Source organism: Hordeum vulgare, chromosome 5H, assembly GCF_904849725.1.
Source record: "Hordeum vulgare subsp. vulgare chromosome 5H, MorexV3_pseudomolecules_assembly, whole genome shotgun sequence".
Lineage (NCBI taxonomy): Eukaryota > Viridiplantae > Streptophyta > Magnoliopsida > Poales > Poaceae > Hordeum > Hordeum vulgare.
Window position 1 is genome coordinate 581,267,475 of NC_058522.1, and position 70,324 is coordinate 581,337,798.

At 46.7% G+C, this 70,324-nt stretch overlaps 7 protein-coding genes and 1 long non-coding RNA gene across 9 annotated transcripts; 6 read left to right on the plus strand and 2 right to left on the minus strand.

Annotated features, from left to right (window-relative positions):
- The first annotated feature begins 3,061 nt into the window (after positions 1-3,061).
- LOC123399587 (pentatricopeptide repeat-containing protein At2g35030, mitochondrial-like) lies at positions 3,062-5,544 on the plus strand. Its single transcript, XM_045093988.1, has one exon. It carries the CDS (start codon positions 3,098-3,100, stop codon positions 4,739-4,741), a length of 1,644 nt encoding a protein of 547 aa, XP_044949923.1. The 5' UTR covers positions 3,062-3,097; the 3' UTR covers positions 4,742-5,544.
- A 1,143-nt stretch (positions 5,545-6,687) lies between these two features.
- On the plus strand, positions 6,688-9,019 carry LOC123399588 (pentatricopeptide repeat-containing protein At2g35030, mitochondrial-like). The gene is made up of 2 exons (XM_045093989.1): positions 6,688-8,597; positions 8,687-9,019. Exons 1-2 carry the CDS (start codon positions 6,715-6,717, stop codon positions 8,721-8,723), a joined length of 1,920 nt encoding a protein of 639 aa, XP_044949924.1. The 5' UTR covers positions 6,688-6,714; the 3' UTR covers positions 8,724-9,019.
- A 79-nt stretch (positions 9,020-9,098) lies between these two features.
- Positions 9,099-9,631, plus strand: LOC123399589. The gene is made up of 2 exons (XR_006610401.1): positions 9,099-9,247; positions 9,317-9,631. It is a non-coding gene; the product is annotated as an uncharacterized LOC123399589 (long non-coding RNA).
- A 4,998-nt stretch (positions 9,632-14,629) lies between these two features.
- LOC123395157 (pantoate--beta-alanine ligase) lies at positions 14,630-17,243 on the plus strand. Its single transcript, XM_045090094.1, has 4 exons — positions 14,630-15,342; positions 15,690-15,803; positions 16,059-16,193; positions 16,987-17,243. Exons 1-4 carry the CDS (start codon positions 14,776-14,778, stop codon positions 17,107-17,109), a joined length of 939 nt encoding a protein of 312 aa, XP_044946029.1. The 5' UTR covers positions 14,630-14,775; the 3' UTR covers positions 17,110-17,243.
- Positions 17,244-17,334: 91 nt separating this feature from the next.
- On the plus strand, positions 17,335-20,543 carry LOC123395156 (aspartyl protease family protein At5g10770-like). The gene has a single exon (XM_045090093.1). It carries the CDS (start codon positions 17,597-17,599, stop codon positions 18,947-18,949), a length of 1,353 nt encoding a protein of 450 aa, XP_044946028.1. The 5' UTR covers positions 17,335-17,596; the 3' UTR covers positions 18,950-20,543.
- Positions 20,544-22,608: 2,065 nt separating this feature from the next.
- Positions 22,609-24,159, plus strand: LOC123395158 (aspartyl protease 25-like). The gene has a single exon (XM_045090095.1). The coding sequence runs from the start codon at positions 22,625-22,627 to the stop codon at positions 23,861-23,863; it is 1,239 nt and encodes a 412-aa protein (XP_044946030.1). The 5' UTR covers positions 22,609-22,624; the 3' UTR covers positions 23,864-24,159.
- Positions 24,160-35,811: 11,652 nt separating this feature from the next.
- On the minus strand, positions 35,812-37,653 carry LOC123395159 (tropinone reductase homolog At2g29290-like). 2 transcript variants are annotated; one of them, XM_045090097.1, is made up of 5 exons: positions 37,454-37,653; positions 37,102-37,309; positions 36,761-36,986; positions 36,495-36,587; positions 35,812-36,092 (listed from the first exon to the last, which is right to left on the minus strand). In XM_045090097.1, exons 1-5 carry the CDS (start codon positions 37,537-37,539, stop codon positions 36,088-36,090), a joined length of 618 nt encoding a protein of 205 aa, XP_044946032.1. In that variant the 5' UTR covers positions 37,540-37,653; the 3' UTR covers positions 35,812-36,087. The 2 variants fall into 2 exon arrangements, with proteins under 2 accessions (XP_044946032.1, XP_044946031.1); XM_045090096.1 differs by having other exon boundaries at positions 36,481-36,587.
- Positions 37,654-57,759: 20,106 nt separating this feature from the next.
- LOC123395160 (noroxomaritidine/norcraugsodine reductase-like) lies at positions 57,760-60,167 on the minus strand. The gene is made up of 5 exons (XM_045090098.1): positions 60,010-60,167; positions 59,718-59,925; positions 59,333-59,558; positions 58,967-59,073; positions 57,760-58,117 (listed from the first exon to the last, which is right to left on the minus strand). The coding sequence occupies exons 1-5, from the start codon at positions 60,096-60,098 to the stop codon at positions 57,953-57,955; spliced, it is 795 nt and encodes a 264-aa protein (XP_044946033.1). The 5' UTR covers positions 60,099-60,167; the 3' UTR covers positions 57,760-57,952.
- Positions 60,168-70,324: the final 10,157 nt, after the last annotated feature.

Consider the following 70,324-nt stretch of genomic DNA (forward strand, 5'->3'; position numbering starts at 1 on the left):
CGCCTCCTTCGGCCTGTGGCCTGGCGCGTCCCCCCGCCGGTCTGGGCCGGCCTCTCACTTGCGGCCTGTTGGCCTGCCCTGGCCTAGGGTTGCCTCTGAGGCGATCCCAGCCGCCCATAGCAATCCAACGGTGGCCCTTGCATCTCGCTAGATCAAAAAGGGGATCCAGCCACCAGGAAACCCTAACCCATTCATTTTTCTCTCCCAACGCAGCCGCTTTCTCCTTGTCTCGGGCAGCTCCCGCCGCCGCTCGTCTCTTTCTCCCGCATGCGCCAGCCACAGCGGTCGACCGCCGCGCCACTGGCTCGATCTGCTCCCGCGGCTCCTCGCGCGACAGAGCCGGACAGCAGCCGCCGGCGGTGGGGTTCATTCATCCACGCCGCGCGCGCTCGTCCCTCTGGCTTGTCGCGTAGGGTGTTGCCTGCGGGTGGCCGAGCCCCTCCTAGCTCGGTGGCTTACATGCCCCGCCGGAGGTGCTGGGATGGCCGCCGGCAGCGGTGACCGAAGGTCCCGCGCCGCGCGCGCCGGCTTTCCTCTCCCCGGAGCCGTGGCCCGCCTCTCGCCGGCTGCGCACACGCTTCGCGGTGGGTGCGCCGCCGTCGAGCGGTCGGCTGCGGTTCCACCTATCCATTTGCCTTCCACCACCACGGTAGTGAGAGGAACCAGCGGCTTGACGCGACCGGCGCCGTCTCTGTCCCCTTGCCGGTGCGCGCGAGCACCTCCAAGGTGAACGTGCCACCGTCAAGGGCGTGGTGGTGGTGCCCATTGCCCCTGTGGGCTGATTCTTTCCTTTGCATGTTCCTCCCCCTTTTTTTCCTTTTTTTTCTTTTTCGGATTCAATCCGACCTTTTCTTTGCCTCCGAAGAGGTGGTACCTTCGTCCGACGCCTCGGCTTGTCGATGCGCGTCGAGATCGAGAGGGTTGGCGCGGCCTTGCGGCGGCGCTCTTTGCCGACGAGGCCCGAGGCCATCTTCGGTTTCTTTTGGGGAGGGGAATACTTTTCTTGTGCTTCTTTCAACCGAAAACACATCTAATACCAACCTTGCTCATGATACCATTGATAGATCCCGTGGATCGACAAGGCTAGATGTGTTCTGTAGAGTAGTGGTATGTTACCTTATGATGAACTCGATGAGCTCCCTCCGGTCGTCCATCGTGAGGTGGTGACAACGATGGGGAAGGAGAGAGATCCGGTAGTGACGGTGATGGACTTTCCATCGCTTCAGTGCTACCATCTGGATTGGATTAGGGTTAGAGAGTGGGGAACCAGTGGCGACGGCGAACCTTGTTTTTTGTGCCATGGTCCCCACCACCTCTTTATAGCATTGCGTGACAGGGGCCCACCAGCCTTACTTGGGCTGGACGCCTCCGATCAGGACGTGAGTCAAGGTCCAATGGGCCGTTGGGCCCATTGAGGAAAGAGATCAACCTAACAGCTCCACCACATCCTCGCCAAGGCCATGACACTAGCGAAGCTGCACCAGATTGGAGGAAGAACTACTGCTACCCCTGCTTCCATGTATGTTAATGAAGTGGAAATCTTTGTTGCCCCGATCCAAGGATGACATTCAGTTCCTGGCTTTCACCCTGCTCTCTTTTGGCGATGACACTAGTTTACCAACTGTTGAAAAAGTAGTGTGGTGCCAATCCGTTGTGTGATTGGACCTTGATGGCATCCTTGAGAAGCCTTTCCTATATGAAATATCTTGGGCTGCCTCTTTCAATGCCTAATCTTAAAGTTGTCCATTTTCGGCACCTCAAAGGCAAAGCTGCTATTAAACTCACTCTATGGCCCGGGAAGGGTGTCGCTCCCGTTGGTGGTACCATTTTGATCAAAACAGTCCTCACAACAATCTTCATTTATCACATGATGCCGCTTGAGCGTCCAACCGAGGTCAGGGAATATATTGACAAGTTTCGTTGGTCGTACCATTTTGGTCAAAATGATCTTCACGACAATTCCCATTTATCACATGATGCCGCTTGAGCGTCCAGCCGAGGTGAGGGAATATATTGACAAGTTCCGTTGTGCGTACCTTTGGGCCGGTTGTAACAAGGTGTAGGAAGCAAATGCAAAATGAATTAGGAACAAGTGCGTAATCCTAAAACTTCTCGGTGGCCTTGGGATCCTCATGTCTTGAGAACATTTCTTTAGCCCTTACGTTGCAATGGCTTTGGTTTGCTTTGAATAAGTCGAAAAAGCCAAGGATTGGGCTTGGAAAGATCTTTTTGCTGCTACAACGACCATCTCCATTGGCAATAGCGCTACCGTCCTTTTTTGTAAGTCTTATTTGTTCCTTCTTTATTTTGGACATGTTACAAGCTAAACTCCTCTTTTATCCATTCAAGGGTTCACCGCTAATTTTAAAGCGTTAAAAACCTGAAAGAATTTCACGAGGATGAATAAGAAATCTCTATTTTATTTCTTTCCTTGCTCTCTTCTCTTCCCCTTTGGAAGTCGACTTGGTCTTCGTGGCTCCTTGCCCCTCCTTCTAAGACCTTGGTGACCAGGGGGCAGGGTATAGGGAGAGAAGGTTTTGAATATGTAGTAGCATAGGATTGAGGCTATGGTCTGGACTTGCCCTTGCAGTGTCTGGTGTTATGTCGTGATTGTGTTGTACACATCTGCTCACACACATCATCTGGTAGTCACTGGCTTGATCTCCAGCTACCTTTCATGCACCGATGCTACAACCGACGACATGTGATGCTGTAATCGGTGACGCGAGGTGCTGAAACCAGGGTCCACCGATGTTGTAACCGAACCACGCCGACACCACAGACAATCGAGATGCTGCGAGTGTCGCGAGCCACGGTACATGTTGCACCGACACGGCCGGACGAGGGCACACAAGCATAACACGGGAAGGGGCTTCACGACGAGACGCACACAAGAGGAGGAGAACGAGCGGACGAGAGAGTGATGCTGATCCAACGGCTGTGTGCCAGACCATCCAACGGCCCACAAGGGGACAGATCCGACCCTCCTGCCGGTCGACCGAAGCTGAGCAGAGCGTTGGCCGTTTTCTAAACGTGCATTAAATTCTGGTGTCATCCGCAAAACAAAACCGTCGCCATTGGAGCTTCGCCTCGCAGCATGATCCTTGGCCGCGTCCTCCAGCTGCTTCGCCGGCGGCCGCTCCTCCAGACCACATTCCTCCGCCACCACGGCGCCCTGGCAAACCATCCCAACCAGAGCGCATCCCATCCCGCCCACCACGCCCCCCGCTCTACCCGCGCGGTGTTCGACGGAACGCCGCACGAGGACGCCGTCGCCTACGCCAACCTGATCGACCTCCACCTGAGGTGCGGCGACCTCCCGCGCGCGGAGGCGCTCTTCCACGCAGCGCCCACGGCCGCGCGCGGCCTCCGTCTGGACACGGCGATGCTCGACGGGTACTTCAAGGCCGGCCGCGTCGACCACGCCCGCAGGCTGTTCGACGGAATGCCGGTCAAGAGCGTCGGCGCGTGGACCCGCGTGGTGTCCGGGTACTGCCGCGCCAGGCGCGTCGACGAGGCGCGCCGGCTGTTCGATGCGATGCCGGTCCGCGACGTTGTCTCGTGGACGGCGATGCTGCAGGGGTACGCGCGCATCGGGATGATGAGGGAGGCGCGCGGGCTGTTCGACGCGATGCCGGCCCGCGACTTCGTCTCGTGGACGGTGATGTTGCAGGGGTACGCGCGAAGAGGGATGCTGAGGGAGGCGAGGGAGGTGTTTGACCAGATGCCGGAGAGGAACGTGGTCACCTGGACGGTCATGGTCAAGGCCTATGCCGACCAAGGCCACTTTCAGGAGGCCATGGAACTGTTCAACAAGATGCCTCAGAGGAACCTGCATTCCTGGAACATAATGATCTCTGGTTTCCTCCGTGCTGGGAACGTGGACGAGGCGGTCCGGCTGTTCGAGAGGATGCCAGATAGGAATGCTGTTTCTTGGACCACGATGGTCACAGGCTTAGCGCAGAACGGCCGCGTTTCGATGGCGAGAGAATTCTTTGATGGAATGCCGGAAAACAGGGACACCGCGGCATGGAATGCGATGATTACTGCTTATGCCAACGATGGCCAGATGAACGAGGCTCAGAGATTGTTCGATTCTATCCCCGCAAAGGACCTGGTGAGCTGGAATGCCATAATCCATGGCTATGCCAAAAACAAGCACAAGGGCGAAGTCATGGGTTTATTTCTTCTCATGCTCCGGTCAGCAGTATCCCCTGACAGAACTACATTGATCAGTGTCTTGGTTACATCCGAGAGCACAGTTGAAGTTGGGCAAATCCATGGCTTGGCTACCACGCGAGGTCTCCTGTCAGACACCTCCTTAGGAAACGCTCTGCTCACCATGTATTCAAGGAGCGGTGACCTGCACTCTGCCTGGCAAGTTTTCAAGATGATACAAGAGAAGGATCCCATCACATGGACATCGATGATGCGGGCCTTCGCCAACCATGGACGTGCCTCCTACGCGCTGCAGGCCTTTGCTCAGATGTTGCAACATGGATACAAGCCCAGCTCGACCACCTTCATCGCCGCGCTATCAGCCTGCAGCCACGCCGGACTCGTCGACAAAGGTCGTGCCTCCAGGGCGCATTGCCCACCAAGCGTCCAACGTGGGATGCTTTATGAACAATGGTGGGGGAAGCTCTTCCAAAGTCTGACGGCCCCTCTGGTTCAGGTCCGGGAGGCTACTACATCGTTCTGGTCAACGTGTTTGGGTCGTGTGGGATGTGGGAGGAGATAGCAGGTGCGTACGAGGCTATGAAGGGGAGCCAGGTGTGTAGGACACCCGGGGTTAGCCAGATAATGGCGGATGCAAAGGACCCATATGTTCTTCTCAAGGATCAGATGCATCCGCAGTGGAAAGAGATGTACGAGATGCTGGGCGACACGCTTGTCCCCGAGATGATGAAGTAGGATTGTAACAGTGTGAGCTGGTCGATGCAGTTGCAAACTTGCATCAGCTGATTGATCTCTTTGATTTTTTTAGGGTAATTGATCTCTTTGATGAACAAACTTATTTCATCCCATACACAGTGCTTTGACACACATTACAGATATATGAGATACTGGACAACGTGCTTATCCCTCAGGTGAAGGTGAATTTGGTAAAATACCATATTCTACTTTCCTTGCAGAAAAGAGGAATGCCAACCTGTGTTCATGAGTTTCTTTAGCTACTGAATTCCTGAACCTCAACAAATCTGGGACTGCCTTCCAGAAACTGTTGATGGCTATCTCTACTGGTACTGTATCTTTGCTGTCTTGCATATTGAATGATGGGGTGCATGCCATGAAACTTGCTGATGGTAAGAAGTTTTTTGACACTCGGGGTGCTGCCCATCGCCATGGCGACCCGCAGCTATAGTCTGAATTTTTAAGCTCCATCTGAATGTTGCAACCTTTTCTGCTGGTGAAGCTTCAGCCTGGCAATCGAAGCTTGATTCTGTAGTCTCATTTCTCATGCAGGCAGGCAGTCTGTAATCTTTGGATCTATGATCCTGAGGAACATTTGAAATGTTATCATCAAGCAAGTGACTGCATGGATTTTGTATTCTCTTTATCTTGACTCGAGCTGATGAGCTGAGCTATTTTCCTCTACTGAAAGCGATGTTTACGAGGGCATGGTTGCTTGCATACATTTGCTGAGCTGATTTGTTTTTATATCCTTTATTGGATAAATATTATTTAGAAGCTCTGTCCAACATCATCTTTGCTGAGCTGGACTAGTGAGCTCTTTTTTTTTCCTCTGATGAAGTGGAAATATCAGTTGCTCCCATGCTTCAATTCCAAAAAAAATAAAAATAAATCAATTTTAGGTGTTTCAAAAAATTATAGGAAAAATTGTGAATGTTCACAAGGAATGTGGCTACAACTCTTAAAAATTTCAGGTCCAAACGTTAAATACACATTGAGGAACAAAAAAGTCAAATCTAGCATGAATAGTGTCAAAAAAGACAAAAGCAACATTTAACACTATTCACATATGGATTTGTCTTTTCTGTTTCTCAATTTACATTTGGAGTTTTGACCTTCAATTTTGAGGGGTTGTAGTGACATTACTTGTGAAATCTGCATTTTTTCCAGAATTTTTGGAACATTTAAAATCGTTGTTTTGAAAATTGGAGAATGGGGGGCACCCCAAGTATGAGAGCACCTGAATCTTCCCCCTCTGATGAAGTCACAGCCACTCAATGTACATAATCTAGGCAAAGCTTTGTTCTATTGAATATGCAATTCTGAAGCTGCACTCAATCTGCAAAGGACCTGCTAGCAGTTATCACTGCTGTACCACATGGCAAATGGTAGCGGATGAAAAACCAAGTCATAGAACTATAAAATAACCATAATAATCTAAGCAAAATTGTTACGCCCAGATATTCCTAGCTAGTGTCGAAAACACTCTTATATCATCGGACCAAGATGGTAGGTTGTAGAGCCGTTGTATTTTATTATATAAAGTAGGCAAATGTTTTTTTATTGATTAACTGAGTAATTCTCTTTTGCTTAATTAATCGACGAAGCAAATGTTTTGTCTCTGTTTTAAAAAAAAGCTATGTGAAGTAAAAATTTATTTATTTGTGAATTTTCCTCTCCTGATATTTGGTTTGTATTAGTACACACATGTGAATTCTGAGTTGATAAAGGGCAAAAGTGCAGAGATTCAGGAAAAAACTTCAGAAAATCGAGCCGTTGCCTAGAGTGGCGGAGGCGAGCATGCCCCCCGCCTTTCTCCGCCGGCTCCGGCGCCGGCGGCTGCTCCTCCGCCACTCGCCCCACATCGTCTTTCTCCGTCTCCATGGCGCCTCGGAAAACCGCGCCGACCACTCTCCACGAACCCCCGCCGATGACCAGGCACGCGCGGTGCTCGACGAACGGCCGCACCTGGACGCCGTCGCCTACGCCGCCACGGTCGACCTCCGCCCGAGGCCCCACGACCTCCCGCGCGCGGTGCCTGCGTCCGCCCGCGGCCCCCATCTGGACACCTTCATGCTCGACGGGCACGTCAAGGCCGGCCGCGTCGACCGCGCCCGCAGTCTGTTCGACGGAATGACGGTCAAAAGCGTGGCCGCCTGGACCTGCGTGCTGTCCGGATACTGCCGCGCCGGGCGCGTCGAAGAGGGGCGCGCCCTGTTCGATGCGATGCCGGCCCGCAACGTCGTCTCGTGGACGACGATGTTGCAGGGGTACGCGCGCAGCGGAATGCTGAGGGAGGCGAGGGAGCTGTTCGACCGGATGCCGGAGAGGAACGTGGTCACCTGGACGGTCATGGTGAAGGCCTATGCCGACCACGGTCACTTCCAGGAAGCCATGGAGCTGTTCGACAGGATGCCCCAGAGGAACCCGTATTCTTGGACCGCCATGATCTCTGGTTTCCTCCGTGCCGGGAAAGTGGACGAGGCGGTCCGGCTGTTCGAGAGGATGCCGGATAGGAACGTGGTTTCTTGGACCACGATGGTCACTGGCTTAGCGCAGAGCGGCCGCGTTTCGATGGCGAGAGAGTTCTTCGACAGAATGCCGAAAGACAAGGACATCGTGGCATGGAATGCCATGGTGACTGCTTGTGCCAACGACGGCCAGATGAACGAGGCTCAGAGATTGTTTGATTCTATGCCTGCAAAGAACCTGGTGAGCTGGAATGCCCTAATCCATGGCTATGCCAAGGGCGACCGTAAGGACGAAGTAATCGGTTTATTCCTTCTCATGCTCCGGTCAGCAGTATCTCCTGACATCACCACATTGATCAGTGTCTTGGTTACATCCAACAGCATAGTTGAAGTTGGGCAAATCCATGGCTTCGCTACCACACGAGGTCTCCTGTCAGACACCTCCTTAGGAAACGCTCTGCTCACAATGTACTCAAGGAGTGGCGACCTGTGCTCTGCCTGGCAAGCTTTCAAGATGTTACAAGAGAAGGATTCTATCACATGGACATCGATGATGCAAGCCTTCGCCAACCATGGACGTGCCTCCTACGCGCTGCAGGCATTTGCTCAGATGCTGCGACATGGATATAAGCCCAGCTCGACCACCTTCACCGCTGTGCTGTCAGCCTGCAGCCATGCCGGTTTTGTCAAGAAAGGCCGGTCAATCTTCGTATCAATTCGCCAAGCCTATGGGCTTGACCCGACAATCGAGCACCACACCTGCCTCGTTGACATCCTCGGCCGTGCAGGGCATGTGAGGGAAGCAATGGAGGTCGTCGCTGCCATGCCACCGAAAATGCGCGACGACGCTGTCCTGAGGACGCTGCTGGGGGCCTGCATGATGCATAATGAGGTTGATGCAGCAAGGGAAGTGGGGGAGGCTCTTGCCAAGTCTGACAGCTCCTTTGGTTCAGAGTCAGAGGGCTACTACAAGGTTCTGGCCAATGTGTTTGCATCAGGCGGGATGTGGGAGGAGATGGCAGGTGTGTGGAAGGCTATGAAGGGGAGCAATGTGAGGAAGACACCCGGGGTTAGCCAGATCGCCGTGGACGTGACGACCCACACGTTCTTCTCCAGGGATCAGATGCATCCGCAATGTGCAGAGATATATGAGATGCTGGACGACACGCTTGTCCCCCAGATGATGAAGACGGATCTACCAACTGAAACAGTGTGAGCTGATCGATGCAGTTGCAAACTTGTACAAGCTGATCGATTTCTTTGATTTTTTCCCCAGGGTAATCGATCTCTTTGATCAACAGGCTCATTTCATCCCACACACAATGCTTTGACACATAATACAGATATATGAGATGCTAGAGCCCTGCGATCTACTGTCCTGACAGAAAAGAGGAACGCCAACTTAGAGCCCTGCATTCACGAGTTTCTTTAGCTACCGAACTCTTGAACCTCAAGATATCTGGAACTGTCTCTCAGAATTTATTGATGGACATATGTGTTGGTGCTGATATATACACCCATCAGTGTCCTCTTGTTGTCCATTTGGGAGACATGTGCGGGTGCTGCAGACCTCACTGGAATTTGCTGGCAATCAATGAATTCAGAGATAAAGCATGAGAGGGTCTAAAACACGATATTCAAACCTGTTTTTCAGATACTGTTCTATACTTCTATATAAATTTACTAATATCTGTGATTTGGTGTTCAGAATGAAAAAAGGAAGAACAAGAAGAGACCTGTGGAAGATGGTCGAGTGGCAAAAGACGAACCTCCACGTGTACAAGCTGCTGCTGCTGTTCAGTATACACCAACAAAAGCTTGTACCGCAACGTTGAAAGCTAGCCCAGGGCCTGTGACTGAATGTAAAAAAACTGCTACTACGCTCTTTTACCTTTTTTTACTCTAGTAAATCTTCGTGTTTATATATGCAGGCAACTAGCTGCAGTATCTCGGAGCCTGACTACTGCTATGGCTCCACCCAGAAATGCAAAGAAAGTGGCCAAAAAGAAGAAAAGAAAGAAGTGAAAGGCCAAGAGGATGTTGCTCTTGGGTTGAACTGTTGCTGTGCTGTTGCTAATGTGATCTGCGAAACACAGAACCAGGTGAGTTTATGGAACTACTAGTCACTCACTTTATGCTTTAGTTAAATGTGGATCATTATGTGCTCTTTGCTGTCATAGACAACTAGTCATCATGTGTGTGTTCTAGTGATGCTTTTGCTGCTATTTCCTGTCGAATTCGTGCTATTTGTTGTCGATTTGGTGCCCCAAAATGAGCCAATTTCTTGCTGCCAAAACAGCATTGCATTGCTCATGAGAATCGAATCACCGCCGCAATGTGCTGACCGACGGAAAGGAAGCAATTTGACGGTTCGCCAAAACAAGACCCGTCGCTTTACTAAGCCGCAGAAGGAGGTGCTGGTGAAGGCGGTGGCACAAGCGATCCCAACCTTCGCGATGTCATGCTTTTACCTTACAAAAGGGCTTTGTGAGGATATAAGCTCGATGATTGGGAGGTACCGGTGGAGTTAGCAAGACAAGGAGAACAGGATTCACTGGATTGGGTGGAGGCGTTTGATCAAACCAAAAGGGTAGGTGGGCTCGGGTTCAGGGATATCCACAGCTTCAATGTGGCCATGTTGTCTAAGCAGGTGTGGAGACTTATCCAAAACCCGGACGCATTGTGTGCGAGGGTGTTGAGGGCTCGATACTACCCTGACGGGAATATCATGGAGGCAAAAGCAGGTCCTGGTATCTCCTACACTTGGAGGAGCTTACTGCATGGTGCTGATCTGGTGGGGCAGGGATACATATGGAGGATTGGCAATGGATCAAAGGTGAAGATCTGGCGGGACCCTTGGATCCCGAGGGCCTGGTCGCGGAGAGTCATTACACCAAGAAATGGGAACCTGCTCGAGAGGGTGAATGATCTTATTAGCCCTATTGATGGGGGTGGGACACACAGCTGGTGCGTGATACCTTTCTGCCTGCTGATGCTAAAGTTATTCTGAATATTCCACTTAGGGATGGTATGGATGATTTCATCGCGTGGCACTACGACTCGAAAGGGCTACATTCAGTGAAGATGGCATACAAGCTGCATGTGCAGATTTCAGGGCTGAATGGTGACGAGAGGGGTGGCACCAGTTCTGGAGGCCAATGAGACTTAAGGGCAGACGCTGATGGGTTCTGGACGAGAATATGGAAATTGGCATGTCCTGGAAAGATCAAAATGTTTGTCTGGCGATTAGCACATGACTCTCTTGCAGTTCGAGCCAATCTAATAAGGAAATGAATGGTGTTGGAGGATGAGCGGTGCCCAATGTGTGGGTACGTTCGCGAAGATAGTGCACACCTGTTCATAAAGTGCAAGAAGGTGAAAGAGGTGTGGCGGGACCTGGAACTGGAGGGCACCAGGATGAGGATGGAGAACACAATCACGGTGGGAGAGGCTTTAAACATCATCTGGGAACTACCAGAGAGGAAAAGGATGGAGGTGTTCCTTTTTATCTGGCATTGGGGAACAACCGGAATAAAAAGAGGAATGAAGACGACGTGAAATCTGGGCAGGTGATCGCTCATGATGCCCGGGTGAGCACCGTCGAGTACATGGAGCTGTGGCCAAAGAAGGAGAAGAGTAGGAACACGGAAGAGAAGAAGTGGCAAAGCCCACGGCAGGAGAACCTGATATTCAACATTGATGCGTCTTTTGTCCCTGAGACAAATACTGCGGCGTGGGGAGTCATCGCCCGGGATCATGCAGGGACTGTGGTAGCCTGTAAAGCAGGACGTACCTTCAATGCCTCTCAGGGGCGGAGACCGCGGGGGGGGGGGGGGAGGGGGGAGGGGGGGGTGGGTGGGTGAGCCCCCCCCCCCAATGGTGGACAAAACCTCAACCATGTACTATATATTTGACCGATATAAGCAAGTATATATGTATTTGCCCCCCTCCCCCCATAAGTGGTCATATCCAAATCCTGGCTCCGCCACTGATGCCTCTGATGCATATGCGGCGGATGTCGGGGGGATAACCCAGGGGTAGGCTCATCGAGCCTGCTCCTTCATCTCTTGCCCAAAAGGAATGACCAAGTATAATTCTCCAAGGCCCAAGTCCTTTGGCCGGCTAGGCTGCGCCTACCGGCTGGAGGACGAGACGGCTAACTCTTTGGTCGGCCAGGCAACCCCTGCCGGCTAGAGGCGAGACGACTACCTCTTCTTGACCGCCTTGGCCAAGCCAGCCGGCTAGGAACGAGGCGGCCGTGCCCAAGGAATCTCAAGTCACATCAGATCGTAGGTCATGACGAGACCCTATGATTAAAGGTGGCTACGCGTCAGCAAAGGTACTGGATCGGAGTGCCTGGCAGGTATGAGCGTCGGCGGCCATGCCGCTGTCCTACCCCGGCTCTGATCCATCACCCAGCATACTGTCGGACCGTCAAACTCCCACTCCATTACTGCACTCGGCGTGGGGAACAGTGGAGGCGGCCGTACTATCTGCCCATGACGAATCTCGCTGGACGGCGCCGGACGTACCGCGCGTGCTCGGCGTCAACCTTACGCGAGAGCTTCATTGGCTAGCCGGCGGGTCCCACAGCCAGACGGGACCTTGTAGCCGGCGGGCCCCTCAAGCGACAAGACAAGACCCTCGTGGGCCCCTTGGCCGGCCGACGAGGCTGCCAGCCGGGTCCCACTCTTGTACCCTTTATCCATATTGTAGGTCGGTGGGTTTGTCTATAAAACCCCCTGGTCACCCTCCATGCAGAGGGTCGGTCGAACAACATATCATACTCACCAACCACATAGAGAGAGGCAGAGACGAGCCGACTGCTCCCCTCTTTCTCCTCCTCAACACAGCTCCAGGAGCAACCTTGTAATCTATCCATATGCATCATACACTCCGACAGGACTAGGGGTATTATCTCTACGGAGAGCCCTGAACTTGGGTACATCATGCGTCCCATGCTTGTACTAACCTCGTCCCTAGCGCCCTCCGTTGCCACTTCGGTTCTCACCGACTTTAGCCTACTTATGGCATATGTTGTGAGTATTCACCAACATTTGGCGCCCACCGTGGGGCCGATCGCGGCATCGGCTGGCTTTACGCGCTGGGCGGGGCCCCGCACCTACACCACCGGATGCATCGCGTCCGGATCGATCTGCATGCCCGTGGAGCCCGCTTTCGATGAGGCAACACCGATGACGATCGACGTCCCCGTCCGCCATGCGGATTCGGACGAAGATTCCGATGACGAGGCGCCTCCTAGCGTCGTCGTCGCGGCTATGGAGAACCTCAGCGTTCTCTTTAGCGACCTGCGTCTCAACGATGGTCCTCGCTACTTCGGCGAGGACTTCGATGTTGAGGCGCTGTGCGTCAGCTTCAGTAGGCTCTCTATCGCTGAGATGCCTGCACAGGACGTGTACCCCAGCAACGTACTCGTCTTCGATGGCCTTCCGCCGTCGGTGGGGTTCTTCACCCCGTACCATGTCGCCGCCGTCTCTAATGTCGTGGAGGTGATGGTCATCGGCGCTGGCACCAGCACGGCTCATGGCAAGGCGTCAGCAGACGCTGGTGAGCCTGCTGCTGTCATCGCTGACACTCTTCAGGACACACTCGCCGGTCTGAAGACGCCCATCGCCGCTTTCACAAACCCTAACGACGCCCGAGCCTCGCTGGAGGAGGCTCGCAAGCAGATCTTGGAGGAGGGCATTGCCGTCGCCTCGGCAAAGCGCCGGATGGAGGCCACGTAGCGCGAGTATAACTCCGCATACGTCCTCACTCCGATTTCCGAGGCCCCTAGCCGGCTTGGATCGGTCCCACTTCGAGCTGCTTGTTAATGCGATGAATAATCCCTACATGGATTTCTCCAAGCATGCGGTGGTGCTGGACGATCTGAAGATGTAGATGTGGACATGGTTCTTTTTCTGTGAAGTGAAAGCGTGTTGTCGGAAAGCGAACATAACTGCTCATAGTTTAGCTAAACCAGGTGTTGCTTGTGATGCTGACTATGCTCTGTACTCGGAGTATGATGTTCCGGTACAGCTTGCCGAGTTTGCAAGGGGCGATTTGCCCATATCTTTCCCTAATAATAAAGGGAATAGTGCTTCTTTCGTCCGTCATGAAAATTACCCTAAAGTTGACCTAAATTACCCACCATGCCAACGGTAAGTGGATGAATAACAATTCGTTTTTTTCTCTTCACAAGTCACCGCCGGTTTTATTTTATATAGCGCTAGCCCTTATTCTATCACAAACAGTCAACTAGGCTGGTGGTTTCACTACTGCTTTACCTGACGGCCTGGGTTCAAATCCCACGAGGCATCTTTTTTTTCCTTTGTGCCACATCTTTCTCAAGGTGAATAACAAACACTACTATCTGAAGGATCAACATGGAATTGTTACCTCATGCTCATTATCTATTTCCGTCCTGCTTAGTAATAATAGAAGCTATCCAAATATATGCAGCTCTTTTTTCGTAAAAAAATCTTTTAAAAATGCCGAACCCAATCGTTGCATAAAAAAATCTTTTAAAAATGCCGAACCCAATTGTTGCATAAAAGTTCGTATCGTGAGATCAGCTCCCCTATTTCATCTCAATTGTCTTTAGCATACCTGCTTGTTCCGACCAGTTACATGCGGCACTACCGCTCGCCACACACTCTCCAACATCAATAACTTGGTGGTTCGTATGCACCACATTGTTGCCGAGAATGCACCGACGGATGGATATAGAGGTCGCTCTACCTTATATGCTACTTGTTGTGTGGTAAGAAGTTTTAAGTAGTGCCACTTACTCCCCCTCCAAGCACGAGCAGTAGCGTATGCCGTCCAACTTTAAAGCCACCGAGTGAGTGCACATTATGCGCTTTTTTTTTCTGGAGTGGCTCGAGTGTTACACGGTGCTGCAGTACTACGTTGAGATGGAGTGACTCATAGATTCACAACCAATATAGGCAGATGAGGGAGTGACGCCTCATACCAAGGGGGCGGAGCAACACGGCTTGGCAAAGACCACTTCGTGGAGCAGCCACCCGATGCATCCCGGCATCCCCTCACTCCTAAACGTCATATGCCTCCACAAGATGGAGCTAACGGATTAGATAATATTTGAAGCTTGTCACGATATTGAAGGTATTTCTCGCCTTTTGCCCGTAACAACACGCACGGGTCTTGTGCTAGTCGTATTAATGCAATTGCATAACTAAAAAAACAAGACCTGTCGCTGTCCTGTTTTTGAATAAAAAACACTTCTTTAGCTCTCGTCGCCGGATTCGACTCCCCCGCAAGGCCGCCGCAATCTTATCATCTTCCCCGTCGCATCCAAATCTTTGACTTCTTTCTCCGCTTCCGCTTGGACTCATCTGACAAATTTGACCGCGCTGCTCCCGATCCCATGGCGGCGGCGGCGGCGGGCGAGCCGGAGGTGATCCGGGACAAGGCGGCGATGCGGGCGTGGTCTCGGCGCCAGCGCGCCGAGGGCAAGACGGTGGTCCTCGTGCCCACCATGGGCTTCCTCCACGAGGGCCACCTCTCGCTTGTCTCCGCCGCGGCGGCCGTGCCAGGCCCCGTCGCCGTCGTCGTCTCCATCTACGTCAACCCCAGCCAGTTCGCCCCCACCGAGGACCTCGCCACCTACCCCTCTGACCTCGCCGGGGATCTCCGCAAGCTCGCCTCCACCGGCGCCGTCCACGCCGTCTTCAACCCCCCGGACCTCTACCACCGCGGCTCCGCTGTCTCTGGCCGCTCCGCCGAGGCCTCCTCTTGCCTGGAGGCTGGCGGGGACGGCCACGAAACGTGGATCCGGGTGGAGCGGCTGGAGAAGGGCCTGTGTGGGGCCAGCCGGCCAGTCTTCTTCCGTGGGGTGGCCACCGTCGTCGCCAAGCTGTTCAACGTCGTCGAGCCCGACGTCGCCATGTTCGGCAAGAAGGATTACCAGCAATGGCGTCTCATCTGCCGAATGGTAAGTAGTAACAGATGTGCAAGATGAATGTCAGTGTGCAGTCTGAATATGCTTCTTCAGTGCAGCTTTTACATATCTGGCACATAGTTTTTGCCCCATTTGATTTCCTTTATCATCTTTGATAACCTGGCACATTCTTTTGGGTGGTGCATAATGTACACAATGTTGAATTAGGGACCAGTTTTTGCTTCACTTCAGTAATCATTTTTAATTGATGGTCTGATGGAATGGATAGCAGTCTATGTCTGTTTTCATGCTTCAGGCCCTCAATTGCTTTTCTCAAATGCTACTTCTAGTGGTATTTTCAGTCGATTCAGTTACTGAGATAAGCTCATTGCTGTTTTCAGGTTCGTGACCTTGATTTTGCCATAGAGATAGTAGGATCAGAAATAATGCGAGAAGCCGATGGTCTTGCCATGAGCTCTCGCAACGTGCACCTATCGCCTGAAGAAAGGGAGAAGGTTTGTCTTCTGCACAAACTGACACTGTTTTCACACACTTGTATTCTGACTTTTGAAGAGTGCATTTACAAAAGACAGCAAAATTTTAAATTTCTCACAATGCCTTATCATTTATGGCTGTTTTCGTATTATTATTGTTTTGGGTAATCCACAAGGACAAGACTAAGCAGTTGATACATGTCACGAGACAAACAATTATGATACTCCTATATATGATGATATGTAATCTGTCTTTCATAATTGTTTTTTTTGTAGGCGTTATCCATTAGTAGGTCACTGGTAAATGCTAGAACTGCTGTGTTGAATAATAGCAACAGTGCTAGCAAACATATAAAGGATCAGATAGTGCAGACTCTGACTGAAGCTGGTGGTCGGGTTGATTATGTTGAGGTAATATTGAAACCTTTTTAATTCAAGTGTCCTTAGTGTTTTCTGTAAAGCAATTTATCTAGTAATTGAATTCTCAAATAGCTCACTGTGATTTACTTACGTTCCTGTTGCAATACTGATGCTGGTTGTGTCCTAGAGAATCATTGAAATCTCCATGATGTTAGCTACAGTTTGCATTTTGAGATATCCTAATATCAGCATAATAATTTTCACATTTCTTCTGGAACATTGTACCACTTGTTAGATAAACCATCCGAGTTTAGGTTATTTAAAAAAATGCCATACTGACAATGGCGGAGCTACAGCAAGGCCGGATTGGCCATGGTCCACCCAACATTTTCAATTTTGCACGCAATTATTTTTTCTGTTGGTCCATATAGAACACCAACCGATAGGCTATTTCTTCCATTTTGGCCCGCCCAGCCCGCCCAGAGTTGGGCTTCAAGCTCCGCCACTGCATACTGAGCATCTCAAGTACGTCTAGATACATCCTTTGAGCGACAAGTAATATGAATCGGACGGAGTAACTTTTTATGGTCCCTTTTTGTTATTACACTGCTGCTGGTTGTTTCCTGGAGAACCTTTGAAATCAACATGGTATACTTGTATAATTTGTGGCACCACACAGCCCAATTCAGCATAATTAGCTATTTTATTTCTTAGAACAGCATACTGCTGATATTGATAAAAAGAATAAAACCACATGGGGCATCTCAGCTTCTCAAGCAACATGTTTTTACCGGTCATAATAAACTTTTTATTCGTATTGAATGAATCTGCGATGACAACGCAGATTGTGGAGCAGGAAAGTTTGGTACCTGTGGAGACGATTGACCGCCCTGTTGTCATTTGTGTCGCCACATGGATTGGAAAGGTTAGATTGATTGACAATATCGAAATTTATATACAATCCTGAGGATTTTGCTGTTGCCTTGTATACGTATCTCAGGAGTTATCACCAATCTGTATTTTTGTCAAAAATAAGAGTGATGTTGTACAATGTAAGTTTGTAACAACCACATACAGAGAAGTTGCAAAATCTTTGATAAATGTCTTCATTTATTGTTCAATGATAGATATGTTGCTATGCCAAAAACATATTAAATGTTTGGACCAGCAGGATTGATTCTAGTAGCTTTATAAATGAAAGAAATCCATTGTCAGGATACCCAAATCCTTTAGAACAGTATTTGAGTGTTGAAGAGGCAGTGATACTCATGTGTACCGGCATTTATTGTTTGGATGATAAATGTGTTGTTTAAATTGAAGTCACTAATTCGTGCCTTCCTGCTATTCCAAAGAACTATTAAATGTTTGGGCCAATGGAAGGGATTCTAGCTTATAAATGAAAAGAACCCATTGGAAGGATACCCAAATCCTTTAGAACAGTATCATGCCAATCAATGGCAGTCATATTCAAGATACCTGGTATATATATAAGGGTGCAATCTGCTGTATATCCATACAAGAACAAGAAGCATAGAGCAGCTAGTATATGTTTGAATTCCTGGCCCACCATGTTCAAGTTACTTGCAGTTCTCCCGGTGCTATTCTTGAGTTTTGCAATGGCATGGGCGCAGCCAAGCAATGTGACTGGCCTGAGCTTCCAGCTTGTCGCCCTTAGTCGGGTACCTGATGGGCACGCCGACAATGTCTCTTCCTACACTGCCAAGGACCTGCGCCCGTTGGCCTTGACACCGTCTGACTATGTGCATGGCGTGTTCGTGTCGATCGGTACTGGACAAGGTGGCAGGCGGAAGATCCTTGCGCTCGACACCGCTGCCAGCACGTCATGGGTGATGTGTGAGCCGTGTCGTCCACCGCTGCATCAACTCGGCAGACTCTTCTCGCCGGCCGAGTCTCCCACGTTCCGTGGTGTCCGCAGGGATGACCCTGTCTGCGTCCCACCTTACCACCGCCTCCACTCCACCAACGGGTGCTCCTTCGCCTTCCCTTCTGCCATTGGGTACCTTGCACGCGACACTTTCCACCTGCGTCATAGCGAGCGAAGTGTTGTGAAGTCTATTTCCGGTGTGGCGTTTGGTTGCGCGCACACCACCACTGGGTTCTACAACGAGGACATCCTCGGCGGGGTGCTCTCCCTCAGCCCCTCGCCACTCTCATTCCTGACACAATTTGGTTCGCGTGCCGGCGGGAGGTTCTCTTATTGCCTCCCCGATCCCACCACCTCGCACAACCCCAGTGGCTTCATCCAGTTTGGCATAGAAGTCCCAAGCCTGCCGCGGCACGCCCACACGACCACCCTCACCGTGAGTGCCTCGGGCTACCACCTCAGCCTCATTGGCATCAGCCTAGGGAACAAGCGTCTCGACATCGACAGACATATCCTCACCAGCCATGGCTGCAGCATCAACCCCGCCGAGACGATCACCAAGATCGCGGAGCCAGCATACATCATCGTGGCGAGAGAGCTGATGGCACAGATGAATGAGCTAGGATCAAAGCAGGTGAAGGGGCCGCCCAGCAGCCCGCTTGTCTTCAACAAGATTTCTAGGAGGGTGCGGGCGCGGCTCCCCAACATGGTGTTCCACTTTGCAGATGGTGGTGACATGTGGTTCACGGCGGGGAAGCTGTTTCAGGTGATTGGCACGACAGCACGGTTCTTGGTCGAGGGCCATGGGTCCCACCGAACGGTGATCGGCGCAGCGCAGCAGGTGAACGCACGGTTCATCTTCAATGTCGCTGCGGGGAGGCTGACCTTCGCGGAGGAGCTGTGCAGCAGGGAGGCAGCGTAGGTCTGTTCATGTTGTATTCTGGAAAATAATTGCCAATTCACATTCATAAAGTTTGAGTCAATGAAAACGGCACCTATCGAAAAATAAACAGAACTTCCAAAATTGGATGGGAAGGGATGCATCTTCCAAAATGCTCCCCACACCCTGTCTGCAGTAATTTTCAACCATCTCGTGGAAATACGTATAAACAGCTGCCACACCAACTCTCCGTCATGGAATTAGACCAAGGGTCCCAGTTTAGTTGACCCCCTTTTCCAAGGTAGTTGAGGTGACAGGGCCAGCTTCTTGCATCCTGGCATACAAACAAAAATGTGTGCACTTGACTTGAGACCTGGCTAAGTTGCATTCAATGATGAATGGTACCTGTTGCCTTTCAGCGTATAGATCTGAACCTGCATATTCTTTCCTCTTGCACTCCTCAAACTACAAGGCATTAACCTCCATGAAAATCTTTTTTCATCTCTTCCACTGGAGATCTGTATGTCGTACAACACTCCCTCTGTGAAAAGCATATATTTTTATGATGCATGCATGCTTGTTTATGATAAGCTATATGCCGAATTTCTCCTGTTGCTTCCACACAAATGAAATATGATCCTGTTGCTTGCATACAAATGAAATATGGCCCTGTTGCTTGCATATATATGATCTCTTTTGACAACATGATCTGCTACATGTGAACTTTGTAACTCCACCACCACCACGTAGTGCAGATTTTGAAACAGCACACCATTGACCTGATACCACTGCTGACTATATGACAACTCGTATGTGAGATATGCAAAGTATAGAATTTAAAGCCCCAAGTTGTCAGTTTTTTACGTAGTGTTATTTCATTTTTACATGCAAATGAATTGATCATTGCTTGTTTCACTGGCACATATCTGAGTTGACCTATGGATATCGCAACTAGCACAGCCAATATATTTATTGATGATGCCTTTTGTTGTTGAATTTCTCATGTTCCTGGTCTGCTTACGTGTGTTAGAATCCTTTCCTTCACTGTCTCACACTTGGATAGCCGTTCCTGTCATAATTGATAGGGCTTGTGTGCTAAGCAATACATGGCAGTTAGGTGCTTCACCTCTTAGTTATAGTGGATGCTCTGTTTTCTGTGAGGCTGAGATGTGCACATGAAACTACACATAGACCACCCTATACTCTCTACTGCTGGACAATCGTTCCTTATACGGCCATTTCGCCTGTTGATGATATTCTCCTTCCAAATGCTGTTTTTTCTTTTGCGAGGGCCTTCGGAATGCTCTGTTGTCTACTAGCAGAGATGAAGACTTTATAAGACCGACATGAGGGCTATCATATTGCTATTCAGTATGGATTTACAACCTGTAGGTACTGGCTTTGAATGCGTGTAATTACAGTTTTACATGACTGGGGGAATGTTATTGCAGTTCTGTAATGTGGTTAGAAAGATCATGCATCAGTATTAAGCAAGTGTGAAGGAGAACGTGTGAAGGAATGTTTACACAAATCACAAGTTCAAGTATCATAAATCTATTAAGCAACATGTTTATCTCCAGAACATGTGAAGGAGATCACAATTTTACAACTGAAATGCATGATGTGTGACTAGCAAGTTATTATGTGAAGGAGATTACATGCTATACCTTAGCCGGGCGGCTGGGATATCCACAACCACGCAGGACATGCTCAGTGATGAGATGAAGTCCACCGACAACCATAGCACAAGGCCAAATGTTTCAGGAGAAATACAACTTACATATTTTGCAAACCAAAATTAATTTCTTAAAAATTATGTTGTTTTGGCATTATGTCATCTAATAACCTGAACTTGTCAGCCCATCTTGAATTTTAATTTCTCATGAAATGCCCACGAACAATCCCAATAATATAGGTACTAGGCCTACTTATTTACAGCCTGTGTTAACAATTCCCCACAAAAAAACATCTACTCCCTCTGTCCCAAAACCCAAAATAAGTGACGCAAATTTTATACTAAGTTAGTATAAATTTTATACTAAAGCAGCGACACTTATATTTGGGACGGAGGAAGTATTAAATAGGCCTACAACATGTTGGGTGTTCATGTCTATAGCATGCTTTCTTTTTTTGAACTATCTCTAGAGCATGTGAAGGAAATGTCTGTGTAAGATCATGGGCAATCTCCTTGGCCCAATTTGTTGACCCGTTTTTCTCTGTTCATGTGAGGTATGTCTCGCCTACTGCAGGACGGCGCGAGCACGTGCTGGCCCTTAACATGTGTTCCCATAGCTTCTGGGAGCAGTTTCGGGAACTGGTTCGGACCGGTTTCATAGCTTCCATGTAGTTGTTTTTTTTGTATTGGTTTCATTGTTTTATTATATTTTTTTGCTTGTCTATTCTGATTTTTTGATTTTAATTTTTCAAATACATGCATACACTTTTAAAATACATGGTGAACACCTTTTACACACATTGATTTTTTTTCATAAATGCCGAGAAAGTTTCTTAAAATGTTCAAATATTTGTTAAGTCTTACTCCCTTCAATCCAAAAAACAAGTTTGAACTAAAGCTGAACTAAAGCCATTACACTTTTTTTTGGTCCGCAGGGAGTAGATCATATATTTTAAATGTTATAGACATTTTTTAAATGGTAAGACATATTGTCTTTAAAGTTCATGATTTTTTAAATATTGTATAAACATTTTTTTAAATGTACCAAACATTGTTTTCGACGTGTAAACATCGTTTTTCGTGATGAACATATTTGAAGGTTGCATGATTCTTTTAAAAAATGTAATGCACATTTTTTTAAATGTTGCACCCATTTTTTTCGAAGTGTACAATTTTTTTCAGAAACCGCAAGAACAAAATGTTAACTCCCCGAGTCTATTCCTATAGTATGTGCCACATCCACGGGAAATTGCGGGCTTAGGGGTATTACAGGGGTGAGGGGCAGTTTCTAATTGGAGGTTAGAGTGGACATGGGCCCACTGTCAAATTCAGCAGGGGGCAGTTTTGTTATGGGGAAATGGAGGCCCGTAAAGTTACGCAACTCTCATATGTAAGTTCAGTATTTTTGAAATAAAAAACATAAAACATAGTATCAGTTTCCCACTAAAAATCACTAAATATAATCTCAGTTTGACGCTGAAAAACATAATCTCAGTTCAGACCCTTATCTCAAATCAATCACTAAAAAAATCAGAATAAAAGTCGCTCTGTACAATTTAAGACTGCAACAACTATATACTGAGAACTGATATCCTTGACAAATGCCTTTTTTGTTGTTGGAGATCATAGATGTATTTTTTTGGATTAAAGTCACTAGTTCTTTCTTGGATACCACTCCATTAATGGGAAGATCACATTATATTACCACACAAAAAAATATCACATTATATTTATAGACCAACAAAAGGCATTCTTGCCCATAAATGAAAGGAATCCATGTTCAGGAATGACAATATCACATTTAATTTATAGACCAACAAAAGGCATTCTAATCCATGAATGATATGAATCCATATTCAGGAATGCGAAGATCACACCAAATTTATAGACCAACAAAAGGCATTCTAGCCCATAAATGAAACAAAACCATGTTCGAGATACCCGAATTCTTTAGAAAAAACTTCTTCCCATTTAATGGAGTGTGCCCAATATAAAAGGGTGCTAGATCCATCGAGAAATAAGAAGCACAAAAGAAAGCAATCATGTTCAAATTACTTTCAACACTTCTTCTCCCAGTTTTCTTCGTGAGCTTTGCCATCGCATGGGCGAATCCTAGCAACACGTCAGGCCTAAGCTTCCAAATAGTCGCCCTTAATCGGGCGGTCCACCCTAACGGGCACACCAACAATGGCTCGACATACACCATCGAGGACCTGCGTCTGCCGATTTCAACATCGGCCCAGTATGCTTACGGCGTGTTCGTGTCGCTCGGCACCGGGGAAGGCACTAGGCTCAAGGTCCTCGCCCTCGACACCGAAGCCAGCACCTCGTGGGTGATGTGCAAGCCGTGCCACCCGTCGCCGCCGCAGGTCGGCAACCTCTTCTCACCGGGCGCATCACCGACATTCCACGGGGTCCATAGCAACGATCCCGTTTGCACCGTGCCCTACCGAAAGACGGCCAATGGCTGCTCCTTCCACTTCTCGTCCATCACCGGGTACCTCTCACGCGACACCTTCCACCTCCGCACGGGCCGAGCGGGCGCGGTCAGGGAGTCTATTCCTCGTGTTGTGTTCGGTTGTGCACACTCATCCACTGGGTTCCACAATGACAACACCCTTGGCGGTGTGCTCTCCTTGAGCCACCTGCCGCTCTCACTCCTTACACAACTTGGTGCGCACGCCAGCGGGAGGTTCTCCTACTGCCTCCCCAAGTCCACCGGGCACAATCCCCATGGCTCCCTCTTTCTCGGCGCCGATGTCCCAAGCCCTCCACCGCATTCCCATACGACCAACCTTGTCATACACCCCGGCGTCTCAGGCTACCATCTCAACCTTATCGGCATCACCCGGGGGTACAAGCGTCTCAAGATCGACAAGCGCGTCTTGGTCAGCCACAGCTGCAGCATCAACCCAGCAGAGACCATCACGCATATCGCGGAGCCAATATACCTTGTCGTGGAAAAAGCATTGGTGGCGCGTATGAAGGAGCTAGGATCGGACCGGGTGAAGGGGCCACCGGGCGGGCCGCTATGGTTTGATCGGATGTACCAATCGGTAAAAGAGCAGCTCCCCAACATGGCGTTTCACTTTGAGGGCGGCGCCGAGCTGTGGTTCACGTCCGATCGGCTGTTTGAGGTGCACGGCATGAATGCGCGGTTCATGGTCGCCGGCCGAGGGTACCGCCGGACGGTGATTGGCGCCGCGCAGCAGGTGAATACACGGTTCACGTTCGATGTCGCCCGGGGGAAGCTGTCCTTCGTGTCGGAGGTGTGCGACTGAGATGGGGCTTGCAGCCTTGCTTTGTTCTTGTTGTATTTCAGAAAAATAATTGCCAATTTTGCATTCATGCGTTTCATATCACCGCTTGGCTGACCAGTGTATGTAGCGTATATATGTAGGCAAATTGTTGATCAACATTTGATCGTCAAGGTGCACTACGGCCTTGTAATGGTCGATGCACTGATCATTAATTATTAGTTGTGATCAACTCATATGAAGATGAATGTTAGTACGTAGTATTTCCCTTGATGATGATCGACAAGTTCAGCTGCAACAAAGTTTGTGAGAGAGTTGGCCTAGTGGAGTTTGTGCACTATGCTTGTTATGCGCTGCGCACGCCGCACGCCGCCGGCTTCCATCCGGCCGCTGCTCTCGCTGTCCACAGCACACAAATAAATATCCCAGCTTCCATCAGTGACCGCTCTATCATAGGAAGTGTGTTTTTGAGGTCGAGCTCATTTGAGATTGGTGAACAGTAAAATCCAAAAAAATATTCAAAAGCAATAAAAAAATATCTGATTATTGTTTAGGAAAACATTGACAAAAGTATAACGTGCTCCCAAAATTACATACTGAAATCACAGTACTGAAAATCATGGAAAAAAAAACAAAATTGATGCTCCAAATGTGTTATTTTTGAAAGCATTTTGGAGTGCTGATTTAGCTTTTTTGGCACGATCTCCATGAATGTCTTTTCAAGATGAAATTTTGTGAGCACGAAAAACTTTTGTCAATGTTTACACCAAAAAAATCAAAATATTTTAAGTGTTTTTTCTTCTAATTGTACTGTTGATCTTGAGCTCGGGATGAGAAGATGACTTTCCCTCTATCATATTCACATTCTCATTTTTCACTACTCTCGTCCGTCTACGCTTCCTCTGGTCCGACCAATTGTAACGACAATGACACCAGGCTTTCAAAGTTCAGCTCGCCGACCCTGTTGACGTAATGACGTCCTTGCTGTCAACTCGATCACTGGCTTGTCTTTTTAGGCCTTTTCTAGTGCATCGGTGCTAAGGGTGTCACATAGGAAATTTTTTTGATGTGGCAAAGCAATTAAAGAGGAAAGATATGGTGTTCACATAAAGAAATGATGCTAAGCGCGTGGATCTATGTAAAATCACTATCAACCAATACATGAAGAAGCTTAATTATTAGACAATTCCATGAGGAAAGCTTAGCAACAAAAGCTAAACACCTATGCATTAGGAAGAGTAATTGTTAATTTTTTTAAATATACTTAGCACCTCATCTAAGCACCGTTGCATTGAATCTGCAGCCACCGCAGGCAACACATCACCCCTCTATCTCTCTAGGGCACACCCTCATTGAATATGTGGCACCTCATGTTGGCAACCTCTTCTTTTTTCTCCATCCTCAACCTCACATGTACCAATTTCACGGCCTTCATTTTGGATGAACCTCGTAGGCTACCTTGTTTTTTTTAATTTAAAAAAAACATCCAATCTATTTATCTTCAATCATAATACTATAACGAATATTAAAAATAATAATAAATGCATTCAAATCCGTAGACCATTAAGTGACGACTACACGCATTAAACCGAGACAAAGGCATGTTGTCATCATCGCCCCTTTCTCTCCGGAGCCGGGCAAAACTTGTTGTAGTAGGCATTCAGAAAGTCGTCGTGTTAAGGCCTCATAAAAACGACACAATAGAACAACAACTGCCGCTGATGAAGAGTAGCATATATCGAACAAATGTAGAGGAACTACTAACAAATCCGAGCAAATTCATCAAGGACAGATCCGCCCGAGACACACCTCCACACGCGCAAAGACGATGATAGACACGCCAGCGGGGTAGGGGTTAGGAGGAAAGAACCTTATTCCATCTTCAGAGGGTTGTCGTTATCTCGTCTACCTGAGCAACACACAAAGCCTAATAAAACTTAAAGAAACATAAAAATAAAGCCATCCCGCCGACAAGGGCCGGGATCCATCACGCCGCCATGGCCCTAAGGCCATCGGAGACAAGATAGACCGGCGCCGGCGCCGGTAGGACGCAGAGGAACCCTAGTCTTTTCTTAGTAGTTGAGGCGGCTGCGTGAGTTGATAGTTCTCCTTTAGAAATGTATACTCCTCTAGCACAAGGCTAGGGTTTTCTTTCCTCTTTGGCGGCGCCGTCGCCTCTGAGTATACCATCCCGATCGATCTCCCTCCCCGTGAGCGATCTCTCGATCGGCTAGTCCTCGCCCCGCCCTTCTCCTCGGGAGCGATGGATCCCCCCGCGGACGCCCTGTCGGGCACCAGCGCTGGCGGCGGCTCCCTCGGAACGCCGGATCTTGGAGACTTCATGGAACAACTCAACCTGGATGATGAAGAGTTTGATGATCTGGTGATAGACGAAGCTGATCCAGAGATCAATGAAAGTGTGAGATGGCTTGCTTTGGCGAGGGTCCATACTGATAAAACCTTCAGCCAAACGGCTTTTTACAAGGATATGCGGGCTGCTTGGAATCCCGCACAGCCGGTAAGGTTTCGCCCGGTTGGGCCGAAGCTCTTTGTGGTACAAGCATCTTGTTTGGGAGACTAGGAACGCATGATGTATCAAGGGCCTTGGATCTTCAGGAATTTACTTGTGTTGATGGTTCCATATGATGGTTTCACAAAGGCAGAGGAAGTGCCCATGGTGTTTATGCCAATTTGGCTACAGATTCACAAGATCCCAGAGGGTTTTTGCAGGAAGAATATTGTGGAAAATCTGCTGAAAAACTCGGGTGAGATTTTGGAGATGAGACTCAACGAAAATACTCGTGGTGACTACATTAGGGTTAGGGTTCGGCATGATGTTCGCCGGCCTCTCACCAAGTATGTCAGTATTGTAAAGGGGAAAGAACGTCAAGTCTATTTGGTGCGCTATGAGAAATTGGCGCGCTTCTGCAGTGTATGTGGGATCATTGGTCATGATTGCAAAGAGTGCGGATCTGGTGTGCATGAGGAGAAGGACAAGAAGTATGGCCCTTGGCTCTATGCTGATGGACTGAATAAACCGCCGCCTAATGATAGCTATGGCAGGGGGAGGACTCAGAAGCAACATACGCCTCAATCTCAACAGCAGAAATCGCCGGGGAAGACAGTTGTCGACCCGGACATCCTAGATACGGCTACAAGCCCTGCCAAGGAAGGACAAATTTCCAAGCAAGGTGATCCAACAGTGCGCAAGAGACTCTCCATGGATAATGTTGCACCGGAGGCCAATGCATTGGTAGGGCCGGGGGGTTTGCTCGCACTCACCCAGGGGCATGGTGAGGACGGGGCACATGCCTCGCCTACCAGCAGTGCAAGCAGTAAAAGGGCTCGTGTTGATTCAAGTGGTGTGTCAGGTGATCGATCGGCGGCCTCCCTCGAGGAGGACCGCCGGATGCAATGAATATCCTAGCTTGGAACTGCCGGGGGGGGGGGGGGGGAACCGCCGGACAGTTCATGAGGTGTTGGCCCTCTCTAAAGCCAATTCCCCGGGGCTTGTTTTTCTTTCGGAAACAAGACATGCCTCTTCGAAGATGGAGAAACTCAAGTGGCGGTTGCAGATGAAGGGTTTTGCTGGCGTGTTGAGTGACGGCCTCAGTGGAGGCCTCACACTCTTTTGGGATGAGAAACTGCAAGTGACCGTGCTGGATTCTTGTGCACGGTACATTGACGTGCGGATTGTTGATGTGGCAAGTGATAAAAGCTGGAGAACGACGTTTGTCTATGGTGAACCTAGGGTTGAAAACCGTCATCTCATGTGGAGTTCGCTGTCCCAACTTCGTGCGGTTTCGTCGGAGCCGTGGTTAGTGTGTGGGGACTTTAATGAGGCAATGTGGCAGCATGAGCACATGTCAAGAGTCCAGCGCTCCGAAAATCAGATGGGGTTATTCCGGGATTGTTTGTTGGCATGTGAGTTATGGGATCTTGGTTTCTCGGGGTTTCCCTTTACATATGATAATGGGCAGATTGGAGAAAGGAACGTGCGTGTGCGCCTTGACCGAGCATGTGCGGATGAGGGGTGGAGGGAGCTCTTCCCTGCCGCGCAAGTGGTTCACTTGGCATCCTCATGTTCGGATCATAGTCCGATCGTGATTCGACTGGCTCTTGTGGATCCGAGGAGAACTAGAGCTTCTCCTCGGTATGAGATTATGTGGGAACGTCATCCGGCGTTGTCAGAGGTGGTGGCGAGTAGATGGCGGAAAAGCAAGCCGGCTGGTACCCTAGCGGCCGTGAGGGATGCCCTACATGAAATGATGAATGGCTTACGGGCGTGGAGTAAGGAAAATTTCGGCCATGTTGTTACTGAACTGGAGAAGCTACGGGCCGAACTGGCTGATTTACAGCTTAACGATGCGGACCGGTCGTTGATCCGCCATAAGATGTCTCAACTTGATGAGCTGCTTTACAGAGAAGAGATGATGTGGCTACAAAGATCACGCATTACGTGGCTGAAGGAAGGGGAGCGGAATACGGCATACTTGCATAGTCGTGCCGTATGGCGGGCGAGGAGGAACTACATTCAGAGACTCCGGCGGACTGATGGCTCATGGTGCTCCTCTCCGTCGGACATGGAACTCATGGCTACTTCCTACTTCAAGGAAGTCTATACCAAGGATCCGACTCTTACTCCGGAGGTCGTTCTCGACGCTATAGATTCTAAGGTATCTGAACAGATGAACGCCATGTTATGCGCGCCGTTTACAGAGGAGGAAGTGTCGAATGCCCTATTTCAAATAGGCCCACTTAAAGCTCCGGGCACGGATGGCTTTCCAGCAAGATTTTATCAACGGAATTGGGCAGCTCTAAAAACTGAGATCACAGCTGCTGTGCTGGAGTTCTTTGCCTCTGGCTCCATGCCAGAAGGGGTTAATGATACGGCGATTGTCCTTACTCTGAAAGTCCCTCATCCCAAGGAGCTTAAGGAGTTCAGGCCGATCAGCCTATGCAACGTAATTTACAAGCTGGTTTCAAAGTGCTTGGTTAATCGACTCCGTCCTTGTCTATCGGAGCTGATTTCTGAGAACCAGAGTGCCTTTATCCCGGGCCGGCTCATCTCGGACAACTCTATCATTGCCTTCGAGTGCATCCATCACATACAATCTTTGAAGAGCAACAATCGGGCGGCCTGTGCGTACAAACTCGATCTCTCAAAGGCGTACGATCGGGTCGACTGGGATTTTCTGGAGAAGGCGCTGAGACGATGGGGTTTTTCGGAGCAATGGATCGCTTGGATAATGACGTGTGTCAGATCTGTTCGGTATTCGGTTAAACTCAATGGGAAGCTTCTGGAGGCTTTTACACCATCGCGAGGCCTTCGCCAAGGTGACCCACTGTCTCCGTTTTTGTTTCTCTTTGTCGCTGATGCGTTATCTGCTCTTCTATCTAAATCAGTGAACGATGGTAGATTGAACGGGGTGAGCATTTGTCGAGGTGCACCGGAGATATCTCACCTTCTCTTTGCCGATGATACCTTGCTATTTTTTTGAAGCTTCAGGCCAACAGGCGAATGTTGTTAAAGGTTTGTTGAACACTTTTTCCTCGGCGACGGGTCAACTTATAAACCCCGAGAAGTGTTCCATCCTTTTTTCTGACAATTGTGGTGGGTCAGTTGCGGATGATATCAAGAATACATTGGAGGTAACACAGCAGGTGTTTGAGCCAAAATACCTTGGACTGCCGGTCCCTGACGGACGAGTTCATAAAGGGCAATTCGAGACGTTGCAAGACAGATTGAGGAAAATTCTTATTGATTGGAGTGAACAATATGTCTCGGTTGGAAATAAAGAGATTCTTATCAAGGCCGTGGCTCAGGCGATATCCACCTATGTGATGAGTGTGTTCAAACTACCGGCCTCAGTGTGCGATGACCTAACCAAGATGATGAGGCAATACTGGTGGGGGGTGGAAAACGGCAAAAGGAAGATGGCCTGGCTGAGTTGGGAGAGGATGATGTTGCCCAAAGCAATGGGGGGCATGGGATTCCGAGACATGAGGGCTTTCAATCAAGCTCTGCTTGCAAAGCAAGCCTGGCGCCTATTGGATAGCCCAGATAGCCTTTGTGCGAGATTACTGAAGGCCAAATACTATCCAAGGGGAAATTTGCTAGACACGGTATTCTCGTCTAACAGTTCGGCGGTCTGGAAGGGTATTGTTCATGGTCTTGAGCTGGTGAAAAAGGGCATTATATGGCGAGTCGGCAACGGTCTTATGATTAAAACCTAGAGAGATGCTTGGATTCCTCCTGGCCACAACTTCAGGCCGATCACCCCTAAAGGGAACTGTCGGTACAATCGGGTGGCTGATTTTCTGAATGAGCATGGTGCATGGGATTTGGAACGGCTTAGGGAGCATGTTTGGGACATGGATGTTAGGGCGATCTTGATGATCCGCACATCTCCAAGGAACGGGCAGGATTTCATCGCTTGGGCTCCGGAGCGGTCTGGACAGTTCTCCGTTCGTAGCGCCTATCATCTAGCTACAGAAGCTCAATTCTCAATGCAGCTAAGCTCGTCAAGTAATAATGCTTCAGGTCGAAGGCCCATCTGGCAGCGAATTTGGAGCTCTCAAGTGCCTCTTAAGATGAGAATTATGGCGTGGAAGGTTGTCTCTGGGGCTCTCGCCACAAATGAGTGCAAGAAGTATAGACACATCTCGACTAGGGATAGCTGTCGGGTGTGCGGACGAGAAAAGGAGACTAGCTTCCATGCTCTAGTGTCATGTGAGCATGCGCAGAGGATATGGAATCAGATGAGAACAGTATGGCGTCTTCCGAGCCAAGAGCTTCTCCAGGATTCAGGGAAGGAGTGGCTATTAAATGTCCTGGCTAACTGCGATGACCACATGCGGGATTGCACGATCATGTTAATATGGAGGATCTGGTCGTTACGATCGGACCTTACGCACGGAAAGGATGATCCTCCCGTAACGGCAACGTCGGACTTCCTTCAGAGCTATATGAACTCCTTGAACCTGTGTGGTCGATTCTCTACAGATGATATCCTCAAAGGGAAAATGCCTGTCGTTCGGGATGCAATCGTCGAGGTTCCCGCTCCTCCAACGGGTCTGCACTGGCCACGACCGCCCTTGGGCTGGGCGGCGCTATTGGTGGACGGGGCATTCATGCAAGAGGACGGGTCGGCGGCAGTAGGTATGATACTTCGGGATCATGAAGGAAGTGTGATCTTCGCGGCGTATAGATGCATCTTTAACTGCAACGATGCGCTGGAAGCGGAGCTACATGCGATAATGCAGGGCATGGCCTTGGCCCTGCAGCACTCGGCCCTGCCAATTGTGGTTCAGTCAGACTCATCTATGGCACTAGGCGCACTGACCGGGGATAGCTTATCCAGGTCAGCTTATGGGCACTTGGTATTAGAGATCAAGCGTCATATTCAGGATCGAGAGTTTGTTCCATCAAAACTAAAGCGTGAGCAAAATAGGGTAGCACATCGGTTGGCATTGTACAGTCGTACGGAGTCTACTACTGCCGTATGGCTGGGGAGGAGCCCACCTTGTATTGAGGAGTTGGTGCCTCTTGATTGTAACCCTATAATTATGGAATAAAACTCTCTTTCTATCGAAAAAATAAAATGTGCAACAATCTTCTTGTCTAATCGACTAGGCTACGCTGACTTCGGTATCTCAGCCTATGCCATGCCTACTTCCATAGGGAACATCACGAGGCTCGAGATCCTTAATCTTGCTTTGAACCAACTGTACAATCATCATTCATGTTCATATGCTATTGTGTATGCACAATCTTAGGATGATTGTTCTCTACGGGAACGATTTGAGTGGTCAAATACCACCTCATTTGTTCAATAACACACTTTGCTTAAATAAGTAATTTATGGAAATGACAAACTGTTAGGTCCTATAACGCACAACATTGAATCCCTATCCATGCTTGAGCTCCTGAGCCCAGATATTAAGTAACTTTCTGGAATAGTGCCAAAAGCCATGTTCAACATGTCAAAGTTACAATACCTATTTAGCAATAAACTTACTGGATCTATATTCCAAATAATGAAATTATGAGCTTCCAAATGTTGCGGTAGTTTTCCCTAGATAATAAAACCTTCTTCAGCCCGTTCCCAACAGGGTTTACATCATGCCAATACCTACAAGTACTTCTTTTGTCCGAGAATTCCCTTGTGGATGGTGTGCCAACATGGTTACCAAAACGCACACACCTCAAACAACTTGTATTATGTTTTAATAATCTCATTGGCTCGATCCCAACTACTCTTAGCATTCTCACACCAGTCTTAATATGTTACAACAACTCACCCACGGCAATCTGAAAGGGGATACTCCGCGAGAATTGGGTCTTATGGAGGAACTCTCTTACGAGATGATTCGTATTCAAAGGAATGCTTCCTCTCTCTTGCACATCTGTGCCTTTGTGCTTGGATCCAGAAAGAACCAAGTAACTGCATGTTGCGTACTCTTGTTGCAACCATGGACTGACTAGGGTATGTGTGGGCTCATACCATGGACTGACTCTTGCTGCACCTTGGAGGAGAAGAAGCAAGCAGCAAGCACATACATATGGGTGGGCTTATACCGTCTAATTCGGGTATCTGGCAGGCCATCACAAGTGGTCCAAATTTATTAGATGATTAAGGAAATTAGTGTGCGAGTTCTTCCTTTTAACATGAAGGAATGAAATTTACTCTTCTCTTTTTTGTATGCATATCTTTGTACTGATCAATAGTGCAAGGTTTGGCCCTTAGGGAACGGGGAACCTAAGTCGTGCATGTCGTGTACCGGTATGGTTTGTGGTCACTTTGCATTGGTTGTAGCCTATAGTGGCCCCCTCGTATTCACTCATAGGTTGCATGTGTCATGCCCTTCGATTTCTAGCTCGTAGCATTGGGCTCGCCGAGATTAACCCATTGACCGAAACCGAAAGGAACAGGCCCCCCGCGTCGCCCTCCCCGAGCGAGGCGACCGGGGCGGCTCCCCACTCCTTCCCCTGCCCACGAGTCGCCGCCGCCCTCCCCCCTCGCCGCTTCCGTCGGCAGGCGCGGCCGGGCGTTGCCCTTGCAGCGCCCCGCAGTCCGGCAGTGGCGGGCCCCCTTCTTCCCCCATCGCTGGACCAGGCTCGGGCATGCGGTCCTGGCGGCGGAGCCCTTCGGCGGGCGGCGCTCCGACGCGGATCTGGATGGCGACGGTGCGGAGGCGTTGCCACTTGGCGGTGGTGATGGCCCATGGCTTGCGGCGGCCGGCGGCGCCCGACTGGCTCAGATATAGGCCCTAGGGGCCCGATCTGGGTCGGGGCGAGCCTGCTGGGGGGCTGTGATGGGTTGTTCGCCGGTGGCTCTGGCGAGCTCCTCACGACAGGGACGACGGCTGCTGTGCCGCGACTGCTGCAGCTTGGCGGCGGAGCTTCATGGGCCCGCTCTGGGCTCGGTTGGACATTTGATCTGGTGTGCCTCTGCTGCTATGTCCGGTCTGCTATCGCCTAAGCCGGTGGAGGTTGTTCCCTCCCTCGTGGCTGCGGTGCTGTCGGTCCTTGTTTACGGGTGTATCGTTTGGATCCGACCGGCCTCGCTTCGTTGGCCGTGGTGAGACGACGACGGTATCCTCATGACTGTGTTGGTGCATGTTGGTGGGTGGCGGGTGTGGTGGAGCCGAAGGTTGGTCCTGGGTGGCGGGTGCGAGGGGTCGGGAGAAATCCATGTCGGGTCTTGCCGGCACCAACGTGGTGACGCCTGCGGGCGCCGCCATCCTTCTTGAAGGGCGTCGGGTGACCCTCTCACCCCACCACCCTCCGTGTACCGGGAGAAATCCTAGGATTCGTCCGGGCAGCAGCGTCGACATCGTCGCATTCCTTCTTGAAGGTGGTGCTTGGTACACGACAACTCGGTGGCTTTGGAGCGTGGTGGTTATCTTCGGTGGGCACAGCGGTCGCGGGGAGCCGTAGCTTTCGTTGATCCGGCATTGTTGGCATTTTTCTCTTATTTTCTCTTGTATTTTCTTTTGGGCGTGCTTTTGTGCTGTCCGCCCCAGCGTTGATCGGGACGTTGTATCTGTTGGTTGCTATATCCATATAGTGGGACGAAAGCCTATTTCGAGCATTGGGCTCGCCGTCCTAAGTGATGCGGTTGCTCTACTCTAGATCCAGGTGTTTGCCTCTGCATGCACCACCAATCGGGTGGCTCGGCCTCGGTGGTGGGGCCACAATAACTTGGCTTACTTAGTTCATATGCTGTTCAGTTGGGGTGAGATTGCTTGTATTATAGGTCTTGGTGAAATGATGTCATATGAATTAGTCAAATATGCGGAAGGTGCTTGGGGTATCGCTTTCAATTTGAAATCATAAAATGTTGGGATTGTACTAATGGGCGATGGGTTGATGATACAAGAGAGAAATTTCCTAAAACCAACATGAAGAATCGTTCAGATACCACCGAGTGACGCTTACTTGTGAAGTGTTGTAAATGCTCTTCCTAAACCCATTGATGCGAAAGGAAAGATTATATCCATCTTAATATCTCTTAGTTGAATCTTCTACTCCTAGTATAACTTCTAGGTCTTCTGTATACGAAACTCTTCGAATAAGGCTTATTTTTATCGGCTAGATTATCCCTATAGGTATGGTCTGCGAGACTTAATGATTGGAGACAGATAGACTACTAAAATAACAGTAGTCACATATACGAGTTTCGACCAAAAAGGGCAAGATGTAATATTTGTTATGTAGCTATTGGTTGAAGAACATCCTTCATCGCTCAAGTAGTAACCACTTCCCATGAGGAGGGAGCTATGGAATACAATAATGTATTAACTGGAATGGCGAATTAACATGCTACATTATAATACCCCTCCCCTTATGCAAGAGCAGTCCTGGTTGGGTATTTTAAGTATCGCAAACGCTATACTTTAATAATTTATGATGATCTCTCCAAACAGGCACACACTTATTGCTAAAGGCCCTTATGTTAAGAACACCTCTCAGTCGGGAGCCTTATCCATGAGATGTTTTCTATTTGTATTCATGTCTTTAGAAATAGCTGCTAAGTTAAATTCTCTCTTAGGCGAAGGAAGTATGACCGCTTTATTAATAGTTGAGACTTAATTTGGAGACATTTCTGCCTATATTCCTACTAACATAATCTCCAATGTAGATGGATAAATATTCTTATCTACGGACCTATTCTACATCGGAATTCGTACCATTGCTAGTGTTGGTATTTCCCCACTAGAGTGTAATTAATCAGTGACGCAATTTAAAGCCATGAAACAAGTAGCTGGGAAATCATAACTGAAACTAGCTCAATTTGCAGAGTTACAAGCCTTTGCACAATTCACCTCTGTTCTCGATAAAAGGAAGGATCGATTGACAAGGGGTCGACAGTTAAGGGAATTTCTTAAACAATCTCAGGAAAAATCTCTCCAGGTTGAAATGCATATAGCTAATATGTACACTGGAACAAGAGGATGATGTCTCGACTCGTTAGAAATTGAACATGTAAATAAATTTAAGGATGAGTTTCGTAAACATCTAACAGATATTGCACCTCAACTCCAAGATATTATATCTTCTAGCAAGACATTCACAGAGCTAGCAGAAATCCTTTTGAATGGGCTTTAAGATGAGGAACAAGGCCCATGTGGTTGCATGGTCCAATATGTTATCAACCTTTGACGTGTGCAGGTATACGCTGCCCGTACATTGGGTGGTTCAATTCGGGCACGAAAAAAAAGGGTGTTCGAATGGCCCGTTAGAATATTATGACCGTTTCAAGTTTTCAAGCAAAGTATGCTCTCATCTTAAGCTTATAGTACTTATTAATCTACTCCACAACGCTAGCTTGAAAGTAGTGCCCCATCCATCTTCATACTAAAACCAGAATGACTCATATGTTCAGTAAAAATGAGGCCCAAATTTGTACACGCGTACGTAAGCTATCCAGTGAAATGTGCCAAGGTGTCCACAGTGATACTACTTGTTACCGAAGGCATAATTTACTTACTTTTTATTTATCTTTTGCTCCACTTTCATAGGCATGTATTTTCCAAGTAATCAAGACCTTATGAAGCGGCCCTGAATCCGGGGAATTGATAGTTAAGAACTAATGGTTCGACCACCATCGATGCAAATGATTTGGCCGGTGATAAAAGAAGCTGCGGGCATGCATAGGAATGACACTGCCGTGGCGATCTCCACCGGCTTGCCGCTCCGTCCCAACGGGGTCTTCAAGTGCTGTTGCTTCATAAACTCGGCATCAATCTGTGAATTGACAATAACCAATTATTATCCACATTTACTTTTAGAAAGATGTGAAAATGGCAAGTAATTTGAAAAAAGGGCTTCTAATTTCTTTGTTGGAGAGACTAGAGAACAAGATATGCTATACAGATTTTTTGGCCGTGAATTAGTGATTGGAACAATATCAATCCTGTAAGCTCTTAATCTTGTATCGTACAGAAAACACCGCTAGTGTTTGCTTCGATCTATTAAGAGATGGCTATTTTGGTGCAAATAATCGTTTGGAACATTATAATTTTCCCTCCAAATATAAAGTGAACTTATTATCTCATGAAATATCTACAAAAATATGGTTTAATTTCATATGTTGTTGTTTAAACAAGAAAAATGCATGCTAGGCACTACTTACATCTTTAATCATACCGGTTGTGATAAAACCAGGAGCGATGGCATTCACGCGAATCTTGTCGGGCCCCCATTCGGTGGCCAAACTCCTCGTAAGCTGGTGCATTGCACCTAAATAATAAAGGAAAAGGACAACCATCACAAAAAACACAAAAATCTACTGAATTTAACGTACCAAATAATATTTCAAAATTCGTGAAAACCATGGATCCATTCTGATCGAATGACACAAATAAACATCATGATAGTATATTTCGGCAATTAAGTGTACATGTAGATAGTACCTTTTGTGGTAGCATAAATTGTGTAGCCTGCAAAGCCGATTGAGCCTCCAATAGAAGACATGTTTATGATGCTGCCTCCTCCAACAATAGAAGCGTGCAGGAGAAGAGGGTGTGCGAGTTGGCTGAGATGGAAGGTCGACTCCAAGTTGGTGGTCATCAGATTCGAGTATTCCTCCGATGTACATCCAACAGTGGGCTTGTAGAACAATTGTGCCGCATTGTTCACCTATGTTATTTGGATGAAGGGAGGTTTCACCAACTCATCTTAGCAAGTCGCGTCGAGGCTTCAAATATAGAACTTACATGGCATATTTAACTTCCATATATAGAACATAACTTACTAGCATGTCGAGCTTAGAGTCGAAGGTTTGACAGACCGTCTCCATAAGCTTCTCCCTATCAGCACGTATGGACACATCGCAGACAGAGACGGTGACCTGGAGGTTCTTCTCCTCCCACCGCCGACGGCACTCCTCCAGCTCCGCCGCGTTCCGGGAGCAGGTATGCACCCTCGCACCAAACCTAGCAAGCTCCTCCACGATGGCATGTCTATTCGAGGACAAATTAAGATGAGGTCCAAGTAACATGTATTAGATACTACTTCCTCCGTAAACTAATATAAGAGGAGTACTAACTACATTTGCAGAATGAAGAGAGTCATGCGTGCATGTGTGAACATATGATATGATATACCCTATCCCTTTGGTGCCGCCGGTGACGAGCGCGGTGGCGCCGGCCAGGCTCCACATCTCCTCCCTGCTTCCGCAGTCAGCAGCCATATTTCTCAGACCCAGCTCTGTTGCTAGATCAGTTGAGAGACTTGTCTGTTGGTTGCTGCCACGGACGGAGATCACACCATTTTATAGCCATGAGCCCAGGACAGGTACAAGAACTCAACAAATTAAGCTGTCAACGCCTCCTCCAGCTGGAGAAGGCAAGGTCACATGACATGGTCGCTTCTGGCCAAATATACGGCCGGCCGGCAGTATTTTGACACGCCGCTATGCCAACTTAATTTGCTCGTGATAACATTATATATACGCCGAGTGACGACGAACCAAATTTGCAGGCGATACCATTTATAAGTACGGCGAGTGACAACTGACAATGAAACCTGGAGGCCATTATTGCTAGTGATGACTTGGTCTGCTAGAATTTTCAAGGACATCAAGCCGGCAACGAGGGCATGCTTCTGCGATGTGTTGTATCGAATAATCTAATGCTCCATGAGCTCGATGTTGTCGTGAGCAATTTTTGGAGCTTCCTGAGACAAAACGTGCTTATGCGATCAACCACTCATGACAACTGGAATTACCCCTCTTCGGTCCATGGAAAGATGTGTAGCCGCGTACCGCTTTTTGAGACAATGATTCGGGTTTTCTCTCTTTCGTCGATCATTTTGATAGATGTTTTCTTTCTAGTTTTTCGATCTAAGATCGGTTTCCGTCGCCCACTGTCGTCGTTGACCACCGTGCTTCTCGGTTTCCGATCTATTCTTATTTTGTTAATTTTCACCGCATATTATAAATATCTTGCAGTTCCAGAATGCTCGTACATTAAAAAAAAGGCCGTGCCATTCAGATTTTTTTTTCTTCAAAAAGCCATTCAGAAAATTGTTCCGGCACTTTACGATTGTTCATTCTGTGTAAAACATTTATCTTCGCAAGTCTAAGGAAAAATTATCACCATTCAAAATTTGTTCGTCACATTAGAAAATGATCACACGTATAAACAAAGTTATGTTCATCAGTTCATGCCATTTTGAAACATGTTCATCATGTAGTGAAGTTTTTCACATACACTTTTTTTTACTGTTTATTCAATAATTTTTCAGCATATGTTTTATATTTATATAACATATAATTTATAATATTCATCAGGATTTTTTCAGAAAATGTTTAAGGTTTATTGGAGAAATAGTTCGAATGTATTGGAAAAAGATCAACATGTACAGAAAAATGTTAAATGTGTGTTGGAAATACTTAGAATGTATTTAAAATATTCCCAAATATAGGAGTAGGATTTATATCATAGCTTGCTGCAGTACTAGTTAAGGTTGTCGGCGGTGTTGAAGTTTGAAAAATGTGCGTCATGTGTCAAACAAAATACAGCATGCATAATAAAATGTGTACTAAGTGTACTGCAAAAAATTTGGACATCTATTTAAAAAATAAAAAGGAAAAACTATAACTAAAAGAAAATCCTCAAAAACATTAAACAAAAACACAGGAAAAGTCAAAAGCTAAAAACCACCTATAGTACTTCTGTGCGCACAGGCCTTATATGTACAAGAAACCAGCCACGCTGTCCTAATGGGCCTATCACTGTAGTTCTAAATTTCTGGTCGAAATCTATATGAACTAAAAATCCAGATACTATATTTATAAAACATATAGTTCTGAAGCAAATATTGCAATGTTACAATTTAGCTTAGTTAATATATATATATTTTAAAATTTCATTTTATTTAAAATAAGTTATTTATGTTTAAATAATACACAATGTGTATTTAAAGGATGTTCATCATATATTAACAAATGTTGAATATAGTTAAAAAATATTCAGTTTGTGTTTTAGAGTATTAAGTGTATACTAAAAAAACCATTTTATACAAAATTATTTATCATATATTAAGAACTGTTCATAGTATATTAGAAAAATGTTCAGCATATATTGAAGAAATTTTCACAACGTCTTTAGATAATGTTCATGTTGTATAAAAAGTAGATTTATAAATGTCCAGAAAAACATAAAAATATCAGAAGAAAAACCCGAAAGAGCCAAAAGAAAAAGACGGAGAACGAAAACAAGGACGCGTGGAACCCATATTGAAAACAAAACCACGAACAAATAAAGAAGGAAACAACGCACAACCGAAAAAAAATCCTTCTAGAACATTTACAAAACTATCACGAACGGAAAAGTAGGAAACCGTTACTGTGTTTGATTGAGGGCGTCTGGCCTTTTGACACCTGCGAGAGTGAAATGGGATCGGCCATTGGCGATGGAAGCTGTCTTGTCTTCCGTATTCGTACTTTTGTCTAGTATTATATCTTCTCTTGTTCATTAACGCGTATGACTCGTGTAAAGACGGAAAATAAAAAGGATAGGCTCGTGTGCTTTCATAACGGAATTTAAGTGTATAGTACCAACTTCATATCATAATCAAATAAAACAAACCACTGGAATCATAATACATGACTTTTTGAGAAGTAACTCTGTTTCAGCTTTGGCTTTCTAGTTCTTATCTGGAAATGCAATGGGCAATAACAGTTTCATGCCATCTTCAGTGTGACTTGAGCATCTTGCATGTCGCAAACAGACACAGTTTGAATTCCAAGCGAGGGTGCCCCAATTTCCGACGACACACCCGCAACTACTGGTGATTGCTGCATTCCTTCGCGAAGAAGTTTTTTTTAGAAAAGCCGTCGCCCCGGCCTCTGCATCGAAAGATGCATGCGACCTTTTATTTAAACAAAGATAAAGTTGTTTGAGTCGAGTGCATTTGAAAATAGTAAAAGACATGCAAGACACACAGCGCCATTCGCGTCACAACCGGCTATAGTAATATAACTAGATGATTAGCCACCTATCGTATTAATATGTCGTCATCCAAATCGGTTGAAGATACCCAGAGCTATCATCTCCCAACGGACACACCCAGTAACCAAAGGCTCCCTGGCCTTCACAGGAGTGAGTAATGACCACGCGCGGATCAAGACAGTAGCCCGGAATAAAACCTGCAAAAAATTGATAGAGCTATATCTGTTAAACAATAAATCATTTCTGCAGTTCCATGTAGTCCAAAGTAATGCACAGGTTCCCACACGAGTAAGCTGTGCCAATTCAAAATCAACCCGCTGTAGCCACGTCCCAAAGAACATGTTTATGCTAGTTGGAGGAGTAATATTGAAAGCAATGTGAATCGTGCGCCATAATAGTTTAGCCAACGGGCAGTCGAGAAAGAGGTGCTTATTACTTTCCTTATTGTTACAGAAGCTGCATCTTAGATTTCCTTTCCAATTTCGTTTTGCGAGATTGTCTTTTGTTAGAATAACACCTTTGTCGACAAACTATATAAAGATCTTTATTCTGAGAGGCACTTTGACTTTCCAAATACGCATGGATTTTGGAATAGGCACCACATCTATGAGGTGCAAATATATAGATTTTACAGTGAAAACTTCATTAGTTGTCAACTTCCATCGAATACTATCAGGTGAGTCAGAAAGGCTGATGCTCATTAACCTTGTGACTAAATGCAGCCATTTCACCCATCTGTCCCCAATCAGGGAGTGCCGAAACTAAATGTTTAGAGGTGTCTCATGCAATACCGACACAACAGTCGCCTGTCGACATTGGACGGTATTGTATAGCTGCGGATACTGAATAGCTAAGGGCGCCTCCCCTAACCATGTATCCTCCCAGAATCTAACTAATTCACCCTTACCTAGGATAAACTTAGTCCTTTGGAAAAATGCATTTTTAGCCCTCATCAGACCTTTCCAGAAAGGGGAGTCAGTTGGCCTACAAGTGACTTGCGCTAAAGTCTTGCTTTGTAAGTACTTGTTCTTTAAAATTTATACCCACATGCCTTCTGTTTCCACAGATAATATGAGCAGCCATTTACTGAGCAAGCATCTGTTCTTAACCTCTAGATTCGCAATTCCTAAACCCCCTTGCTCCCTGGGTCTGCAGATAATGTCCCACCTAGTAAGCCTATACTTGGTTTTGACATCATCACTTTGCCAGAAAAAAACAAGCCCGATAGAAATCTAATCTTTTTCGCACCCTAACCGGTATTTCGAAAAAGGATAGAAGAAAAATTGGCATGCTTGTTAAAACAGAATTAACAAGTATCAACCGTCCCCCGTACGATAAAAGCTTGCCTTTCGAGCAGCTTAGCTTTTTTCCGAATCGTTCTTTGATACACTTCCACTCCTTATTTGTTAGCCTTCGGTGGTGAATAGGAATACCTAAATAGGTAAATGGTAAACTTCCACTTGCACAACCGAACAGTTGGTTGTAAGTGTCTTGCTCAGCTTTGGCCTTTCCAAAGCAGAAAAATTCACTTCTGTTGAAATTTATCTTCAACCCGGAAAGCTGCTCAAATAAGCACAACATGATTTTTATGTTTCTGGCCTTGTCTAAATCATGTTCCATGAAAAGAATCGTATCATCTGCATACGGTAGGATTGAGACACCTCCATCCACTAGATGCGGTATTAGTCCACCTACGAGATCTTTCTCACCAGCCCTCCTAATCATTAAAGCCAACATATCCTCTACAATGTTAAAAAGAATAGGAGACATAGGATCCCCCTGTCTGAGACCCTTCAGTGTCTGGAAGAAGTGTCCGACATCATCATTCACTTTGTCCTTCACGAAGAAGTAACCATCCCCCAATTAAGCATTTTTGGACTCGAAGCTGTGATTTTAGTGGCTACTTGTTACATACTGCTTCCCGTAATACTTGTACTAAGACTCAAAGTGTGTTTGCATTCTGCATAGTTGATGATGATCGTGAACACTTGTATTGTGTTCCTGTTGATTGCTTATGTACTGTTAGAATAAAACGCTAATGCAAGATCATAGACGACATACCGAGACACGATATTTGTTAACAAGGTTCACCGGTATGGCTACATCCCGGGGACATGACTACGGGCACTCCTCCCCAAGATACCGCAACACCGGCCGCCCGGGCGTCGGCACAAGTCGCCGGCTCCCCCGCGTACCTATTGCTATCCGGTCGTCATGAGTTACAACGTGTGGTGCCCCTCGATATATAAGAGGCCTAGGATACAACGTGTCCTACACGACTCGTACCTATCCACACCAATTACAACTCCAAGTCCACGTAACCCCTTGCGTACATAATATTCGACACAAATATAACAAACTTCACGTTGGCGAATATTCTGCACCACCTAGAAGTTGTCCATGCATCGAGCCTCCATGCATGTACTCCGGACTTGGGTTGTCTTCTTTGTAGCTTACTTAGAGCTACCCGACGGGTCTAACTTGCCGCCACCATGAGACTCCACTGCTACTCCTGCAGCTCCACTGTTCATGACTCCACCTGCAATAGTGCTTCCTTGCAACTTGTAAAGATGCGAAGCCGTCCTCTCTCCTATCATCACGATCATCCCATCTTCTATGATTTCCATGGTCTTCTTATCCCGATCACAACGGAATTCCGTACCGTCACCATGAAGAACACCAAACGAAATTAGATTCCTCCTTAGCCCTGGTGTTGGGGAACGTCGCATGGGAAACAAAAAATTTCCTACGCGCACGAAGACCTATCATGGTGATGTCCATCTACGAGAGGGGATGAGTGATCTACGTACCCTTGTAGATCGTACAGCAGAAGCGTTAGTGAACGCGGTTGATGTAGTGGAACGTCCTCACGTCCCTCGATCCGCCCCGCGAACAATCCCGCGATCAGTCCCACGATCTAGTACCGAACGGACGGCACCTCCGCGTTCAGCACACGTACAGCTCAACGATGATCTCGGCCTTCTTGATCCAGCAAGAGAAACGGAGAGGTAGAAGAGTTCTCCGGCAGCGTTACGGCACTCCGGAGGTTGGTGATGACCTTGTCTCAGCAGGGCTCCGCCCGAGCTCTGCAGAAACGCGATCTAGAGGAAAAACCGTGGAGGTATGTGGTCGGGCTGCCGTGGAAAAGTCGTCTCAAATCAGCCCTAAAACCTCCGTATATATAGGTGGGAGGGAGGGGAGGAGGCAGCCTCAAAACCTAAAGGTTTGGCCGAAATTGGAGGTGGAGGAGTCCTACTCCAATCCTACTTGGAGTAGGATTCCACCTTCCCACTTGGAAACTCTTTCCACCTTGTGTTTTTTCCTTCTCAAACCTTATGGGCCTTAGTGGAAACTTATTCTAGCCCACTAGGGGCTGGTTTATCTCTTCCCATAGTCCATGAGACCCCTTGGGGCGTGACACCTCTCCCGATGGTCCCCGGCACCCCTCCCGGCACTCCCGGTACACTACCGATGAGCCCGAAACTTTTCCGGTAATGCACGAAAACCTTCCGGTAACCAAATGAGGTCATCCTATATATCAATCTTCGTTTCCGGACCATTCGGGAAACCCTCGTGACGTCCGTGATCTCATCCGGGACTCCGAACAACATTCGGTAACCAACCATATAACTCAAATACGCATAAAACAACGTCGAACCTTAAGTGTGCAGACCCTGCGGGTTCGAGAACTATGTAGACATGACCCGAGAGACTCCTCGGTCAATATCCAATAGCGGGACCTGGATGCCCATATTGGATCCTACATATTCTACGAAGATCTTATCGTTTGAACCTCAGTGCCAAGGATTCATATAATCCCGTATGTCATTCCCTTTGTCCTTCGGTATGTTACTTGCCCGAGATTCGATCGTTAGTATCCGCATACCTATTTCAATCTCGTTTACCGGCAAGTCTCTTTACTCGTTCCGTAATACAAGATCCCGCAACTTACATTAAGTTACATTGCTTGCAAGGCTTGTGTGTGATGTTGTATTACCGAGTGGGCCCCGAGATACCTCTCCGTCACACGGAGTGACAAATCCCAGTCTCGATCTATACTAACTCAACGAACACCTTCGGAGATACCTGTAGAGCATCTTTATAGTCACCCAGTTACATTGGGACGTTTGATACACACAAAGCATTCCTCCGGTGTCCGTGAGTTATATGATCTCATGGTCATAGGAACAAATACTTGACACGCAGAAAACACTAGCAACAAAATGACACGATCAACATGCTACGTCTATTAGTTTGGGTCTAGTCCATCACATGATTCTCCTAATGATGTGATCCCGTTATCAAGTGACAACACTTTCCTATGGCCAGGAAACCTTGACCATCTTTGATCAACGAGCTAGTCAACTAGAGGCTTACTAGGGACAGTGTTTTGTCTATGTATCCACACAAGTATTGTGTTTCCAATCAATACAATTATAGCATGGATAATAAACGATTATCATGAACTAAGAAATATAATAATAACTAATTTATTATTGCCTCTAGGGCATATTTCCAACAGTCTCCCACTTGCACTAGAGTCAATAATCTAGTTCACATCACCATGTGATTCCAACGAATCCAACACCCATATAGTTATGGGGTCTGATCACGTCTTGCTTGTGAGAGAGGTTTTAGTCAACGGTTCTGAAACATTCAGATTCGTGCGTTCTTTACAAATCTTTATGTCATCTTATAGATGCTGCTACTACGTGCTATTCGGAAATGCTCCAAATATCTACTCTACTATACGAATCCGTTTCACTACTCATAGTTATCCGGATTAGTGTCAAAGCTTGCATTGACGTAACCCTTTACGACAAACTCTTTAACCACCTCCATAATCGAGAAAAATTCCTTAGTCCATTAGTTACTAAGGATAAATTTCGACCGCTGCTAGTGATTCAATCATGGATCACTCTCTGTACCTCTCAACATACTTTGAGTCAAGGCACACTTCAGGTGCGGTACACAGCATGGCATACTTTAGATTCTACGGCTAAGGCATAGAAGACGACCTTCGTCTATTCTGTTTATTCTGCCGTGGTCGGGTTTTGAGTCTTACTCAAATTCACACCTCACAACGCAACCAAGAACTCCTTCTTTGCTGGTCTATTTTGAACTCTTTCAAAAACTTGTCAAGGCATGCATCTTGTTGAAACTTCTATTAAGCGCTTTCGATCTATCTCCATAGATCTTTGATGCTCAACGTTCAAGTAGCGTAATCCAGGTACTCCTTTGAAAACTTCTTTCAAACAACCTTGTATGCTTTACAGAAATTCTACATTACTTCTGATCCACAATATGTCAACCACATATACCTATCAGAAATTCTACAGTGCTCCCACTCACTTCTTTGGAAATACAAGTTTCTCATAAACCTTGTACAAACCCAAAATCTTTGATCATCTCATCAAAGTGTATATTCCAACTCCGAGATGCTTGCACCAGTCCATTGAAGGATCACTGGAGCTTGCATACTTGCTAGTATCTTTAGGATCGACAAAACCTTCTGGTTGTATCACATACAATGTTTGCTCAAGGAAACCGTCGAGAAAACAATGTTTTGACATCCTACGTGCAATATTTCATAAATAATGCATCAACAACTAATATAATTCTAACAGACTTTTAGCATCGCTACGAGTGAGAAAGTCTCATCATAGTCAACTGTTTGATCTTATCGAAAACATCTTTGCGACAAGTCGAGATTTTCTTAATAGTGACTTATCACCATCATCGTCTGTCTTCTTTTAAAGATCCATTTTTACTCAATAGTCCTATGACCATCAAGTAGTTCTACCAAAGTCTACACTTTGTTTTCACACATGGATCCTCTCTCGGATTTCATGGCTTCCAGCCATTTGTCGGAATCTGGGCCCACCATCGCTTTCTCCATAACTCGTAGGTTCACTGTTGCTCAACAACATGACCTCCAAGACAGGGTTACCGTACTACTCTGCAGCACTACGCGACCTTGTCGACCTACGAGGTTTGTAGTAACTTGATTCGAAGCTCAATGATCATCATCATCAGCTTCCACTTCAATTGGTGTAGGCGCCACATGAACAACTTCCTGCGCCCTGCTACACACTGGTTGAAGTGATGGTTCAATAACCTCATCAAGTTCTACTACCCTCCCACTCAATTCTTTCGAGAGAAACCTTTCCTCGAGAAAGGATCTGTTTCTAGAAACAAACACTTTGCTTTCGGATCTGAGATAGGAGATGTACCCAACTGTTTTGGATATCCTATGAAGATGCATTTATCCGCTTTGGGTTCGAGCTTATCAGACTGAAACTTTTTCACGTAAGTGTCGAAACCCCAAACTTTCAAGAAACGACAGTTTAGATTTCTCTAAACCTCAGTCTATACTGTGTCATCTCAACAGAAATACGCGGTGCCCTATTTAAAGTGAGTGCGGTTGTCTCTAATGCATAACCCATAAACGATAGTGGTAATTCGATAAGAGACATCATAGTATGCACCATACCAAATAGTGCGTGGCTATGATGTTCAGACACATCATCACACTATGATGTTCCAGGTGGCATGAACTGCGAAACAATTTCCACATTGTCTTAACGGTGTACCAAAACTCGTAACTCAGATATTCATTTCCATGATCATATCGTAGACAGTTTATCCTCTTGTTACGACGAACTTCACTCTGAAACGGAATTGAACTTTTCAACATTTTAGACTTGTGATTCATTAAGTAAATACTCATGTATCTACTCAAATCGTCAGTGAAGTAAGAACATAATGATATCCACTGCGTGCCTCAGCACCCATTGGACTGCATACATCAAAATGTATCACTTCCAACAAGTTACTATCTTATTTCATCTCAATGAAAACAAGGCCTTGCTCATGTGGTATGATTCGCATGTCACTAGTGATTCGAAATCAGGTGAGTACAAATATCCATCAGCATGGAGCCTCTTCATGCAATTTATACTAACATGACTCAAGCGGCAGTGCCACAAGTAAGTGGTACTATCATCATCAACTCGTATCTTTTGGCACCAATATCATGAACATGTGTAACACTACGATCGAGATTCAATAAACCATTGAAGGTGATTATTCAAGAAAATAGAGTAACCATTATTCTCTTTAAATGAATAATCGTATTGCAATAAACACGATCCAATCATGTTCATGCTTAACGCAAGCACCAAATAACAATTATTTAGGTTTAACACCAATCCCGATGGTAGAGGGAGCGTGCAACATTTGATCATATCAATCTTGGAAACACTTCCAACACGTATCGTCACCTCGCCTTTAGCTAGTCTCCGTTTATGCCGTAGCTTTCATTTCGCGTCACTAATGACTTAGCAACCGAACCGGTATCCAATACCCTCGTGCTACTAGGAGTACTAGTAAAGTACACATCAACATCATGTATATCAAATACACTTCTTTCGACTTTTGCCAGCCTTCTTATCTACCAAGTATCTTGAGTTGCTCCGCCTCAGTGATTGTTCCCCTCATTACAGAAGCACTTAGTCTCGAGTTTGGGTTTAATCTTGGGTCTCTTCATTAGTGCAGCAACTGTTTTGCCGTTTTACGAAGTATCCCTTCTAGCCCTTGCCTTTCTTGAAACTTAGTGGTTTTACAAACCATCAACTATTGATGCTCCTTCTTGATTTCTACTTTCGCAGTGTCAAACATCGCGAATCGCTCAAGGATCATTGTATGTATCCTTGATATGTTATAGTTCATCACGAAGCTCTCACAGCTTGGTGGCAGTGAGTTTGGAGAACTATCACTATCTCATCTGGAAGATTAACTCCCACTTGATTCAAGCGATTGTCGTACTCAGACAATCTGAGCACATGCTCAACGATTGAGCCTTTTCTCCTGTGCTTTGTGGACAAAGAATCTTGTCGGAGGTCTCCTACCTCTTAATAAGGGCACAAGCATGAAATCACAATTTCATCTCTTTAGAACATCACTTATGTTCCGTGACGTTTTACAACGTTTTCGGCGCCTTGCTTCTAAGCCATTAAGTATTTTTGTACTGAACTATCGTGTAGTCATCAGAAACGTGTATGTCGGATGTTCACAGCATCCACAGACGACGCTCGAGGTGCAGCACACCGAGTGGTGCATTAAGGACATAAGCCTTCTGTGCAGCAACGAGGACAATCCTCGGTTTTACAGACTCAGTCTGCAAAGTTTGCTACTATCAACTTTCAACTAAATTTTCTCTAGGAACATATAAAACAGTAGAGCTATAGCGCAAGCTACATCGTAATTCGCAAAGACCATTAGACTATGTTCATGACAATTAGTTCAATTAATCATATTACTTAAGAACTCCCACTCAAAAAGTACATCTCTCTAGTCATTTGAGTGGTACATGATCCAAATCCACTATCTCAAGTCCGATCATCACGTGAGTCGCGTATAGTTTCAGTGGTAAGCATCTCTATGCTAATCATATCAACTATACGATTCATGCTCGACCTTTCGGTCTCATGTGTTCCGAGGCCATGTCTGCACATGCTAGGCTCATCAAGCTTAACCCGAGTGTTCCGCGTGCGCAACTGTTTTCCACCCGTTGTATGTGAACGTTGAGTCTATCACACCCGATCATCACGTGGTGTCTCGAAACGACGAACTGTAGCAACGGTGCACAGTCGGGGAGAACACAATTTCATCTTGAAATTTTCGTGAGAGATCAGCTCATAATGCTACCGTCGTTCTAAGCAAAATAAGGTGCATAAAAGGATTAACATCACATGCAATTTATAAGTGACATGATATGGCCATCATCACGTGCTTCTTGATCTCCATCACCAAAGCACCGGCACGATCTTCTTGTCACCGGCGTCACACCATGATCTCCATCATCATGATCTCCATCAACGTGTCGCCATCGGGGTTGTCGTGCTACTCATGCTATTACTACTAAAGCTACATCCTAGCAAAATAGTAAACGCATCTGCAAGCACAAACGATAGTTATAAAGACAACCCTATGGCTCCTGCCGGTTGCCGTACCATCGACGTGCAAGTCGATATTATCTATTACAACATGATCATCTCATACATCCAATATATCGCATCACATCGTTGGCCATATCACATCACAAGCATACCCTGCAAAAACAAGTTAGACGTCCTCTAATTTTGTTGTTGCATGTTTTACGTGGTGACCATGGGTATCTAGTAGGATCGCATCTTACTTACGCAAACACCACAACGGAGATATATGAGTTGCTATTTAACCTCATCCAAGGACCTCCTCGGTCAAATCCGATTCAACTAAAGTTGGAGAAACCGACACTTGCCAGTCATCTTTGAGCAACGGGGTTACTCGTAGCGATGAAACCAGTCTCTCGTAAGCGTACGAGTAATGTCGGTCCAAGCCGCTTCAATCCAACAATACCGCGGAATCAAGAAAAGACTAAGGAGCGCAGCAAAACGCACATCATCGCCCACAAAAACTTTTGTGTTCTACTCGAGAAGACATCTACGCATGAACCTAGCTCATGATGCCACTGTTGGGGAACGTCGCATGGGAAACAAAAAATTTCCTACGCGCACGAAGACCTATCATGGTGATGTCCATCTACGAGAGGGGATGAGTGATCTACGTACCCTTGTAGATCGTACAGCAGAAGCGTTAGTGAACGCGGTTGATGTAGTGGAACGTCCTCACGTCCCTCGATCCGCCCCGCGAACAATACCGCAATCAGTCCCACGATCTAGTACCGAACGGACGGCACCTCCGCGTTCAGCACACGTACAGCTCAACGATGATCTCGGCCTTCTTGATCCAGCAAGAGAAACGGAGAGGTAGAAGAGTTCTCTGGCAGCGTGACGGCACTCCGGAGGTTGGTGATGACCTTGTCTCAGCAGGGCTCCGCCCGAGCTCTGCAGAAACGCGATCTAGAGGAAAAACCGTGGAGGTATGTGGTCGGGCTGCCGTGGAAAAGTCGTCTCAAATCAGCCCTAAAACCTCCGTATATATAGGTGGGAGGGAGGGGAGGAGGCAGCCTCAAAACCTAAAGGTTTGGCCGAAATTGGAGGTGGAGGAGTCATACTCCAATCCTACTTGGAGTAGGATTCCACCTTCCCACTTGGAAACTCTTTCCACCTTGTGTTTTTTCCTTCTCAAACCTTATGGGCCTTAGTGGAAACTTATTCTAGCCCACTAGGGGCTGGTTTATCTCTTCCCATAGTCCATGAGACCCCTTGGGGCGTGACACCTCTCCCGATGGTCCCCGGCACCCCTCCCGGCACTCCCGGTACACTACCGATGAGCCCAAAACTTTTCCGGTAATGCACGAAAACCTTCCGGTAAACAAATGAGGTCATCCTATATATCAATATTCGTTTCCGGACCATTCCGGAAACCCTCGCGACGTCCGTGATCTCATCCGGGACTCCGAACAACATTCGGTAACCAACCATATAACTTAAATACGCATAAAACAACGTCGAACCTTAAGTGTGCAGACCCTGCGGGTTCGAGAACTATGTAGACATGACCCGAGAGACTCCTCGGTCAATAACCAATAGCGGGACCTGGATGCCCATATTGGATCCTACATATTCTATGAGGATCTTATCGTTTGAACCTCAGTGCCAAGGATTCATATAATCCCGTATGTCATTCCCTTTGTCCTTCGGTATGTTACTTGCCCGAGATTCGATCGTTAGTATCCGCATACCTATTTCAATCTCGTTTACCGGCAAGTCTCTTTACTCGTTCCGTAATACAAGATCCCGCAACTTACATTAAGTTACATTGCTTGCAAGGCTTGTGTGTGATGCTGTATTAACGAGTGGGCCCCGAGATACCTCTCCGTCACACGGAGTGACAAATCCCAGTCTCGATCTATACTAACTCAACGAACACCTTCGGAGATACCTGTAGAGCATCTTTATAGTCACCCAGTTACATTGGGACGTTTGATACACACAAAGCATTCCTCCGGTGTCCGTGAGTTATATGATCTCATGGTCATAGGAACAAATACTTGACACGCAGAAAACAGTAGCAACAAAATGACACGATCAACATGCTACGTCTATTAGTTTGGGTCTAGTCCATCACATGATTCTCCTAATGATGTGATCCCGTTATCAAGTGACAACACTTGCCTATGGCCAGGAAACCTTGACCATCTTTGATCAACGAGCTAGTCAACTAGAGGCTTACTAGGGACAGTGTTTTGTCTATGTATCCACACAAGTATTGTGTTTCCAATCAATACAATTATAGCATGGATAATAAACGATTATCATGAACTAAGAAATATAATAATAACTAATTTATTATTGCCTCTAGGGCATATTTCCAACACCTGGCACATACCTGACTTCCAGAAGCATCCGCTCAACCAGGGACGGAGCTCCCATGTAAGCAATTGACCCCAATGAGATTAGGTATTTCTTCATTAGTTTAGTATTAATTATTATACGTTTATAGAAGTTGACCCCATTATCATAGACTTGACCCCATCAACTTTTTTTTTCTAGCTTCGTCCCAGCGCTCAACTCCGTCAAACATCTTGATTTTGATGTCACCTATTCCAGCAACACGATAACCAGTGTTATTGTTGGGGAACGTCGCATGGGAAACAAAAATTTTCCTACGCGCACGAAGACCTATCATGGTGATGTCCATCTACTAGAGGGGATATTCGATCTACGTACCCTTCTAGATCGCACAGCAGAAGCGTTAGTGAACGCGGTTGATGTAGTGGAACGTCCTCACGTCCCTCGATCCGCCCCGCGAACCGTCCCGCGATCAGTCCCATGATCTAGTGCCGAACGGACGACACCTCCGCGTTCAGCACACGTACAACTCGACGATGATCTCGGCCTTCTTGATCCAGCAAGAGAGACGGAGAGATAGATGAGTTCTCCGGCAGCGTGACGGCGCTCCGGAGGTGGGTGGTGATCTAATCTCAGCAGGGCTCCGCCCGAGCTCCGCAGAAAAGCGATCTAGAGGTAAAACCGTGGAGATATGTGGTCGGGCTGCCGTGGCAAAGTTGTCTCAAATCAGCCCTAAAACCTCCGTATATATAGGGGGAAGAGGGGGAGCCTTGCCTTGGAGTCCAAGGACCCTCAAGGGGGTCAGCCGAGCCAAGGGGGGGAGTCCCCCCCTTCCAAACCGAATCCAACTAGGTTTGGAAGGAGGAGTCCCTCCCCCCTTTCCCACCTCCTCTTTTTTTTTTCTTTTCTCTTTGATTTTCTTCCTATGGCGCATAGGGCCTTCTTGGGCAGTCCCACCAGCCCACTAAGGGCTGGTGCGCCACCCCCAAGGCCTATGGGCTTCCCCGGGGTGGGTTGCCCCCCGGTGAACACCCGAACCCATTCGTCATTCCCGGTACATTCCCGGTAACTCTGAAAACCTTCCGGTAATCAAATGAGGTCATCCTATATATCAATCTTCGTTTCCGGACCATTCCGGAAACCCTCGTGATGTCCGTGATCTCATCCGGGACTCCGAACAACATTCGGTAACCAACCATATAACTCGAATACGCATAAAACAACGTCGAACCTTAAGTGTGCAGACCCTGCGGGTTCGAGAACTATGTAGACATGACCCGAGTGACTCCTCGGTCAATATACAATAGCGGGACCTGGATGCCCATATTGGATCCCACATATTCTACGAAGATCTTATCGTTTGAACCTCAGTGCCAAGGATTCATATAATCCCGTATGTCATTCCCTTTGTCCTTCGGTATGTTACTTGCCCGCGATTCGATCGTCAGTATCCGCATACCTATTTCAATCTCGTTTACCGGCAAGTCTCTTTACTCGTTCCGTAATACAAGATACCGCAACTTACACTAAGTCACATTGCTTGCAAGGCTTGTGTGTGATGTTGTAGTACCGAGTGGGCCCCGAGATACCTCTCCGTCACACGGAGTGACAAATCCCAGTTTCGATCCATACTAACTCAACGAACACCTTCGGAGATACCTGTAGAGCATCTTTATAGTCACCCAGTTATGTTGCGACGTTTGATACACACAAAGCATTCCTCCGGTGTCAGTGAGTTATATGATCTCATGGTCATAGGTACAAATACTTGACACGCAGAAAACAGTAGCAACAAAATGACACGATCAATATGCTACGTCTATTAGTTTGGGTCTAGTCCATCACGTGATTCTCCTAATGACGTGATCCAGTTATCAAGCAACAACACCTTGTTCATAATCAGAAGACCCTGACTATCTTTGATCAACTGGCTAGCCAACTAGAGGCTTGCTAGGGACAGTGTTTTGTCTATGTATCCACACATGTATATAAGTCTTCATTCAATACAATTATAGCATGGATAATAAACGATTATCTTGATACATGAATTATAATAATAGCTATATTTATTATTGCCTCTAGGGCATAATTCCAACAGTATCCCACTTGCACTAGAGTCAATAATCTAGCCCTCACATCATCATGCGAATTACATTGTAATAAATCTAACACCCATACAATTCTGGTGTTGATCATGCTTTGCCCGTGGAAGAGGTTTAGTCAGCGGGTCTGCTACATTCAGATCCGTGTGCACTTTGCATATATTTACGTCCTCCCCTTCGACGTAGTCGTGGATGAGGTTGAAGCGTCGTTTGATGTGTCTGGACTTCTTGTGAAACCGTGGTTCCTTTGCTAGGGCAATGGCACCCGTGTTGTCACAGAACAAGGTTATTGGATTCAGTGCGCTTGGCACTACTCCAAGATCCGTCATGAACTGCTTCATCCAAACACCCTCCTTAGCCGCCTCCGAGGCAGCCATGTACTCCGCTTCACATGTAGAATCTACTACGACGCTTTGCTTGGAACTGCACCAGCTTACTGCACCCCCATTAAGAATAAATACGTATCCGGTCTGCGACTTAGAGTCGTCCGGATCTGTGTCAAAACTTGCATCGACGTAACCCTTTACGGCGAGCTCTTCGTCACCTCCATACACGAGAAACATCTCCTTAGTCCTTTTCAGGTACTTCAGGATATTCTTGACCGCCGTCCAGTGATCCACTCCTGGATTACTCTGGAACCTGCTTGCCATACTTATGGCCAAGCTAACGTCCGGTCTAGTGCACAGCATTGCATACATGATAGAACCTATGGCTGAAGCATAGGGGACGGTGCTCATATGCTCTCTATCTTCATCAGTTGCTGGGCACTGAGTCCTACTCAATCTCGTACCTTGTAAAACTGGCAAGAACCCTTTCTTGGACTGTTCCATTTTGAACCTCTTCAAAACTTTATCAAGGTATGTGCTTTGTGAAAGTCCTATCACGCGTTTCGATCTATCCCTGTAGATCTTAATGCCTAGAATGTAAGCAGCTTCTCCTAGGTCCTTCATAGAGAAACTATTATTCAAGTAATCTTTTATGCTCTCCAAAAACTCTATGTTGTTTCCAATCAGCAATATGTCATCCACATATAATATTAGAAACGCCACAGAGCTCCCACTCACTTTCTTGTAAATACAAGATTCTCCAACCACTTGTATAAACCCAAATGCTTTGATCACCTCATCAAAGCGTTTGTTCCAACTCCGAGATGCTTGCACCAGCCCATAAATGGATCGCTGGAGCTTGCACACCTTGTTAGCATTCTTAGGATCGACAAAACCTTCGGGTTGCATCATATACAACTCTTCCTTAAGGAAACCGTTAAGGAACGCCGTTTTGACATCCATCTGCCAGATTTCATAATCGAAAAATGCAGCTATTGCTAACATGATTCTGACGGACTTAAGCATCGCTACGGGTGAGAATGTCTCATCGTAGTCAACTCCTTGAACTTGTGAAAAACCCTTTGCCACAAGTCGAGCTTTATAAACGGTCACATTGCCGTCAGCGTCCATCTTCTTCTTAAAGATCCATTTGTTCTCAATAGCCTTGCGGCCCTCAGGTAGTACTTCCAAAGTCCATACTTTGTTCTCATACATGGATCCCGAGATACCTCTCCGTCACACGGAGTGACAAATCCCAGTCTCGATCCATACTAACTCAACGAACACCTTCGGAGATACCTGTAGAGCATCTTTATAGTCACCCAGTTACGTTGCGACGTTTGATACACACAAAGCATTCCTCCGGTGTTAGTGAGTTATATGATCTCATGGTCATAGGTACAAATACTTGACATGCAGAAAACAGTAGCAACAAAATGACACGATCAATATGCTACGTCTATTAGTTTGGGTCTAGTCCATCACGTGATTCTCCTAATGACGTGATCCAGTTATCAAGCAACAACACCTTGTACATAGTCAGAAGACCCTGAATATCCTTGATCAACTGGCTAGCCAACTAGAGGCTTGCTAGGGAAAGTTGGCGGCAAGACATGATACATGACCTGGTCCGCAAGACACAACCGTATGTTGGCGGCTGCCCGCACTTGCATATCCTCCCACGTATCGTCGTCAACCTTGGCTGGCTTCGTCTCTTGCAAACCCTTCAAGATTCCCTGCTGCGGGCCGGACCACCGCCAGGGTTCAGCACTCCTCGCGCCGTGGACCGGATGACCGACAACGCCTCTTCAACAACCATGGCGTCGGACTCCTCCACGACCGGCTCTTCCACCACTGTCTCGGCAGCCGACCCCTCGACAGCGACCTCTCAGTCACCGGCTCCTTGCCAGCCGCCCACTTGCCAGCCGGCCCCCTAACGCGGGCTCGGGCAGGTGTCCACCGACCGAACCAACGGTACTCCAGCGCTGAATATCTTCTTGCAGCATCTAGCTCCGAGCCATCGCCACTTCCTGTTTCTGTGCGGGCAACACTCCGTATCCTCACTGGCTTGCCGCCATGCAGGAAGAGTTCGACGCCCTTCAGCGGAATCGCACTTGGACTTTGGTTCCGCGGCCCCCTCACGCCAATGTCATCAGCGGCAAATGGGTCTTTCGCCATAAGACCCGTCCAGATGGTACTCTCGAGCAGTACAAGGCTCGCTGGATTGTCCGCGGTTTCCGTCAGCGAGCTGGTGTTGACTTCACTGAGACGTTTGCGCCGGTTGTGAAACCAAACACGATCTACAGTGTTTTACAGTTAGCGGTCTCTCGTGGCTGACCCATTCATCAGATGAATGTCTCCAATGCCTTCCTTCATGGTCACCTTGGTGAGCAAGTTTACTGTGAACACCCCACCGGTTTCATCGACGCCAATCTTCCCAGTCATGTGTGCTTGCTGTCCCGGTCTCTCTACGGCCCGAAACAAGCCCCGAGCGCCTGTTACCAGCGTATTGCAGGATTTCTACAAAGACTTGGCTTCCGTGTTACTCGCTTGGACGCCTCCTTGTTTGTTCTCCACCACGGCGACATGACTGCCTACCTGCTACTATACGTCAATGACATCATCCTCACGGCCTCCTCAGCAGCTCTCCTTCAACAGATCACTCTGCAGCTCTGTGACGAGTTTGCCATCAAGGATATGGGTGCTCTTCATTACTTCCTTGGCATTGAGGTCATTCGTCGACCCGACGGGTTCTTCCTTCATCAATGGAAGTATGCGCATGAACTGCTTGAGCATGCTGGTATGCTCAACTGTCATCCTGTTGCTACTCCTATACGAAGGCCAAGGTTTCTGCTCAAGAGGGTACGCTGGCGTCGGATGCTCCATTCTACCGCTCCATTGTTGGTGCTCATCAGTATCTGACGCTCACCAGACCAGACTTGCAGTATGCTGTGTAGCAGGTGTGTCTTCATATGCACGCCCCTCGTGACTCCCACTGGACTCTCGCGAAACGGATTCTCCGGTATATCCGTGGCACGATGTCCCTCGGAGTCACCCTCACGACGCCTCCCTCCCTGGATCTGGTAGCCTATTCTGATGCTGATTGGGTCGGCTGTCCTGACGCACGACGCTCCACATCCGGCTACTGCGTCTATCTCGGTCCTTCACTCATTTCATGGTCGTACAAGCGACACCCGACAGTTTCGCGCTCCAGCATGGAGTCTGAGTACCGAGCAGTCGCTAATGCCGTTGCCGAGTGTTCCTGGCTTAGACAACTTCTCCAGGAGTTGCATCACGGTGTCACCAAGGCCACAATCGTCTTCTGCGATAATGTTTCTGCTGTGTATCTTTCCGCCAACCCAGTTCATCATCGCCGGACGAAGCACATCGAGCTTGATATCCACTTTGTGCGCGAACAGGTCGCCCTTGGTCACATCCGGGTCCTTCATGTTTTGACTGCACAACAGTTCGCGGATGTGATGACTAAGGGACTTCCTACATCCACCTTCGAGGAGTTTCGTTCCAGTCTCTGTGTCTCTGGCGACGCTTCGACTGCGGGGGGTGTTGAATATATGTGCATGTATATTGTGTTATTGGGCTTCCGTCCTATTCCCTTCTATAGTTGAGGTAGAGACCCATCTTGTATCTATATATACGTGCCTAGTGCACCCAATCAATATTGAGTGTTGCACAGTCTAAACATAATCTCCTACAATATCAACCTGGCAAATAAGAACAAAATTTATATTAAATAATATAAAAATTGTTTATAGAAGTGGGGTTTTGCATGTCAGGTTAGATGCCGCCACTCACATACTATGGTATTAGCCTGAAACCTCAAGGCTAATTTCTGTTCATTTTTGTACAATTATTCACCCAAATAATCAAGAAATTATTTAGCGGCGATGAAGCTGTTGATGGCTAAGCACTAATGGTTCGACCACCATCAATGCAAATGACCTGGCCGGTGATGAAAGAAGCTGCCGGCATACACAAAAATGACACTGCCGAGGCGATCTCCACCGGTTTGCCAGTCCGTCCCAACGGGGTCTTTGAGTGCTCTTCTTTCATGTACTCTGGATCTACCTATCAATCCACAACAACCATTTGTTATCCAGTTTCAGTTATAATATGAAAATTTGCTGGCAGTGTAGTCTGCGAAAATAAAAGCTGCTAATTTCTTGGACGAAGAAACCGGCAGACAGATCAAGTTATGCTCTCCTAAAATTTTAGACGTGAACTACTACCTCCGTCCAAGTGTATAAGGCATGCACGTAGTTTTAGATTGTTAATTTAACTAATTAAATATATATTATATGTGATAAAAATTACATATTCAGAAACTACATTCCCACATGAATCTTATGATATATTATTTATTACATATAATATATATTTAGCTAGTTAAATTGATAACCTAGAACTACGCGCATGCCCTATACACTTGAACGGAGGTAGTAGTGATTGATCATAAATCATGCAGTTTCTCAATCTTGCATCGTTTAAAAAAATGCACTAGTGATTGCTTCAATCAGTTAAGATCGAGCTATTTTATACTACATGATTGGACATGTTGGATTATTTTTCCATCCCCATGTGATGTGGACTTTTATATGTCATAAATACCTACTCCCTCCGTAACGGTTTAGAAGACGTACATGAAAATTCTTTAGAACCTAGGTGGTTATGATTGACCGTGAAATAAGTTAAAAAATAGCATTCACACTACGCATGCATATAAAAGTAGTACAACGGAGTACTAATTAGAAGCTAGAAGTAAATTCAATGCGCCTTAAACCTTGTCTATTGTGAAAATACACGTAAATTTAACTGTGAGTTCTAAACCATGACGACGAAGGTAGTATACCAAATCTGTTTTAAAATTGATGTGATGTTATTTAGACGAGAAATAAAGTATGCTAGGCGATTGCTTACATCTTTAATCATATCGGTTGTGACAAATCCTGCGGCGATGCCATTCACACGGATCATGTCAGTGGCCCACTCTGTGGCCAAATTCCTCGTAAGCTGGTTCAGTGCACCTACATAATAGAGGTGGACAGAGAGACCCCACATGATTTTAGGTAGTAGGTACCAAATAAATTTCAACATTAATGGAAATGGTTGAGCGATTTTAACTTGTTCGGATGATATAGCAGTAATAGAAAAAAGAACATAGTAGTTTCAATCGAACTGAAAAGCATGTAAAAATTAAAATTCTATTATATATATAGTAGTTTCCTAGCTTAGATGCATAAATAGTTTTATAGTATGTTGCTAGTTAAGTGAATATGTAGGTACCTTTCGTGATTGCATAAATTGTGGAGCCTGCAAAGGCAATTGACCCTCCAATGGATGACATGTTGATGATGCTGCCTCCTCCAGAAATAGAAGCGTGCATAAGAAGAGGGTGTGCGAGTTGGCTGAGATGGAAGCTCGCCTCCAAATTGGTGGTCATCAGATTCGAGAAGTCATCCGCCGTACATTCAGCAGCAGGCTTGAAAGAAAATTGCCCTGCATTGTTTACCTACATTACATACATATATAGAGCTAGTATTAATTAAACCGTTTACTTGATATGCTTTGACAGTACATTCCGGAGAAAAGAAGAAGACAGCTTTGACAAATACCCTGCTAGCTTGACCATTGCAGAGTATTGGGTGTTTGGCGCCTTGGCGGAACTTACTAGTATGTCGAGCTTGCTGTCGAAAGTTTGTCGGACCGTCTCCATAAGTTTCTCCCTCTCGGCGCGCACGGAGACATCACAGACAGAGACGGTGACCCGCAGGTTCTTCTGCTCCCATCGCCGGCGGCACTCCTCCAGCTCTGCCGCGTTCCGGGAGCAGGTGTGCACCCTCGCCCCAAACCCAGCAAGCTCCTCCACGATGGCATATCTAGTCGAGGACAAATTGAGATGACGGATCGCGTACATATATAAATACAATGCTAACTGCACTTGTGTGGATAAATTAGTATACCCTATTCCTTTGCTGCCGCCGGTGACGAGCGCCGTCGCGTCTGCGAGGCTCCACCTCTCCTCCCTGCTCCCGCAGCCAGCCACTGCCATTCCTCTTTCTCTGCTGCTGGCTCAGATAAGAGAAATGTCTATTAATTGTTGGTTGTCGGCAACTTGGCATTGTGCTACATATGCCGCTGGAGGCTGGCCTATCCATTTCAGTTTCTGTTCATAGCGTGGCTGCCAGGTCGTAGATAGGGACTGATTGATTGATTGATTTTGTGTTGATTCTTCTGATTCTTTGTTATCCTGTCGTTTCAATCAACCATGTAATCTGATTCTCTTATCATATGATGCTGCTGCAGCTCCATTATCAATGGTAACACTTACCCTATAATCATCATATGATTCCAGTGTTGGAATAATTAACAATTTTTCAAATAAATTAATCCAGATTATGATCATGCTAGTAGTACTAGAAGTATTAATCTCATGTTGTGAACTAGTTATACGAATGTGCACTACACACATCGCATGCGTACATATCTATGTGTTTCGTAAGTACTGCATATATATATATATTTCTTTTTTGAAAAGGAAGAAACGAGTCTCAGGCCTCTGCATCAATCGATGCATGCAGTCATTTTATTAAAATAAGTTAAAGAGAAAGTGTTAGATCTACAAAGCTCTGAGGCTTAAAATGTAAACAAAGATGATATGCCAAAAACTGTCATATGTGGCAAAACTAAAAGCAGACTATGATGCCTATACACCTAGCCTATTATTAGCACGTCATCCAAATCGGTTGAAGATAACCCGTGCGACCATCTTCCATCGGTTGCACCCAATATCCATAAGATTCCTGGAGTCCGCATTGCTGAGTAACGACCACGTACGGATCGAGGACGTCACTCTGTAGATAACCTGCAAAAAGTTGTTGAAGTTCTTGCCATTAAAGATCATGTCATTCCTGGTATTCCATATAGCTCAAAATAGAGCACATATCCCAATTCTAATAAGTTTTGATATTTTAACGTCTACTCCGTTGAGCCACGTGGTAAATAACGATGTTATGCATATATGTGTTGTAACATTGAAGGCTATGTGAGTCGTGCGCCAAAGTAGTTTTGCAAGAGGGTAATCTAGAAAAAGGTGTCTTATTGTTTCATTCTGATCACAATAACAACAGTTAGGTCAGTTATCTTTGGTTAATACCACACCTTTGTTTATGAACCTCATAAAGATTTTAATCCCGAGGGGAACTTTGATATTCCAAATATGTAATGATCTGGAGAGCGTTCTAGTGTTTATCAGCTCCGTGTACATAGACTTTACTGAGAATATACCATTCACAGCTAATGTCCATCAAATACTATCTGTCTGGTCAGTTAGCTGCACCTGCATAAGTCTTCTGACCAGATGTTGTTGGCTTTTTGCCCTCAGGATCGAACACACGATCACCCTATAGCTCGACTAGTCGTGTACGTGCAACTCGGCTCAACGTATACGAACTAGCTGTAGCACTCGATATCTCACCGGCGCTCACGCAAACACCGGGACCAAAACACACGCACGCGAACGCATCAACACAAAGATGACCAGAGGCACGTGTCGTGCCTCGTAATAATCCTTTTATTGCTTTTCTTGTTTTTCTTGTGCTTATAAACGATGCTAGGTAATGCATATATATATAGGGGCAAGGCCCTGACTCCTAGACCTGATCGTGCTAAGCACGTACAAACTCTACCAAGAAAAGATCTAACACTACGACTCGGACGTCTCTGTGTATCGAAAGCAAAATCGACTCAAACAAAACTTTCTATACTACTACTAATCATCCGGCAAAACTGCTAACCAGGACTCCTACTCGGACTGAAACTGGTAGAACAAACACACCTAAACGTCCAAACTAGAAAGCTTGGATTACTCCAACATTCACCCCCCTAATATAAACTTTCTATTCGGAGACGTAGAACCAACACATCATCTGAATTACCAGCCCTAGGCCGTCATCCACGCCCACTTTAGCTAGTTGCAGAATCTCGTGCTCCTTCTTTGCCCCCTTTCGCGGATCATGACACTCTCGAGAATAGTGTCCATAGTCCTGACAATTGTAGCACCGAACTTTAGATTTGTCAAACTTTCGATACTTCTGCTTATCTTTCTCCTTATTGCGCGTGAACATCAACTGCTCCTCTCTTTGGTCGCGTTCCCGTCCTTTCAATGTCAATTCATAGGTCTTTAGCCGTCCGATCACCTCCATCACCGACATCTTCGTCACATCGCCCCACTGCTCAATGGTGCCAACGATCGGTAAAAACTTGTCGGGAACAACTCGTAGTAATTTCTCCACAACCACGATGTCCTCCATCTATGATCCGAGAGCTCGCATCTCATTAACCAGGGAGGTTAGTTTTAACGCAAATTCACCAACCCCTATTGACGCCTTCATGCTCATCCTCTCGAACTCCCTCCTTAGAGGTTGAACATGTGCCTTCTTCATCTCCAGCATGCATCTGCTTGAGTGTTTGCCACGCTTCCTTTGCCGTCTCTTTCTTCGATATAGTCATGAAAACGGCATGGAACACACCTTGGGCTGTGGCGGCGAAAGCCTCTTGGTCCTTTGTCTCTTTGACCGTGCCGTCACCTTCCACCGCTGCCCAGACTCCACGCGCACACATGAAGATCTTCATCTTCGCGGCCCACACCCCATAATTGTCACCATCAAGCATGGGGTACTGGATGGTCACACCACCACCACGCGCCTTCGAAGTCGACATGATCCTCTTCTTCGATTTTCCGTCGTCCGTGACACAACTTGACGACGACAACAACTCCACCGTGACGCAACTTGACGACGAAGCCTCCACACCTTGCTCTAGATACCAAGTGTTGGCTTTTCGCCCTGAGGATCAAACACACGATCACCCTGCAACTCGGCTCAACGTATACGAACTATCTACAACACTCGATATCTCACCGGCACTCACGCAAACACCAGTACCAGAACACACGCACGCGAACGCAGCAACACGAAGATGGCCAGAGACACGTGTCGTGCCTCGTAATAATCTCTTTATTGCTTTTCTCGTTTTTCTGATGCTTATAAACGATGCTAGGTAATGCACATATATAGGCGCAAGGCCCTGACTCCTAAACCTGATCGTGCTAAGCACATACAAACTCTACCAGGAAAAGATCTAACACTATGACTCGGAAGTCTCTATGTATGGAAAGCAAAACCGACTCAAACAAAACTTTCTATACTACTACTAATCATCCGGCAGAACTGCTAACGTGGACTCCTACTCGGAGTAAAAGTGGTAGAACAAACACACGTAAACATCCAAACTAGAAAGTTTGGATTACTCCAACAAATGTAATCATGCATTCCAGCGTGCTTCCACTAAAGCTCGCCTGAACTGCATATTAAGAGGTACCGATTGTAATACCATGGACACATAGTCCTCTTTACGTTGTGCAATATTATATAGCATTAGGTATTGAAGTGTTAAAGGAGTGTCTCCAAGCCAACTATCTTCCCAAAATCTTGTTGATGCAAAAATGTATATATGTAGTACAGTAAAAGGATGAGGAGCCAACACCAGGTCTCCTGGTTGCCGCACATCACCGTGCGTCTGCTCCTCCACAACAGAGTGCCGGCGTCCGGATCTGCAGCTTCCTGCCCCTGACCTATCCGTCCTTCTGGCCAGCATCCTCCCCGACCACGCCGCCCCCCGGCCTCACCCCCTCCCCCTCCCTTCCTTGCCGCCTGAGGCAGCCGTCGGGCAAGCCCGGGGCGCCAAGGATGGTGGCGGCGGGGCCTAGGCTGCCCTGCCTCTACGTGGGGAGCCCCGGATCTGGAGCGGCGGCTCCATTGGCGAGGCACGACAGGCTAGCAGCCGTGCGGGTGGTGGATCTGGCGTCCCGACCGTGCGGGCGGCCGGATCCGGTGGTCATTGACGCCCGATGACGGCTTCTGCGGTGGCCGGTGCGCGCGATCTGGTGCCTCCCCTCCTCCCCTGTTCGGCGTGCAGGCCAGCCTGGTCGGGCCGCGCTTCCTTGGGTCGCTGTTCTGTACATGAGGTGCTGCTTGTGGCGGGGATCTATTTCGAGTGAAATCCCTGGTCGGCCATGGCTGGCCGCGTCGACGGCGAGCCTGAGGGCGCCGTTCCCCTCCTTTGAGGCGTCGGTATGGACTGATCCCCTCACTTCCCCTTTCCCTAGGTCTCCCGGGCGAAAGCCTTAACTTTGTTGGGCGTCGACGGCGCTCACGGCGCCGTTCCCTTTTTGAAAGTGCCGCTTTGGGAACCTTGGGGCTGGGTGGCGCTTGTGGGTGGTGGGTGACGGTGGCGGTGCGGCCCTATCCTAGCATGGATCTGCGTCCGTTGCTTGGAGATGGACTCGCGTAGATGGAGGTCGTCGTTTGGCGTCATGGTGGCGTCGATGGTGGAGGCACCTGTCAGGGCTGGTACCTCAATTTGATCTGAAGATGGACTAGTCGAAGATGGCGGCGACGACACATGTGAGTGCGTCGGACCGGTTTGTGCCCCGGACCAGGTATCTGGCTCGGTCGAGGCCTCCGGCTTTAGATGTTATGCTTAGTTGAGAGGTCTGGGTATTTGGTCCAGCTTGCACCCCTTCATCATATGGATATGAGTAGCGGCAGATGTTGCCAAGATGGTGGATTTAGACATATTGTTGTACTACTTTGTAAGGTCCTCGAAAATAATCAATAAAATAGCCGCATGCATCTTCCAAATGTAGAGGCCAGGGGTCATCCTCCTTTTCTAAAAAATACAATAAAATGATTAACAGTTCATACCCTCCAGCCGGGAAGGTTGGCTAGCTGATGTGGCAGCGGCAACTCCTTTTCTAGCATCTACTCCCTCCGTTCCTAAATATAAGTCTTTTAAGCGATTTCACTAGATGTCTACATACGGAGCAAAATGATTGAATGTACACTCTAAAGTATGTCTATATACATCCGTATGTAGTCCACTAGTGAAATCTCTACAAAGACTTATATTTAGGAATGGAGGCAGTAGAATGCATGTGCCCTCAAACCGCCCATAACCGTCTAAAGCGCGTGGGTTCAGATCGTTTTTTGCCATCCAACAAGGGCTTGCATTTGTACGCCATCCAGCCCGGATGCACGTTTTTCCCGTAAGGCCGAGACCACTGATGGTGATGGTGGTGGTGGGGATTGCGGGGGGGGGGGGGGGGGGGGAGGGGGATGCACACGCTCGGGTGTCGTCACGGGCGAGGCCTCCGGCAGTCCTAGGGCTCGACCAACAGCGCCAGGGGATGAAGGCAACGATGACGTGTCGATTGGTGATGACAGCGACGACAGTGGGTGTTGGAGTGAGGCAGGGCTTCAACAATGGCGGCGGCCAGTCTCAGATACTCCGGCGAGCAATACAGGGAGGCATAGGGCCTCAGGGTTGGAGTTCTAGGGGAAGACGCAACCAGGGGCTCTGCTTTTATAGCCGGGGAGTCATGGGGGATGGGGCCGCGAGGTAAGGAAGGAGATGATGGGGAGGGTTCGGTCGCCCGTGGGGAAGGAAAGCGAGGAAGAAGAAGGAAGGCAAGGATTCGAATTACATAGAGTGCCCACCTGTCAGCCAGCGAAACAGAACCGAAAAGGGGCGGCCGCCTCATTCGTAGAAATTTGGTTCGGGCGCGTGTGGAATGGGCCTGCTAGCACTGGTCCTGGTACTAGTGGGCCTGGGTTAAAGGGCTTCAGTCTTTTTTCAAATATAACATTTTTTTTGAAAATACAACAGAGAAAAAAAGTGAAATGTAAAATAAAAAAAAATATACATTATATATAAAATTTCAGCAGAAATTTATCTAAAACAAGAAATATATTTCAAAGATAAATAAAGTACTTATAAATCTCTAAAATTAAAACAGTGCTACTGTTGCAATAAAAACCATTAAATCATTTTTTAAATACCAAAACGATTTCAAATTTATTGTTTCTTAATTTTTCTTCGGAGGGAATCATTTTACCCTCATTTCCATATATTTGTTTTTAAGAGAAAAATAAATTGAATAAAAACTTCAAATAAGTTTGAATTTGAATTTGAAACCATTTGAAATTATTTTCTGTTTTTCTTTGACTAAATATATTTCAAATGACTCAGAATTTTGAAGGGTCATATTATTTCTCTCATCTTGAGTTCTATTCAGAGAATTGGAAATTTGTAAATTCAAATAACTTGAAATGAAAATTGGCTTTGAGAAAGCTTCAAATTGACTTTGAAAATGATTCTTTGAACTTCCAACTCTCTTTCTTAAAATTTGAAGAAGTCATTTTATCTTTTCCTCATGAATATCATTGAATTCCATACAATTTTTGAATTTGAAATATTTTCTATTGGAATTCAAATCTTTTCAAAATCCCATTTCATACTTTTGAATGGAAAAAGTCATGTCATCTTCACTCTAGGGTTTTGTGTTTGAATTTAATTGAATTCAATTAATCAAAGTGCAAAAATGAATATTTGCGGAAGTCCTTTTATTCCCTCTCATTCAACTTTGAAAAAAATATTCAAATTCCGCTCAATTTCACACAGTCAATCACACATATCAAACAAACATTCATAATTGTCTATCTAATATAAAATTCCAAAATTTACATTTTTGGGATGTTACAAACTTACCACCCTTAAAATGAATCTCGTCCTCGAGATTCGAAGAGGCTAGAAAGAACGTTTGGTTTGGGGGTCTTCTTGAAATCCATTGATCGTCACAAAGGTGTGGAGTGCGACCACCCTTAAAAGCCTGGTAACGGTTTCATGAAAACTCATGGACTCCATCCTTAGAATTGACGGTGTCGGTCTTCTCATATTCTCTGGGATAACTCTTCCGCTGAGGCTCTTCCGGTAGGGGCATAAGCTTTTCCTCAAATCTTGTGACCTTTCATCCTTGTAAGGTTCTTCCGAGACCGGGTCTTCTTAGCTGCCATGTGTGTCGTCAATACTAAACAACTATCAAAATCTCATAGTGGTCAACAATAAATGGTTAGCCTATACAGGGTTCCGTCGTCCTGCCATTCTAAGGTTTTCGCTTGTCGTACCGGCACTCTTTTAAGGTTTTAAGGCTATCTGATTTTCCATCAACATATGATAGTTCATGATAGAAGTCTATGCTATGGGGTCCAATCCATACCGTACTTGAAACATTACTTCATACGCAACTACCTTCGATGCTTCTGCACGATTTTAGTTTTATTCTGATGAGTTGGCCTTCCAACAAAATTATTGTTGTAATAAAGACTCTATATGAGATTTTTCATGTAATAAAGCATGTGATTGAACTTTGATGCATACATTTATATACGTGTGTATGCTAGCATGATCCACAACATGATTCAAGGATGACACAGATGCACAGAGACTTGACCGTTTCAGGTCGGGTCGCTACATGATCACCAAGGCAGAGCTTGAGATATTCTTCTTTACTGTAATGTCATTAACAGTGGTCTATGTCAAACAAACTTTACTCGAAAGTTTCTGAACCAAAAAAGAAGTACATAAATAATATTGGACCAACCCATATCATTCTCTTTTTCTTAATGCAAAATTCTCTGCTTATTTACTTGAGTTCGACGGAGTATTTTTCTGCTGCACAATAGACGCATCTTTTACATGTAATTTGCCTGCCAATAGAAGAAAACCAAATAAATAAACAAAACTGTCCTCTCCGACCTCCTCACCTCCGCAAACGTTATGCTGGTCGCGCGCACGACATCACACCGCACAACTGCGGACTCGACGCCGTCGTCGTTGCCACGCGCTCGCCGCACACCGCAGCCTCCATTTCCGCTGCGCTCGCCACCTCCCGCCACAACCCCGAACCTGGTAGCTTTGATGCCAATTATTGAAGTCTAGCCCTAGCTCCCTCCTTCTGGTTGCTCTCTCTCTTACTGGCTCGAAACCGAGGAAGAAGAAAAAAGAAGGAAGACACGAGATATGGTGGTTCCGGCGCACGAACACCCGCCGCACAAACGGCTTCTTCCTTCAAGCATGAGGTCGAATCCACACGTACAACTGTACACTGGGTGGAGCTTTGTACGCAGACGTGTACAGATGACGCCGCGCTCCCCACTCCTCCACGGTTGTGCGCTCCGCACGCCCTGTCTCGCGTCCACATCACGCACAGACGCGATCAACAAGGTCGGGCTCCAACAAAACGCCACGGTCACCCCGAATATGCCTATTGGTGGACGACTACAGGTTGGACTTTATCGTTGCCGTCCACGCTGCACGGTGATTTCCTGTCCCCCTCGTATGCATCATGTTCTCCTTGTATCCAGCAACCTAACAGGGTTTGTAGGAGGGAATCTAGGTAGTAGAACATCACCCATTCATTGTAGGAGGGAATCTAGGTAGTAGAACATCACCCATTCATATGTTCCACCGAACATGTTAATGGGAGATAGACCGAACAGTTTGCCAATAAATGAGCCAGCTGTTCTCGCGCATGCAACCTACCGCAGGCTCGTGACCCGATGAACAGCTGCCCCCGTTTATTTTGCTCAGTCAACACGTTCGTCTGCATGGTATTTAATGTACTAAGAATAACAGTAAACACACTAATCATCCGTCAGTTATCATATTTGTATTACTAACTTGTAAATGTTACTTGGTTAGTAGTGTTCCAAATTTTTAGTTTTTCGTAAAGTGCGCTAACTATCACTGATAAAATTTGTTAAGACGCTAACTATCACGCTGAACATACCTTTTATGGCCATTATACAACACTAACACAGCAAATGTTTAATTAGGCATTACATTATTCTAACAAGTACAATAGCTACGCATGTTCTTTTTACAAACTACCCCATGATCACGTCAAATCGTCAGACGGTATGGTCTGTCGTGACGCACAGGGGACGGTATGGTCACGAGCGGGTTCCTGTGCTGTCACCCACCATCTGACCCATTTATGTGCCAAGGCCAGAGCATAGGTACATCGTCTTCTTCGATCTCTAGCTCCACTCCGCTTTGCCAAGAACACCACTGGTAGACCCACCTGAACTCCCCCCTCGCCGGCGTACAACAAGTTGACGGACGCTGTTCACCGGAGCCACCTTACTTCGCGCTAAGGTACCATTGCATCACCCCGCCCCCCTCCCGAAACATCACCGATTCTATAGGAATACCGATTACTAGTCGATGCCCATCATCCATCACTGATTCTATAGGAATACTTCTATGCGTTGTCATCGTAGGTGTTTTGAATGGATAGTTTGTTTGTTCCCGATCAACCGCCATCTGTTCTAAATCCAGAATCAGTTACGGAGCAATCACTAGATGAACTAGACAGTGAACCAGAGGGCTCCGGCTGTTCCAGCGCCCCCCAGGAAGCCCGTCGATTACCTCTAGGCTATCTTTGTTCAAATTAGGAGCTGTCATTTCCAAGCTTACCAGCTTCAAGAAGAAGTTAGTTAGAGAAACCGGATTTGATGGCCTGCTGGAAATCAAGTCACGGCAGAAGATTAATCTGAAGTATAGTTCATACCTAATGGACATGATAGATGCAGATAACAGTATCATCAATCTAGAGGGCCAGGGCACGCTGGAGTTAACCGAAAAGCATGTTTAGGCAGTTTTTGCAATCCCATTAGGAGAGCAAACAATTACTAATGAAAGGGTTGACCCATCAGAAGCATGTGTTGAATATACAAGAGTTGCAGCGGGGTTTTGTGAGAAGGGCATACACAGTCTGAAGGCAGCAGAGGCTTATCTACTACGCGACATAACCGCTGATTCAAGGAAGATAGATATTGATTGTTTCAAGATTGCATTTGTCATTTTTGCTGTCGGGCAGGTGCTAGCGCCATCAGCAAAGCACGACTACATCACAATAGATTTCTGGCCAGCTTTGAATGATATATCAAAATCAAGCAATGGAACTGGTGTCAGTACGTAATGAGACATGTCTTCCAGGCTGTTCGGAAGTTCAAGGCAGATGTCGCAAGGAGGAACCCTACAATTCACATTGTCGGTTGCCATTTTTTTCTGCAGGTACGATCATGGAAAAATTTGGTATCTACATTTTAACTTAAGAGATGCAACACCTAACTGTTATCTTGCAGGTCCTCGTTCTCGACTGCCTAGAACTCGGACCGCTGAACAGACCACGCGGGTTGCACCCTCCGATTGCTCTGTTTGATTACGATTCCATGAAAAAGATGGTGGACACTATAGCCGTAAATCTTTGGGGGGGGGGTGAAATTTCCTACCACGGTGCCTCGGTATGCATTCTCAACACACAGTGAATTTCAATCTTTTTTTGCAAATAAACGTGGCCATAATAATATTTTG

What these genes read in the sequence shown, in the direction of transcription:
- LOC123395159 (XM_045090096.1), bottom strand. Translation starts at nt 37,539, where the DNA reads ATGGCTGCTGACTGCGGAAGCAGGGAGGAGATGTGGAGCCTGGCCGGC. An exon ending in ACTCTAAGCTCGACATGCTA is followed by an intron (nt 36,987 to 37,101) that starts GTAAGTTATGTT and finishes CAAATAACATAG; the next exon opens with GTGAACAATGCGGCACAATT. An exon ending in CAACCGGTATGATTAAAGAT is followed by an intron (nt 36,093 to 36,480) that starts GTAAGTAGTGCC and finishes GTCAATTCACAG; the next exon opens with ATTGATGCCGAGTTTATGAA.
- LOC123395157 (XM_045090094.1), top strand. Translation starts at nt 14,776, where the DNA reads ATGGCGGCGGCGGCGGCGGGCGAGCCGGAGGTGATCCGGGACAAGGCG. An exon ending in CGCCTGAAGAAAGGGAGAAG is followed by an intron (nt 15,804 to 16,058) that starts GTTTGTCTTCTG and finishes TTTTTTTTGTAG; the next exon opens with GCGTTATCCATTAGTAGGTC. An exon ending in GTCGGGTTGATTATGTTGAG is followed by an intron (nt 16,194 to 16,986) that starts GTAATATTGAAA and finishes ATGACAACGCAG; the next exon opens with ATTGTGGAGCAGGAAAGTTT.
- LOC123395156 (XM_045090093.1), top strand. Translation starts at nt 17,597, where the DNA reads ATGGCAGTCATATTCAAGATACCTGGTATATATATAAGGGTGCAATCT.
- LOC123395160 (XM_045090098.1), bottom strand. Translation starts at nt 60,098, where the DNA reads ATGGCAGTGGCTGGCTGCGGGAGCAGGGAGGAGAGGTGGAGCCTCGCA. An exon ending in GGCGGCAGCAAAGGAATAGG is followed by an intron (nt 59,926 to 60,009) that starts GTATACTAATTT and finishes GTCCTCGACTAG; the next exon opens with ATATGCCATCGTGGAGGAGC. An exon ending in ACAGCAAGCTCGACATACTA is followed by an intron (nt 59,559 to 59,717) that starts GTAAGTTCCGCC and finishes TATGTAATGTAG; the next exon opens with GTAAACAATGCAGGGCAATT.
- LOC123399588 (XM_045093989.1), top strand. Translation starts at nt 6,715, where the DNA reads ATGCCCCCCGCCTTTCTCCGCCGGCTCCGGCGCCGGCGGCTGCTCCTC. An exon ending in GATCTACCAACTGAAACAGT is followed by an intron (nt 8,598 to 8,686) that starts GTGAGCTGATCG and finishes TTTGATCAACAG; the next exon opens with GCTCATTTCATCCCACACAC.
- LOC123399587 (XM_045093988.1), top strand. Translation starts at nt 3,098, where the DNA reads ATGATCCTTGGCCGCGTCCTCCAGCTGCTTCGCCGGCGGCCGCTCCTC.
- LOC123395158 (XM_045090095.1), top strand. Translation starts at nt 22,625, where the DNA reads ATGTTCAAATTACTTTCAACACTTCTTCTCCCAGTTTTCTTCGTGAGC.